General features: G+C 34.1%; 6 protein-coding genes, 1 long non-coding RNA gene and 1 other non-coding gene across 13 annotated transcripts in view; 2 read left to right on the top strand and 6 right to left on the bottom strand.

The window, feature by feature from the left end:
* LOC131620870 (DNA repair protein RAD4) overlaps positions 1–1,581 on the bottom strand; it is a 7,450-nt gene extending 5,869 nt beyond the window's left edge. For 2 of the 3 annotated variants that reach the window (XM_058892048.1, XM_058892049.1), the window contains exons 1-4: positions 1,467–1,581; positions 623–655; positions 437–522; positions 1–281 (exon numbers count right to left, since the gene is read on the bottom strand). The exon at positions 1–281 is cut by the window's left edge and continues 13 nt beyond it. In XM_058892048.1, the coding sequence (XP_058748031.1) occupies positions 1–281; positions 437–522; positions 623–655; positions 1,467–1,515 (449 nt within the window). In that variant the 5' untranslated portion in view covers positions 1,516–1,581. Of the gene's footprint in view, positions 282–436; positions 523–622; positions 656–1,463 lie in introns of all 3 variants that reach the window. The other variant, XM_058892050.1, reaches the window with a different exon arrangement.
* Positions 1,582–2,156: 575 nt separating this feature from the next.
* LOC131619378 (uncharacterized) lies at positions 2,157–3,563 on the bottom strand. Its single transcript, XM_058890481.1, has 2 exons — positions 2,683–3,563; positions 2,157–2,493 (listed from the first exon to the last, which is right to left on the bottom strand). Exons 1-2 carry the CDS (start codon positions 3,561–3,563, stop codon positions 2,157–2,159), a joined length of 1,218 nt encoding a protein of 405 aa, XP_058746464.1.
* A 9,645-nt stretch (positions 3,564–13,208) lies between these two features.
* On the top strand, positions 13,209–14,593 carry LOC131620869 (uncharacterized). Of its 2 annotated transcripts, XR_009289339.1 has the most exons (4): positions 13,209–13,293; positions 13,377–13,458; positions 13,790–13,868; positions 13,954–14,593. It is a non-coding gene; the product is annotated as an uncharacterized LOC131620869 (long non-coding RNA). The 2 variants fall into 2 exon arrangements; XR_009289338.1 differs by having other exon boundaries at positions 13,214–13,458.
* Positions 14,547–20,010, bottom strand: LOC131620868 (CSC1-like protein RXW8). 3 transcript variants are annotated; one of them, XM_058892045.1, is made up of 10 exons: positions 19,575–20,010; positions 18,465–19,469; positions 17,609–17,755; positions 17,045–17,108; positions 16,735–16,944; positions 16,267–16,565; positions 15,823–16,099; positions 15,385–15,660; positions 15,056–15,289; positions 14,547–14,973 (listed from the first exon to the last, which is right to left on the bottom strand). In XM_058892045.1, the coding sequence occupies exons 2-10, from the start codon at positions 18,722–18,724 to the stop codon at positions 14,761–14,763; spliced, it is 1,980 nt and encodes a 659-aa protein (XP_058748028.1). In that variant the 5' UTR covers positions 18,725–19,469; positions 19,575–20,010; the 3' UTR covers positions 14,547–14,760. The 3 variants fall into 3 exon arrangements, with proteins under 3 accessions (XP_058748028.1, XP_058748029.1, XP_058748030.1); XM_058892046.1 differs by having other exon boundaries at positions 18,465–18,733; XM_058892047.1 differs by having other exon boundaries at positions 18,465–18,733; positions 19,893–20,007.
* A 19,140-nt stretch (positions 20,011–39,150) lies between these two features.
* LOC131619377 (protein neprosin-like) lies at positions 39,151–41,088 on the bottom strand. The gene is made up of 7 exons (XM_058890480.1): positions 40,896–41,088; positions 40,713–40,799; positions 40,439–40,630; positions 40,164–40,328; positions 39,996–40,049; positions 39,661–39,807; positions 39,151–39,522 (listed from the first exon to the last, which is right to left on the bottom strand). Exons 1-7 carry the CDS (start codon positions 41,040–41,042, stop codon positions 39,151–39,153), a joined length of 1,164 nt encoding a protein of 387 aa, XP_058746463.1. The 5' UTR covers positions 41,043–41,088.
* A 6,260-nt stretch (positions 41,089–47,348) lies between these two features.
* LOC131619376 (uncharacterized) lies at positions 47,349–47,852 on the top strand. Its single transcript, XM_058890479.1, has one exon. The coding sequence runs from the start codon at positions 47,349–47,351 to the stop codon at positions 47,850–47,852; it is 504 nt and encodes a 167-aa protein (XP_058746462.1).
* Positions 47,853–60,547: 12,695 nt separating this feature from the next.
* LOC131617492 (DNA repair protein RAD4-like) lies at positions 60,548–62,074 on the bottom strand. The gene is made up of 2 exons (XM_058888772.1): positions 61,219–62,074; positions 60,548–60,786 (listed from the first exon to the last, which is right to left on the bottom strand). The coding sequence occupies exons 1-2, from the start codon at positions 61,644–61,646 to the stop codon at positions 60,588–60,590; spliced, it is 627 nt and encodes a 208-aa protein (XP_058744755.1). The 5' UTR covers positions 61,647–62,074; the 3' UTR covers positions 60,548–60,587.
* A 3,460-nt stretch (positions 62,075–65,534) lies between these two features.
* Positions 65,535–65,640, bottom strand: LOC131621178 (small nucleolar RNA R71). Its single transcript, XR_009289505.1, has one exon. It is a non-coding gene; the product is annotated as a small nucleolar RNA R71 (small nucleolar RNA).
* Between the last annotated feature and the right edge of the window lie 6,149 nt (positions 65,641–71,789).

Raw genomic sequence — 71,789 nt, 5'->3', positions numbered from 1 at the left:
GAAGCTCGGCGTATTTGTTTCTTTAGAGATGAATCAGGGGTTACATTCAATTCAATTGTCATGGGAAGATCATCCATGGCAACTGTACCATCTTCCCAATCTGAATCATCCAGTTCTTCCTTTTTATCCGCGTATCCCTCATCTAAACTTACATGACCACATTTCTCTTCTGCAGAATCCTTTCCAATAGAATCTCTACTACAGTGTTCAACTTCTGAAGTTTTTGGTGGGACAATCGGTTCCAAGATTCGAGTTCCATTTTGTTCTGGTTCAAAATCAACCTATAGCAGTCAGAAGAACTTGATTTGGTCATGGTTATACAACTTCTAACACAGTAACACTAACAATGAAGTTAAACTAATTAACAAATTCAAGTCACCGTAAGAGCTGAACCGAACAAATAATGAAAAAGAAACAGGAAGTTACAGGGACCAACCGTAGTCTTTTTCTTGGAAGTGCTACCTTTGTTAGCACGGCGTAGAAGTTTTCCCACAGCATCCCGAGATATTTCCGTCAATGATCCTGAAATTAAGCATTAGCATCAATCACTCACAGATAAAATGATCTTATTCAGTAAATTTCATTGAATCATTAACACTAGGTGATTGAAATTTGTTTCCACCTCCGGCATTGTGTTGGGATTTCGTTTCATCTTCTGCAAATTTAACAATAACAAGCATTAGAAATTACATGCTCAAACAAAACATATACTGAAAACCATACATATGATCCACTGATATAAAACTAAAATTAGACAACCTCCAACATTAAGATTAGTTCATTAGTTTGTTATATTGGGGAAAATCCAAAACATTGACCCTCTCGTAAATTCTTGCTTTCAGTTCTACTAAGAAAACGATAGTAAAAACTAAAACTTTAACCTCAACTCCAAGTACTAAAGTTGCATCATATGCAGTACTCACACTTCATATTGAAGGTGTATTCAGTGTCTGACACCAATGCACGTGGTTACATTCAATTCAATCACTCTTACTTTCTCAAATAATTATCGGTGTCTACATCTCACTATTAGTGTTGTATCCGACAACACCGACACAAGATACATTCACATTCAGGCTTTATTAAATTATTACCGGTGTCAGCATTTCAATATTCGTGTTGTATTCTACCAAGCACGGACACAGAAGCATGACACCGAATACTGACACGTCGACACTGATAATAATTTGAAAAATAATAAATTGAATCGTAATAACTAATAACAAGTATCAGTCTTCGACACTGAAGTACTTTTTTTCAGAGAAGTCGGTGCTAGAAAGGTTGTATTTGATGGACACCGGTATTTTTCTACCCTAGTATACACTATAAGGTTTAATGCAAGCAACTAATAGTAACATTATCGATTCAAAATCAAAAAGGGGGAAAGCAAAAAAAGTAAACACTTCATTGTTGTGGTTTATAAGAAAGAGAATAGATAAAAATGGGAATGGAAAGAAACTAACAACCAGAAGATGGCTTCTTCTCCCGTCGTGAACTGCTTCCTCTGCGTGGCATTCTTCTTTTTTTTCTTCTTCAGGGATGGAAAGTGGGAAGTGAAACACGTCGTCGCCGCCCAAAAATATTAAGGGCAGATAAAAAAATAATTTTATTTCAAAACTTAATTTAAAATTAAAGAAAATAATTTGAGAAACTAATTAAAATGGGTGAATATTATTTTAAATTACATTCAATGTGAGTTGTTAAGAATTTAATTGAAATATACCAACGGTTTAAAGAAATTTTACGTTTTTAGTGAATCACTTCTGTTAATCTGTTAATTTTTTTTGAAAGTGTTTAACTTTTATTTTAATATCATTGAATTGTTGTGATGCATCAACCGTGTAAAAAGTTTTACATTAGTAGTGCAATTAAATTCAGTTGTTAATTTACCAATCATATATTTCAAATAATTGCTAACATATTAATAATTTTTTTATAATTTTTCTCTTTCAACTTTTGTAATTTTTTTTTATTTTTCTCTTTCAACTTTTGTATGCTTAGAGATGAATCTTGAGATTTGTTAATTTATCTAGACAATTTTTTTAAGCTTAAATATATTTTTAGTCTCTCTATTTTTAACTTTTTTTAAATTATTTTATTTTAAATATTATATTAATTATTATTTAATTCAAATTGTTAAACAAGTATTTTTGGTTCTAGGCCCAACACTTGGACTTCTTTTCTAGCCTAATGCATACAGTAGCCATAGTCGTCTTTCCGACAAGACCTTCAGTAGTCTTTGGTTCGACTGAAGTCTCAGATGTGACATCCTCCTTTAGGTCATCAGTAACCTGTTTTCCAACTTGGACATCTTCTTCATCTCCTGGGGTCCCTCTTGCTCCAACTTCGACCATGTCAAGCATGTTGATCTCTACAGGCTCAGTGTAATTTGTGTCAGCAATATTGAGGGGATTAGCGTCTATCTTCATTTGATTTCTTCCTTCGTCTGCAAACTTCAGACGTCCTTCCTTGATTGCATTCTGAATAAGATCCCTGAAAAGAAAACATTGTGAGGTTTTGTGGCCCAAAAAATTGTGGTATTTACATTAGCCTCTCTCCTTCCGTTGTTCTAACGGAGGAATTTTAATGTTAGGAGACAAAACCATTTGGCCATCTTTCACAAGCAAATCAAATATTTCATCACAGTTAGTTATGTCGAATGTGTATGTTTTCTTAGGAAACTTATCATTTTTTTCAATTTCGACGGGATTTTTCACGTTCGATGGTGTGATCATCTTGCAGGTATAGGGGTCTGCTTCCTTTAATTCGGCTAGATCTACTTCGCAATCTTCGAAACCATATTGGTCCTCGGAGATCTCCGGTTCTCCTTCGTTTACTTCGACGTAGGTAACCCTTTCCTTTTTATTGCTTTTATTTGCCCTAGCCTTCTCAGCTTTTAATCTTTCGACTTGGCGAACTCTATCAGCCAATTGGGCCATATCTCGCAGATATTGAGTGTCCAATTTCTTCCTGATAGAGTAATCTAAACCTCTAGCGGCCATTTCGACTAATTCGTGTTCAGGCACCACTGTAAAGCATCTAGCTTTTAACAAACGGAACCTATTCAAATAATCATCTATAAGTTCAGTAAACTTCCTTTTAATACTGTCCAATTCTTTGAGACTTATCTTGGTTTGACCCATATAGAATTGTTCATGGAATAACCTCTCTAACTGAGACCAAGTATCTATAGAATTTGGTGGTAGTGTTGTGAACCATGTGAAAGCGTTCTTGGTTAGAGAACTGGGGAAATACTTCATCCTCAGATCCTCATTGTTCGCCAAATCTCCAGCCTCTATCATATACCTGACTATGTGCTCTGTGGTAGATTCACTAGTATCCCCCGAAAATTTGATAAACTTAGGGATCTTGCGACCCCTGGATAATTCAGTTTGTAAAACATAATCTGATAAACGGGATGTATAATTTGGCCTTCGAAGTCCGGTGTTCAGACCATTTTGGGCCATGATCCTCTCTATCATAGCAGTCAAATTACTCTCCATCTGGTTATTTTGTCTAACCCTGTGAATCACTTCGTCAGCATTTTGGTTTCTATCAACCATCACTATCCTCCTAGGTTGTTCTTATGGATCTCCTGTCGAACTAGTTGTTGTTCTAATCCTGCCCTCAAGGGTTTCTTTTCGGGGGATGGTCTTAGTGGTCAAACTTGATTTATGGTTGGTTCATCCTCCTGAATGACTATTTGGTTTGTTCTTCGATGCACCGAGGTCTCAGGAGTGCCTTAAAAGTTTGATATTCGACCCATCTGTACTGACAATTGTTGACATGTCTCAGAGTTATCTTGATTGGTTCTGTTAAGGTTTGGTATTAAAGGAGAAAAGATAACATTCATTTCTCTGGCCAATAACTCTACAATATCTTGATTACTGGCGTCCATCTATTATCGGAATGCTGCTCGATTATTCGTTGTTAGTGTAGGTATAACATTCTGGCTTTGGACATTTTGTCCCACATTGTTCACACTAGAACCAGAATTTTGGAATGGGGAAAACACTGACATATTGGGCGTTGTATAAACAGGTATACTACTACTTAAACCTGCCATGTAAGAATATGGCATCCCAAAAGGTTGCTCTCTCCATTGTCTCTGGGTTTTGAAACCTTGGTTCGGAGGGGGTGTCCCTTGAGTACCAAATGGTGGTATCTGGCTCACTTGTACATTTGATGGGATGGGTGTCGTGGTTGTAGCGACAATGGGTGTTGAATTATTTCCCCGGATAGTTCCTGTAGATCCAGGTATTGAACCAGTTACGGCCACTGAGTGCGTGGGCGCAGACATGGCATGTGGTTGGGAATTGAGACCTGTGTGCCTATTGTACTAGCAGTGTTATTTCCTGATCCCTATGGAAGATCCTGCTGTCCCCCTTTGTTGGCGTTGTTAGCCATTATTTTAGTATATTTCCTCTTAGGTATTGGTTGGTTATTGTCGAAAATTTTACCACTCCTAAGGTTCATACAACACAGACGACAACGAAATCACTAATTCTACAGACTAATTGAAATGAAGAACACTTGACAATAACACTATGACATAGTCCCACTAGGCGTGCCAATTTGTTTACCAGTGATTTCTGACAAACAACCGCTAGTCCTCCAAAGTGTTTAAACAATCTGGTTACTCGCAGGATCGCCTAGATTGATCCTAGGACATAGTCAAATAGTGTTTCAGTGATTTGATTCATGTTCAATAATCTTTCTAGTTTGTGAATATATACAACTTTCTAATGTAAATTGCAATAAGTAAATGACTTTAAAATGAAATAAAGTAAATGCATAAATAACATGACTTTCGACTTTAAATATAACTTTGGATTGAACAAATAATATGAAATGTAAATATGATGTTCTTCACACATACATTGTTTCAGTAAAGACTCTTTTCTCTCACGCTGGTACTTCGAGTATTTTTGTGAACTTTCTGTATATTGATCCGAACATCCCAATCTAAACAATAGCACTCCTATTTATACTATTTCGACCCTAACGGTCTCTACATAGATTTCTGCCACGTTCGACGTTTCGAACGTTTACTTCTCTTAAGATGTCCCCACGCGTCCGCTAGACAAAGTCGTTCCATTTGAATTTCAAATCTTCCTGCTTCAGCATTTCGACTATGCCAGCGCTTCTGACGAAGGATATTTGTAAAAGATTATAAAAACTATCTTTGATCGAATATGTAACGCCCCGAATTTAATTAATTATTTAATTAAATTGATCAAGGATTTATTCGTTGGAATTAGTCGAAGTCGGAATTTATCGGTATTATTCTAAAGGCGTATTTGGATTATATGTTGATTTGAGCAGTTAAGTTAAGGTCAGATTAGTCGGAGAAATACAATTGCGAGTTGGTATTATTTGTGTTATGGATCGATTGTAGTTGTGGAATATTATTGGAAATAATATTCGTTATGTTATGTGATTATTTATTTATGTGTGTTATTTGGCTTAATTGATTAATTAGAGGAATATTATGAATTGGGCCTAAGTGGAAGAAATATAACACATGGATGGGTTATGGGTTAAGCCCATTAGTAAGAATGAGTAGTAAGAGTTAGGGTTTTAGAGATTTAGTCTCATAACTTATTTTGTGAAAGAAGAGAAAGAAGGGAAGGAAGAGGAAAGCTTGGGCATAAAGGGGAAGAACTCCATTAAAGAAGATGAAGCTTTTGCTAAGGTAAGGGTGAGGTTCTTACTCTCTAAGGGTTGGCATGATGATGTTTATGATGGGTTAGATTGTATGTTATTCTCCATGGATGTGTGAGTTTGAAATTGTTAGGGTTTATGATATACTCCATGAAATTGTGCCATTAATCATGTTGTTGATATTTGTGTATGAACCCATGGTTAGAAACATGTTTAGGACCCTTAAATGTGTGCTAAATTGCTTTCAATTGATGTATGGGTTAGTGGTTGTTGTATGGGGAGATTAGGGAAGGAAAATTGTGATTTTTGGGTTTTTATGCAACATAGGTCGACCTATACAACATGCAGGGTCGACCTGAGCAAACCCGCAGGCAACATCCAATTTTGGACAAATTTTTGTAAAAATCATAACTTGAGTTTCCGGACTCCGATTGATACACCGTTCAAAGCGTTGGAAAGCTAACGCAATGAAATATAAAATGATGCAATAAAATGATTCATATGATTGAATCTCCTATTATGTTTATTAGGATTAAGTGATGAACTATGTTGTGTTAACATGCGAAGTGTGCTCTTTGTTATGAATTGAGGTAACCATGTTGTGGTATAACTTGACGTATGTTTTTCTTATGATGATACAATGCTATTGAGATGATGATATGTACCTTCCTTATGATGAGATAATGATGTATGTGATGATATGCATAACTGATAATGATGTTGTATGCTATATGTGATTATTTGTACATCTTGAGAGGTATGAGCTAATAGTGATGCCATGTGATGAATTAACAATATATATAAAGTTGAATATAACGTGTTACGATGATTACTTGAATTAAGGAATATGATGAAGGTGTTGATGTTGTTGTTAATAAAATGAATTGTCGATGTTTGTTGTTAACAAGATGAATTCGTTGTTATTGTTGTAACATGATGAAATTGTTGTTGTTGTTGTAACATGATGAAATTATTGTTCTTGTTGTTGTAACATGATGAATTTTTGTTGTTGTTGTAACATGATGAATTTGTTGTTGTTGTTGTAACATGATGAATTGTTGTTGTTGTTGTTGTTAATATGATGAATTTGTTGTAGCTATTGCTAGTATGTGTAAATTGTTGTTGTTGTCGTAGACCCTATGGTCAATGTTGATAAGTTGTATCGTGATTGTTGTTGTGAAGTGATGTATTGTTGTATGATGTGTGCAACATAGCGACGTGATTGTGAAGTGATGCATTCTTATGAATGATGATGATTTTGTTGTTGTTGAAGTTCGACATTATATTGATAATGTTCGATGGTGATTTAGATGATGTTGTGACGTATTGTTTATGTGGTATTTGTGGATGTGCATCATTGAGTCGCATCCATTGCATAATGCATGCCTGAAACTTATGGCAAACACGACAGCCTGAAAACTATGGCAAACACGAAGGTGTGATAAAGACAGCCTGGAAACTATGGCAAACACGACGGTATCATAAAGACAGATGAGATGTGGCCTTAATGGAAAATGAGATGTGGCCTAAGTGGCAATTGTTTAAGTTGGGAGTTTTACTCCAAATGGTACCACATGGATTTGCATAAGTTTGAGTCGCATTTGAATTGCATTTGATGTTGCTTTAAATGTGTGTTTGTTATGATGTGATGATTTGATGATGAGATATTTGTCGTGTTGTGTTGGAATCTTACTTGTGAATTGCATATCTTGTCATGGTTGATTGTTGACATTGTTGCCATTTCATAAGTTGATTATGTGATTTGAATTATTGAGATGATGAGATGTTTGTTGTGATGTGATGATATTATAATAGTGAATTTGAATACATTGTCCTAATTGATTAATGATGTTGTTGCCGTTTTGAAAGTCGTATTATATTGATGAGTTATTTTGTGATGAAAGTCGTTGTAAGATGTTATGTGACGCGAAGTGGTGAAATTATGTATGATCTATATCTCCTATATTATTTATCATGCATTCCTTTATATTGTAAGATATCTCACCCCTTTGCTGATATTTCCCCTACTATGGGAAATGGGCAGGTATTCAAGAATAGCTGTGGATGTTCGGAGTGACTTTATGAAGTTTTTATGTTGCTTTATGGCAAGTCGAGTTGGTGTCCATTGCTCTGATACGTAGCACTCAGGGGGTTTAGTCGTTATTATTTAATTGTTGTATTCCATGATGACATTTGTTTTAAGTTGAATTGAAAGATGTTTATAATTTGAAATTGGAAGTTGTTGGATAAAGTTTTGTTTCCGAATGCTATGTATCTTTATTAAATGAAATATAAGTATGTCTGTTTGGTTAACTCGAAATGTGACATCCCATCGTTTGAAGAATATTTTTAAATGCACTCTGATTTTCGCTTATAATTGTAGGGTAGAATTGGGGTGTTACATAATAACACCTCTTCCAAGGAGAAAGACCCTTAAATAGCTCTACGAAAGCCATTTTTTTATTATAATCCAATACTTCAAAGCATTACAATTCTTTAGTCGAAATCTTCAGCTAACACATGTCTAAGAGGGACCAAAACTGTTTAAAAAATAAATAGGAAGACTGATTTCGTGAATAGGACAAAATAAGGGGACTAAACCTGTAATTTTGCCAAAATTTTATTTTTCTTATTTCATTTCAAAATTATTTAGTCATTGGATTAGGGGCAGCATGGAAGGCAGAAAGAATTCTGCAGGAGAGAATCCATTTTGCTTTTTGCGAGAGCATATACCCCTTAACCCTTGTGCCATTAAATGAGAAAAATAACTTACTTATAAGTGTGATATTCAAATTCCTACATATGACATCAAACCCTCATATATAGGCCAATTTGTTCAATATTTATTTTTGAGGGGCGTCATTGATAGTCTTTAGGATCTCAAACTTAAATATAATAGATGAGATCCCCACTCGCAGCTCGTAAATGACGATTAGGCAAGACTAACTCTGAGCATGTGGAAGAAGACCCATAACACAAGATCTCAAATATTTAGAGGTCTTAATTTTGGTTTGGAATTTATAGAAATTTAATAAAATAAACTATATATATATATATATATATATATATATATATATCCTAAAAATAACTAATATTTAGCATGATAGTCTGTCCATGAGTCTTCGTAAGTGTTGGGACAACCCTGTGATTAGGTACAAGTAAAAGATGACACCCTATTATCTTGGGGAAGTCGTCATATCGACCTTTTTGCTCTTGTCACATGTATAAGCCTTTACAAAACAAGAACGTCATAGCCTTGCTGATGTATAGTGTCTTAATATCATCTTCGCCTCCACAACTGGTACTAGAAGCCACCAGTGACGATCTTGTTTGCCTATGGAAATAACAAGGAAAAAGAAAAATAAGGTCTCTATCATTATCATTATAGTCGTCAAAGTCGAAATTACTAGAACTGTAATCATAAATCACAAACTTTACTAACTCTATGAGATTTCGGTTGACCTTCTCGTCTAGTCATATTGAATTCTCTACACAATGTCTCCACATCTCATAATTCCCCTCGCGTGTCCTGGAATTTACTATAAATAATTTTCATCTAACTCCTATGGATTGTTGATCCGCTGTCGCGCACGGATCAAAAACGAGTATTTTTAAAAACTATAGTTAACGGTAACGACAACTCGAGTATCGTATCACAAAGATTCTTGTTTTGTTATTTACTAATAGAAATTGAATTGGGGGTTTATGGATTTAGAATCAATTTATAAAACAGATTAAATTAAGTGATTATTGAATTAATCTAAAGCGAATCAACCTACTGTTCGGGTTCCCCACTTATCATCGGTAATAATAAATCCAATCCCCAAGCGAATTCTATTTCGATTATATCGACAATAAACAAAGCAAAATTGACACTATTTGGTTTATATTCCTATTATCCGAATTAAACAAACGGGATTAAGTTTCATGAATTAAGCAAACATGAATTAAACAGACACGATAACTAATTAAGCAAACGATAACGTGACTATAGTTAGGATCATACAACCAATAGAATTAAATCAATATAATCTATGCAAATCGAATTAAGCAAACAAGAGACATAGATTAATATTGAAAGGGAAAAGATCTGGGATTAAAATTATAAAACCTCAAAGATTCAGTGGAACATGAACAGTAGATCAATCCTTGGAATTAGTTTTCCATCGTAATCGTACAAAGCTCTCCAATTTTTCGTGAATAGTAAAACGTAACATTGAATAGTAGCGGCCAGACCTAACTATATGGAAGAAACAAGGAATTTCGGTTATAACCCAACTGGGTCAAAAACATTAAAAACCCGACCCAAAAACCAGTCCAAAACTAATTATTTCTAAGCCGCAACTTCAAACGAAATTCTGGTAATTATGCACTCAGAATATGCCTTTGATTCTAACATGAAAGTTGTATCTCTTTCTCTTAGCTTTCCGGCGATTATTAGAACGCGTCAATCGGATTCCCGTAGCTCCAGTTATGATAATTTTAATGCAGTATGCTAATATTGAAAATAAAGTGCGAAAATCAAATAACAATAAACTAAATTACAAAAACATTATAAAATAGAAAAATAAACAAACCAAACCATAGAAATGCCGAAGTACAAACATAAAGGAACGTGCATCAAAGTGCACTGATCCATTGCCATATCTAACCATGATATACAAAAGGGGAAAACTATTCTTTCCTAAAGTTTGAGTGACTAGATGAAAAACATGTACTCAAAGAAGAAATTAAAATACATAAGAAAGCACAAAGACAAAGGCAAAAGGAGACAATGAAAGAAAAGAAATCGTGACTCTTGTATTTAAAGGATACGACTTCCCCCTATGCTAGGTTGATTCAACATCAAACATCTAATAAGGTCACAATTATTGATGTAAGGATAAAGCATCAATAATCGTTACCATTTACATGGAAAAAGATTAGCATTGCATATGACTTGGTCCTCCGAAGGCTATTTTGTCATGCTAAATTAATAAATGTGCCTTTTATCTTAAAAATCCAATGGTCACATCTGCTTAAGTTGTGACTTAAATATTGTAAAAACATCATGCTCATAAAAGATGGCACGTCTCTTCGCCTCGGCTAAACACACCTGAATAAATTTTCCCTTCCAGGTATTCGTGCTTTAGAGATTCTCCCTTCTGATCCTTGTGCTTTAAATACTTACCATTCCATGCCATATATTAAAGGGACTATGGATTGGGATGACCAGCATAAATCACACCTCTCTACGAAACCTTCTATTTGAAGGGTTGTGAACTTGTATGTTTTGACTTGATCACATTGCCCATCCCAACATCATGGTTGAGGGAATGTGAATTGGAAAAGCCAATATGAGCCTCAAAGAGGTTATACCATTGAAAATTGTATCCATATACAACATGGAGGGTCCTATAAAGCAAATAGTCAGGGTTATATGTGTTAGAAAGTATAGGATAAGTATTTTCAGTATCGTCTCCTCAGGGATTGATGCGATATTATCGCCGTTCTACAGCTTAGTGTATTTTGAGTTAAGGTTTTGTATGTTTTTAATGTCATAAAAGATAAATAGCATGAAAAGAAATCAAAGACAATAACTTCGGGTTTAAAAACAGTTTAGTAAAACTGTGTCAAGATTAGTTTTTGTTAGCTTGCTTTTGTATATACTCTGATGATCATGTATATGAACATATCAATGATTAATACAATCACGTATCCTCTCGATACTGTTTATCTCTAAAGCAGTGTCGTGATTGTTATTATATTAACCGTCAGATGATCTCTCATGCCGACAGTTGACATAATAACCTTTAAAGTTTGATACAAGTGATTATCAACTCACAAATCTATCTCTAGAGTTTGATTGTTGATAGATGAATACCCTTTTGGTCAAGATTTGAAACATATCTCTCAATAGTGTATCAAAACAACATATAAACATGAATACAAAGATATTCACCATATATTAATCACCAACAAGGTTCATATACAAAAGATCAAGCTAAATACATACTCTACAAGCTAACTACCTCTAATCTTGACACATGAGGAGTTTAGCTATCCATAGCTTCAACAACAAACATCAACACAAGACCTCCTAGCATAGAAATTCAAAGATGATGAAGAAAAATGCTTGAGAAATCTTGAATATGGATGAGTTTTTCTTTCTTCTTCTCTTGCCCTAGAGTGTGTGTGTTGTTAGAATGAAAAGATAACAAGATAAGATCCACAAAATATCTCTAAGTGCCTAAAAGTGGCCACTTGAAAAAGTACCGCCGCTTAGCGCCATGACGGCCGCTAAGCGGTCCTCACAAAATATCTGCTTCCACGCTGGAGGCCGCTAAGCGGGCTGAGGCCGCTAAGCGGGACTTGCTGAGCACAAATTTTCCTCTCGCTTCTGGAAAGCGCGCTTAGTGGCCGCTGAGCGGCCCTTGCTGAACAAAAATCCTTCCTTTGGCCTCCAAACTTGCTCCAAAATGCCTCAATACCTCCTAATACTTCCCAAAATGCATAAAACCTACAAAAAGCAAAAGTAAAGCTTAAAATTAATATATTTACTACCAAACTAAATGTTATTTATTTACACGATATCAAACCGTAATTAAATGGAAAGAGTTGAGAAAAATTATCAAAATACCACAAAAGTTATCAACAATTATTCACATTTTGGATTCTAACAATATGGCGACCTCAAAATCTGACCTAGACCCAATAATCTTTCTCGCTTGGCCATTCATTCTCAATTATGGATTATGGTAGAACATCTCAATACATGTATTATGGAAAGAATTGAAGCTTTGATAAAGGAATACATGTATTATGGAAATAATTGAAGCTTTGACAAAATCCAAAGGACATTTGATTGGGTTTATGGACATTTAGCTAGGATAGACAAAGACTTAGGGTGTGTTTGTTTCATGGATTTAAATTTTATTTCCAGGAATGTGTGGGGTTGGAAATCATATTCCAATGTTTGTTTCAAGTTTTCTCAAATTATACCTGAGTATTTATTATTCTTGGGAATATGATTTACTCATGAATTTGATCTTTTTTATTCCCATGTAAATAGGTGAGAATCTTATATTCCCATGGGAATAAGTGGTAACCACCCATAACCTCCCACTTTAAATTAATTTAACTCTTTTAAATTTTAAAAAAAATAAATAAATTTAATATATTTCAAATATTCCAAAGAACTCCAATTAATTACCAAACACAGACAGGAATAAAATTCTCAATAATATTGTTTCAAGGAAAGGAATAATATTCCTGGGATTATAAATTTAATCCTTTTAACAAACACACCCTTAAAGTTTAAAGGTCTAATCGAAACCGTGTCGAACTGGTAATATATGAATATTTTAGTTTTACCTTTTCTAAAGTATATTAAGTAATAATAAAAAAAAAAACTTCATACTATAACTTACTAAACATTAGTAATTTATTAGTACTTGGGTGTGACTACACTAAACTAGAATAGAAATAATAATACAAGAAATTAGTTAAGACAAGTGAGGAAACCAAATTTACAACATTTTTTTTAGAACACAAAAAATTCTAGGTTTTTTTCCTTTCATTCTTTTTCTTTTACAGTGGTCATGTGTTCTCTTCTCTTCACCTTCATTCATCCGCCTATATCACTTCCAGGTATATTGTTCCTTTTCTTTTGTTAAACCAAAATTTTCTTGTATTTAGTTTCTCATTCAATTTATTTTCTTCTTTTTTCACAGAGCATTTGGAGCTATTGTTGAATTCGACTTAGATCTATACTCTCGTTGAAATCTCAATACACAAACATACTCCGCCACTAAGGTAGTTTTATTACATATGTTAAATCAGATTATTTATCGTTGTAAATGTTAAGGCTCAGTTTTTGATTTGGTTTTACAATTCAAGCACTAGGTTCGTTATGGATTTGATTTATCTTGGTTTTAAGCGCTGAAGACAACATTGGATATTAAATCCAATATTTGCTTTCTTTACCACATATACATTTGAGAAAATTGAAACATTTGAGTTGTATTTTTTGTCTGGTTTTTGGAATTTTCCACATAGTATTAGGTTTCAATGCTCAAATACTTAGTTTTTATGCACCGCTTTACTTGCTTAAAGCTAAAGTATTGCATCTTGAATATGTAAAAAGAGTTCTTCTTAGAACACTAGCTGGATGGATAATAAATGCTAAGGACCGGATGGATGCTTGGAGTTGTTTTTCGTGTCAGGTACATGAAAATATGATAGTAGAATTTCTGCATTGCTGTAGATTCTTTCATTTGATTACCAACGTGTGGTGACAATTCTTGCTAGGACTCCATTCCAAACATAAAATTATGAAGCATTGCTTTCTCATTGTGCGGTGTCACATGTCTTGGTCGTGGTGAAGCAACTTCACTAATGAGGAGAACGAAAATTCAGAGAGACGTTGAGGTAATTTGTAGGCTTTTATGAAGTTGTAGCTTCTAGATTTTTTACTTGCTGATGTGTACTAGATTTATCATTTGATCTATTTGTATTGCATCTTGAGTTGTAACAAAACTTTATAATATAACTAGAAGTATCATCTGGGATAATTCTTCAATGCTTGATTATGTTTACTCAATGTAATGCGCTGGTTGCAAAAAATCTAAAAACTTAGATAGTAACATATTGTTTCATCATCTAGAGCATGATAGAGTAAGTTGGCTTCCCTTTGAAGTTCATCTCCATATAAATTTATTGATGCAGAGGCCATCTCTTTCTAGTCTGTATCTTTTCAATGTTTTCTTTCCATGTTTCTTATATTAAAGTGAACAGAGACCAAATTCTTGGCATGTATTTGAGGCCAACAAAGGTGCCATTCACATTCATAATATATTATATATCTAGCATTAGTGTTAGCGTTAAAATTGGTGCATTAGACAAATAAACAATAAATAAATTATATTACACAAATAACATTTATTGTCTCTTTGATTAATCTTCTTCATTTTCGTAATATCTCACCTCTATGGACACTATAGCAACCAGAGACGAGTTCATAGTTTCTTTATAATCTTTAATATTCGTCTTAACCAACTCTAAAATATGCTAGTGCCAGAATCATCACATTAAACGTTGGTACTAATACATCAAATATCATACAACTGATATCACATCTTTTGAAATCTCAGACGAATGTTTGTCGTCTTGTGGGCTGGTGGATTCAGATGAACTTGGGGCTGCTTGTTCAGATGGACTTGAGGCTGCTTGTGACACTAAAGTGGGTTGGATGTAGGCTGAACGCAATTGTTCATAAATCTCTTCCATCTTTCCACTATCTTGGTCTTTCCTATCCAAGTCAACAAGAATCTAAAACAAACCGAGTTTAGTTTAAAGCGGGGGAATAAAAGACTAGGGAGTGGAGAAGGAGCTGCGAGAAAGAGAGATTTACCTGTGTTGAATAGCTTTTAAATACAGGAAGAAATCGATGCTTACAATACTGATGAAAAAGAAGGGTGATAATTATCAAGGGAATGGTAAATCCAAATGCAACTATGGAGTGTTTTCTTCCGAACACCCCGAGTGCAATAAGCTGAGCAACTAACAAAGAGAAGACCGTTGTGCTGTGTGCAATAGGCCAGTATTGTCCCCCACTGTCATATTTTGTAATATACACATTCAGAATCTGAAAAATGTTAGGAAGTATTTAATCAATGGAAAATTAAGAAAATGCATTTGATAACCAGAAAGGAGAAGCCAAACATGTGTTTTTAGACTAACCTGGTTTCGGTAAACCAGGTAAGCAAGGAAAAAGTAGATCAATAAGAAGGGAAGCATTAGAGGTGCCAGAATAGAACATGTAAACCCAAGAAACCCAAATAGTAATACCCTTGGAACTTCTGTATGGTATGGAAAAGATATGCCAACAAGTGTAACATCCTTAACCCTGAGTAGGAATCTCTGGAATAGATTTTCTAAAAGAGGAAAAATTTGCACAAGTTCAAATCCTAAACTTGCCCAACCAGATGACAAAATATAAGTTGTGAAGAAGGTAGCCTGCATACCATGAAAAAGCATAGTGAATCACGAATCATAGCTTTTCTAAAATTAAAGAGTGTTCATTGCCTGCTGAATGTTGCTCATATCTCTACTACATACAACAAAAATCATTTCAACAAGAAAACATAACAAACATAACGATGTCACCTAGGAGTCTACCTGAGATGGCACTGCCTTCGCAAGCTGTCCAGCCATGTCTTTTATGCTAGAAAAGACTGAAAGGTGACTGATAACAGAACCAGCAAAAACATTAACGAAAAACACATTCCAAACTGTGAAGAACAAAACTTTCATACATGCATTTTTCTTCCTTCCACTTCGAGAAATAGAACCCTCAACCGTTGAAAGTAAAATCATCATTGGAGGAACTGCACGCATAAATATATACAATATCACACTTGGTAGGTATCCTGTGACCAGCTGAATCACATACTTCCTGGAAAAAAAATCAAAAAAATCAATTTATAGTGAACCTTTATATCAATTAAAACTACTTGTAAAGTTCTACATACATTATCCATATTAATGCCTATGCAACATATTAAATTAAAAAACCAAATTCTTTTTCCAATAAAGATCCATGTATGTATATAAATGTCTTACTTTTTAAGTATTCCTGTTAGAAAAGGGAACAATTTGTGAAGTTTGTCTAGCTGAGTCAAACCTTGTACAAATGTTACCGGGAAGAGGAACACTATCATAAAGGCAGTTGAACCTGCAAATGTACCCATTCTGCGGATCCAAATTTGCCTATATTTTATACCAATATTTGACCAATGAACATCACGTGGTTCCGGAGCTAACTCTGTAACCCATAACATTGGATTTGATGTTTGCAGAGTGTGTGAAGCCATAAGAGCAGCATATCGACTTTTAAAGAACACAAAAGCTGCTGGGAGTTCCTGCATCATAGATCCGTATTTAAACCATAAATTAGTGAACATAAAAAAAATTTATTGCATAATGTGAAATTATTTACATACTTCATATTACTTCAACAAAAAAAAAAACAGTAGAATAATGAACAAAAATAGCAAAAAAAAAAAAAGTTTAAAAAAGTAAGAAGCATACCTTTAATTTCTGGACATTTTCAGACTTAAAAATCATTTGGTGAGACAAATATGTTGATGCATGGTAGTATGAGAAAAATTTGTTCACCGTGTCACTGTATGATTCGTCTGCAGACCTCGGAATTGACCGGACAAGAATAGTAAAGTCACTTGGTCTGGGAGGAGATCCATTAATATGAAGTCCCTTCAAGTTAGTAATGCTTTTGTGTTCCTAAACAAAAACACCAATTGATTAGTCATATTTAAGAATTGGAGAAAAAAATAAAACGTATTGTCATTATGCTAAAACACAGGCAGGGAAAGTTCCTTACAAAGTAAAGGAGAGTGCAGGCTGCAACTGTAATGGTGTATAATGCAAAACAATGAGCCCAAAGCCTGACGTAAAAAAAGAAAACAAAAACGACAAATAAGTAATTTAGAGTTTGGACATTTATTCCTTAATAAAATTATGAATTAATACTTTATTACTTCTAATCTTTTAAAAACAGAACAAAAATAAATTAAGTAGAATGGCTCAAGCCTATAGTAACTCTAATTTCACATCTTTTTTACTTTATAATTCACTCTTCAAAATGTTGAAGAGAAAAAATAGCATAAAAAACTCCAAACAAAGGAAACTCTAGTAATTCACTCAGCTACAAGGAAAAGTCAACGAGAAAAAAAAAATAAAGTGGCCATTAGAGGACATATGAAAGCTACATTTTATTTTCTTAGCATTGTTTATTCCTACGTATAAATCCTCGATTAACCTTTATATTATACTCTCTTTGGTCAATATTAAGTACATTGTTTCCAATACATAATTACAATTAATATTGAAAAATAAGAAATAACACTTACAATATTAATATTGAAAAATAAGATATAACACTTACAATATTGAACCTGTTTTGACATTTTCAATAGTAAAAACATCGAGTGACTCCAATGGTATAATCCTATGAACTCTTTTTTTACCATAGTAATTCGCAGGAATCAGTAGAACATTGCAGATGACAGTAGCGATGGAGAAAACTTTAATACTGTAGAAGTCAATAACAATATTTATAGTTAGTATAACATCACGATGAATAATAATACACTACAAAAAACGCGCTTGGATTGTGGGGGTTTTTTTAACCAAATTTCTGAGATTTTTAACTCCGCAAATTGTTTAGCGGGAGTTTCTAAAATGCAATGTTCTACTATTCAAAATTTTTAAAAAATGTTTCAAATTGTATAGTGATTGCTGGTATCTTATTTAAACCTCGGAATGTTTCTACTATTTAAAATTTTGAAAAAAAAAGTACTCATTTTCATTTAAACTATATTCACACACCAACACAAAATATACTAAAAATATAAAGTATGATAATTCAAATCAATAAAACTAAAAAACTATTGAATACTTGCAATTTGAATCATATACCATGAGTCTCTCACTAAAACAACAATCTAAAACACTTTTGATTTCACAAAACTTGGAAGACATCTTCCCTTTTAATCTAGAACAAAAATAATAACTATTAAATAAAGTTAAATCAAGATTAAGTTCAGAATCATCTAAGAAAAATGATACTTATGACTACAAAATGGAGTCAATGCCAATTCTCAAAATATTAAATACATATATAACTATTAAATTAAGTTTATCATAAATCAAATTATTCAAATTTTCTAACAAAACCAATCCCTAAAGTGATATATGATAAATGATAACTCAAGGCACAAAGCTTAAATTAATCAAATTACCTAAACACAAGTATCCTTACAAAAACTAGGGCATCCAAGCTACCGGTATCCAATATCTCTTTATCGGATGTTTCCCATGCTTTTAAAATCCAGCCAGAAGAGGGAATAAATCTTTCCAACAAGCCATGAGATTCTAATCTCCGTCCAAAGTACACGTTAACATTGCTGGGTTGTTTTCTTAATATAGAATAAAGTGAAAACAGCACCGCACAAACAACAATGTTAATTTCAACTGAAGTAAAAAGAGCAACAATGTCCATCCTTGCTCCCTGTAACAAATATCACCGATGAAGAAGACATTAGAAACCCAAATTTGAAATACTTATATAGGAAAGCTGGAAACAGCACATAGCCAAATTTTGATATTTAAGACAAACTTCTCCTCCCTCACTCTTTTCTATTTCTTTTAAGTTTATCTCTTAGTACTTATTAACACAAGGATTAACGAATCATTTTTAACTTTTTTTTCTTAATTTTTCTATTAATTTTGTTCTACTCATTAATATAAAATTTAGGTTTAAATGCACTTTTCGTCCCTCTATATTAATTTTTTTAACCTTTTAATCCCCCTACAAAAAAAACCAACTATTAGGTCCCCCGATATCAAATAATCTGGATTTTTTATGGTCCCTGGCCATCTGTCAGCTATTTTAATGACATGGCTGTCCAAAAATTAACCAGTCACTTCCCACCTCATTAAATTCAATTGAGTATTTATTTTTAATTTGTATTTTAATATTTTATTTTTCAAAAACATTTTAATTAAATATAAAGAATAAATAAATGATTACTTAACACAAAATAAAATAAAAATTGTTAGCAATATTCTCAATTTAAGCTACTGTCATGAAGTAGTTTCTTGAATAAGCACTTATTTATATTCTCAATTTAAGCTACTGTCATGAAGTAGTTTCTTGAATAAGCACTTATTTTAGCTAAAACTCCAACTTGACATAGGGCAAAAAAAGAGCTTTTTTTCTTGAACTCCCAGAACCCCAAATCAATCTACATGAATGAAATATTGAAGGATTAGAATAGGAAACCAAAAAATAGCACCATAAAACAAACTATTCTGAAACAATTCAAAGCCAAATCCGAGTTGAAGCTTACCGCAAAAAGCTGCGTGAAAAAGTGCCTATTGGCATAAGCTTCAGAGACGCGAAACTGAACCGTAAACTTCCTAAAAAGTTCCGAATTTGAGAGAGACTAAGCCATTCGCTGTGTGAGTATGAGAGGAGAGCATCAGCTTCAATAAGCGATTTTAAGGTTGGTATGTGTGGAAATGGTATTTTAATTTGAGAAGTTTTCTGGGATCTTCATCAGTGAGAGCGTGAGACCAAGATTCAGATCTGGTTTAATGTTTCATTTCTTTGCAATAAGAGAGTTATGAAAGGAGAGATTGAGAAGAAAAAATTGTTTTTTATTTACCTTTCAAGGGAGAAGAGGCCAAGAAAGTAAGGGATGGAGAATGATGTTAAAAAGCTTGAACAATGAGGGATGAAGAATGAAGTTGAAAAGCATGAGAATAAATTCTGAATTTGTGGGATGCTGAACCCGAGCAATTCTGGGTTTCTAAATAAATAACAATTTTTTATTTCTTTTTTTAAAATTAAAAATAATTGAAAGTACTTAATTAGTGACTAATATTGATATTTAAGACAAACTTCTCCTCCCTCACTCTTTTCTATTTCTTTTAAGTTTATCTCTTAGTACTTATTAACACAAGGATTAACGCATCATTTTTAACTTTTTTTCTTTCTTAATTTCTCTATTAATTTTGTTTTACTCATTAATATAAAATTTATTACGGCTTCATTCATGAAAAGTGCTAGTCTATTTGCTCCATTGTGGATTCAATTTTTCATTTTTCATTTTAATTAAATTATGATCAAATTTAAAACATATTTTCTTTTTTAGATGTATTAAATGTCCTCCACTAAATAGGTTCTAATAAATTACATAGGTACAACGTGGAGTCCAAATCTTCTTCATTTTTTTAGGAAATAGTAATTGACATTTTTACACTTATTCTAAAAGAGATCATTGTGCATACATTCATGTATCAATCTAACAATGATCATACATATCTTCATGGTCCACACTTAGTCTATAACCACCATATAACAATCTAACAATGATTGTATCCATTAAATAAGCCACTTTAGTTGTTATGAACAGATAGCAGTGCCGATAATAATAATAATAGGATACAATTTACAAATACAAGGGAACAAGTAACTGCATACAAAATAACTAAAACTAATTTAAAGTAGCTATTCAAGCACTCTATGGAAACCAAAATAGAAAGCATAAAATGTTGACAATTTCTTTATATATTTCCCTGATTTCTTAGCAACTCGCGGCAAAATTTCATAAATGTCTCTATATTTCGGAAATGCATTTCTGAATACACATTTTTTCGAAAATGCCATTTTTTAAAGAAAAAAAGGTGCATTCGGATATGCACTTCCGAAGACATTTTTTTTTTCCAGAAATAAAGTGACTTCGGATGTGCACATCTGAAATCACCCCTTAGGATATTTTGGAGATGCACGTCCGAAATATTGTCTGATGCAGAAAACAAAAAACAAACTAACAAAACTTCGACTTATCATAAATAATCGAAATTACAAAGATCGATCAATATGAAATTAAATTACATATTGTCAAACACGGATAGTTGAGGATGAGTCAATATTTTGATAATGTCGACTCCCGATTATTGAAGTTTCGCATTCAACTCGATCGGACCCTTCGAAGAATATCAATCAAAAGTTGTCCACATAACCGCTAAATCTTCGTCGTTCTTGACCTCAAATGGGGTGAACTGGACGTCTCCCTCGTCGTCAAGTGAAGGCGAACGATACTCAAACTTGACAACCTTCCGATTTTTCGGGTATTGCAAGAGAGAGCTAAGCGTCGATATCAATTCTGCGAATGGCGTGTCGCACGAGAACCTAAATTGGAACTACATCGTGTAACCACTGCTGAAGTATACAAAATCAAGGTGGGTGTAGGTTTGTGTCATTGTTGTTTGTGGCTTGATGTTGATGAAAATGTATAGGTGCATTATTTATAGGCTGCTTGGAGTAATAATGATCCAACAAATCTTATCTTGTTATCTGTTGAAGTTTCGGAAATGCATTTCCGAAATAAGACCTGAAGCAATAAATTTTCGAAAATGCACTTCCGAATTTTGTAGAGACAGAATAAGAACAAAAGCATTCTATTTTGTCCAATTTCACAAGTGCACCAAATGACAACAATTAAATGTGAATGACATAAACCTGGACAACATTAAATATAGGTATATTATTTATTATATATATATATATATATATATATATATATATATATATATATATATATATATATATATATATATATATATATATATATATATATATATATATATATATATATATATATATATATATATATATATATATATATATATTGAACCAGTTTGGTATTACGTTGCAGACGATAATACATACAAAAAATGGCACACATCCGGTCATTACAAACAAAAAAGATATTGTCTAATATAAAATGCCCCAAACGATTCGTTGGTGCTTAATCGGTAAATTCTTTGACTTCTCTCTATTTTCCTCCCTCTCTTGCTTCATCATTTCTTCGAACTTCACCATTCTTTCAACAAAAGGATCCGGCCAAGCACAAAGAACTTTTTCTTTTACTTTTTCAAGGATAGTATTTTCGACGTAATGATAAAAAGTGTTCAATCCGACACACAATGTCCGGAATTGTACCATTTTCTCGGTATACAATTCTTCGAAATGGGCATCTAAAATCTCCTTCCACGCGACCGTTATCTTGTCGACCACAACACCGACTTTGATGATGTTTCTATTCTTATCCTTTTTTCTTTCGTGCCAACAGCGAGTTTGAGCTTACTTTTCACATTGCACGTTATGTGATACCGACAAGGTAATACGGTTGATGTCGGAAAGACGGTAGCCATCGCATTCATAAGAGCATTATATCGGTTGGTAACAATGACACTAGGCATATTCTTTTAATCAACCAACAAAATCTTACATATTCCCAAAGCCCATGTAAAGTTATCTTTTTTATCACATTCCAAAAAAGCGAATCCAACAGAATATGTCTTGTCCGTGGAGGTCACACCAACAATTTATAGAAGCGGAAGCCTATACTTGTTGGTCTTGTACATCGAATCAATTATAAGAACGGTTGGAAATGTATTGAACAACTTGATACTTTCGGGATGAGTCCAAAATATATCACGAATCGTAACTTTGTCCTCATAAGTTCTGAAGCTTGAAACGTATTGGTTATCACCCAAAAATTTCAAAAGGTGTTGCATTTCCGACCTCGGGCCCATTTTCTTAACTTTAAGATTGTATCGTTCATTGTATACCTGCTTGATATTTGAAACAATATCTGGTCTTTTTTGCTTCAAATCGGTAAGTATGTTTCTCGCTGCAACTTTGATTATTGATAATTCCGAAATAACATCCTTCTCTTCGCGAGACAAACGCCAAGTAATTGGATGCCCGTGTAGCTTAGTTTACAATACATGATTATGAACTCCACAAATGACGCTAAAACTCCACAAATCATCAATCCTACGAGTTAAGCGCAACTTAAACGGACACACACACTTTATCGATCCCGTGTCACCGTGTTTTATCATCCGGTTTGTTGGTACATACTTCCCACCTCTCTCGCAATTCAACACAACAAAAGCTTTCCTTCTACTACTACAATTGTTAGACCTTAATATCACAATCCCAAATCCAAGTTTACTAGCTTCATTTCAGACCCAATCTAGCAATTGTTCACGACAAGCGAAAGTCATATCATTTGTAAATTATGGTTAAACATCCACCACAATGATAATGGTTTTAACATTGTTAACTGACTCTTTAGGTTTAGCATCTACATTGACCTCTTTCGGGACTACTAACTCATTAGTGAAAATGTTGTCCGGATGCACCGAACCTAACATATGCGAAACACATAAATATTGTTAAAACTATTTTTTAAAATTCTTCAACAAAGCTTATTTCAGAAGTGCACTTCCGAAAACTGTTAGGTGGTGTATTTCGGAAGTGCATTTCCAAAATGGCGCATTTTCTTCAACAATAAATCAACAACAATGTAGTGGAATAAGAGATGAAATGAAGATACTTTACCTTAAATTGTAGTTTTGAATGCTCTCTTTGGTATGATGAACCACTTGAAACTTGATTTGGAGACGAAAAATTGATTGAAAATGATGGAGATTTTGGAGAGCATTTGAGTTTTTGTTTGGAGGAAAATAAATGAAATACTGAAGGAGGGAAAAAGTATATGAAAGGTTTTTTTCGGAGATGCATCTTCGAAAAAACACCTGACATTTTAAATCCAACGTTTAAATTGGAAAATAAGTGTTTTCAGAGATGCATATCCGAAAACACCCCCAAAATGGGTGTTTTCGGAGATACATCTCTGAAATAACTGAAAATATGGAAATTAGTGACTTTGGATATGCATCTTTGAAATTTAGGGGTATTTTGGGGTTTTCAGCAGGGGTCTTCACCACATGGAGGTCTATAAAGAAATTTTCTAAAATGTTATTTTGACATAAAAATAAATCGAACTTGAGACACCCAATTCTCAGGCTTGGCCCAAGGGCAAGGCAATCAAGGCCATTGCCTTGGGCCTCACTTTTTTGGCCCATATACCAGCCTCCAAATAAATTGCTAAACAACTATATCTATCATATAAGAACATTTATGGTTGTTAAAAAACCTATCTTACCCTTTGCTAGCTGCTGCCACAATATTAATTTTGGGGTAAATGTTGTCTAAATATTATATTTTTAAACTAATGATGTCATATACTTCTATTTCAATGGCATGTTTGTTGTTTGATGTCTTTGATCACTAGGTTTTAATTGGTTGATGATGTCACTTGGTACAAATTGAAATCCTTTTCTTCTTTTGTCTTATTCCAATGGGTACTTTATTTCAAATTTTACTGAAATATTACATTATCTTTTCTCTTTTCTCTCTTTCTCTCACACTTTTTTCTCTTTCTCTCTTTCTCACAGCGTCTTATTCATTTTCTCATACTTCACTTTCTTCCTCTTCTTCATTTTCTCATTTCTTCATCAAATTCTTCGATTATAATTTCATAGTAACTGTGGAGAATCTATGTTTTTGTTTTCTATGGTGGTTGGAGATTGTTATACCTCAACTTTTGACCCTAAGATCATCATCAGTTGCATCTTAATCATCAATCAAGAGCATCATTTTGAAGCTCTATTTTTGATACTGTGATCATCTCTGAGGGGAATCATCAAGCACTTCTAGCTTTTAATTTGTTTTATACTAACCAAAATTCAAAAATATGTATTTTGTTTCTTTTGTTTATATTTTACAGGTAAAAGATCGGGCAAAAATCAAAACAGTGCAAGAAAAAGAATTTTTGAAAATTTCACTATGGAAATCGATTTACCCATATAGGAAATCGATTTCCATGGACAAAATTTGAAAAAAAGAGGAAAGCATGACATCATTTTGGCACCAAACATATTTTCTTTGATTATTCTTTGTCATTTACCAATATTCTACCTCATCACAAATTAATTTCTTTCATTAACCTCACTTTAACCATACTTTACCAAATTAAACACAAGTTAATAACCAAATGAACAATTACAAAATTGCCCACACCTCTCTCTCCAATTATATAAATAGAGGCTTTCACCTCTTCATTTTACAAGCTTGAATAGCCAAATAAACTCTTGCAATTTCTCTCCTCATCCCTACCAAATTCACCTAAAGTTCTCTTTTCTTTCATAAAGTTAGTGAGTTACATCTTGAACCTCACTAACTTTGAGCTAAAACATCATCCATCTCTATTTTTCTTCAATTGTTGAGAGATCAAGACTTGTGTTTGTGTGTTCTTGATTTCGTAAATTTCTACATCCTTTTTCATCTTTCACAATGTGATTCTTTTGTGCTTGTGTGTGATGCATCTTTGATGCTATATTGGTGACATTTGGTGAAGATTTGATGGAAAATTCGTGCACATTGATATATGAGATCATAAGGTGTTTGTGTTTTTGCTTAAACAAGGTTTTATGCTTCCTAATGCTGTTTTTTTTGAAAACTTTGCGTAGGAAATCGTTTTCCTACAAAGGGAAATCAATTTCCCCTCTGTTTTTTGCGCCAGATTTGGAAACTGTTAGCAGGAAATCGATTTCCTATAGAGGGAAATCGATTTCCATTGAGGCAAAATGTTTTTTTTTTGCTTTTTTGTGCCTGTTTTGCCTTCCTTCTTCCTCTACTTCATTAATATCATTGGATCTAGGATGTTGATAGGTTTGAAATGACCAAATCCATAATATTAGATGAATGATATTAATGATAGTGTGAGTGATTTTATTTTATGCATTTTATTCTTCTTCTTCTTCTTCTTCTCCTTCTTTTTTTCTTTTGATTGATGAAAGTCTTAATACCTTGAGAATTCTTATGGATTCTTGGTAAAGACGAGATCGCTACCTATTTTCTTTTCCTGCGGTATTGCTTTCGGAGATTGATCTATATATCGCTTCTCTCGCATGCATTAGCACACAAAGTTTTGACCGGCCTCGTTGTAGGGTGATTTCTACATAAATCATTTGGCGATCTGCTTAACATAGCGCAATATTTCGTATCCCGAATAAAAAAGATCAAACATGGAAGAGAATTGTATGCGGTTGATTTAAGACTTATGGAAGTTTATCGTGTAGTCTCTATGATTTTATCAAGCTTCTGATAAATTTCCATTGAATTTAAATCCGAGAACATCCTTCACTCACCATCGATCTTTATTACTAACTTTGATAACATACTTGACAAGTTTCAAGATGGTTATCTTTAATATCTAACAATTGACTTTAATTTCCGCACTCTATTATATTGCTCTTTATATTTCTCGCTTTATTGCTTTATTTTATCATTTTATCATGTTTATGTTTCCGCCATTTTCTCTTTGTCCATTTTGACGTTTATATTCCGTTATTTTCTATTTGTCCATTTGGACGTATTGTTTATGTTTCCACTATTTTCTTTTTGTCCACTTGGACCATACTCTATTTTTGTGCTAAAACACTAATAAACAACTTAAAATCTAAAAAACACATAAGACTCTCTATGGCCTATTGGACTTAGTATCTCTGGACCCTGTTATTCTGTTGTTACTCTGTCGTTATTCTGTCAGTCTGGAATTGAATTGTTGTCTGTTTGTGTGTGCAGGTATTTCCTCGAAAGCCCTTGATGGTTAATTCCAAGGAATCGTGATACGGATTTTACCCGAAAACAGTTGTTACTCTGCCCAATTTTCGTCAGAATATTAACGTGCTTAATGCAAAGTGGTGTTAAAGATAATAAGTTCATCTGGATCCCCAAGTGGTAATTTGTTGGTTTAGTATTGATAGTCCAAAGGATGGGAAATCTAACTTGACTCTTCATGTCAAGTGTTGGCTTCTTTTTCGGTTAGACCGTTTCTTTCTTTAGCTTTTATTTTACGCATTAGGATAACCTCTTCATCTCCTCCCCTTCTTAGATTTTCAAAATCTTCTCCCTTTTTCCAAAATCTTCTTATGTTTGCAATCCTTTTCAAAACCTTTCTTTAAAAATATCTTTTGCCCTTAGTGGCTTTTTCTTCAAAAGTTTAAGCACGATCAATTATTGTAGTGAGTTGCGATACCCCATGTCATGCCCCAAAATTTGCCCATACTATTTCCCTTGTTCAAACTCAGATCAAAGTACAATAACTCAAAGGCATCCCTCCTAAACAAAGGTTCAAGAAACTAGGGTTTGTGGTCTCTTGAAGAAAATTAATGAACCAAAAGCTCCAATGCATCTCATATGGTTTATGATGTTTCAAACTACCTCCATTACAAAATTCAGGGCCCAATTCAAAGAGTTGATCACTCAAATGCTCTGAAAGTCAACAATCGACTAATTTGACCAAAAAGTCAACTGTGGTCAAAGTACAGTCAAAACTCCTGATTTTTTGTCAACATCCTTATTTTGAAGTATCATTCACCATTTGATCAATAATTGATCATGATTCATCAAGGAAAGATCAGAAATCAAAAAATTCAAAAGTTTCTAAATTAGGGTTTTCATAGGAGAAAGTCAATTGAACTTTGACCAGCCATAACTCTCACATGGAACATCAAAATTTTTCCATTCAAAGCTCATTTTGAAGGAAATTTAATTCTCTACAACTTTGTCTCTCACATGCCAAGGTTAGAAATGCTTCATTTGAGAGATATGGATCAAAACATTATAGGTTCTTTTTGAAAGTCAACCAAAAGCAGTTTTTTGTCAAAGCCAATATCATCAAGATAAAATCCTCAAATGGAAAAAATCTCCTAAAGTGGCTTGTAGATGACATCTTGAGGTTTCCAAAAAGTCCTAGAACTCCTCCATATCTTAAAAATTGAGGGAGATACGCCTTGTCAAAGTTGGTCAATTTTAAGAGAAAAAATGTGAAGTAAAAGGCTTCAAAATGGATTTCTTTGCAAATGGGCCCAAGTTTTTATGATTCAATCTTGTTACCCAAGTTATCTAGAAGATCCAAACCAAAAACCACTAATTATTAATAATTATTTGGTTTTTTAGTGAATTTTATTCATTGAAGTTATGATTAAAAATCAAGGATTTGAAGAAAATATAAAAAGATTTGATTCATCTCTGATTTCTAATCATTCCAATCATCAAGATACTCTATAATTGATATTAAATTGGTTCCTATGCATAATTGTTGGAAAAGATTGGAATTGAACCAAATTTGGAAAGATTCAATATACTTTCAAAGTCAAATATCAATCTCTCATAATATAGAGATTTGATGTAGTTTTCTTGACCTAAATCCATCTCTATAAAGACCAAAACGTGTGCAAATGTTCAGGGACAAAATTCATAAGGATTGGCTGCAAAAGGAACCCCATTCAAGCTTAAAAAGTCGTAAAAAGATGAACATGGAAAATAACATTCCAAGCCAATTCAAGGCATTCAAAGCATAAACCGAGCATCCCCAACGTGTTCTGAAGCAATTGCAATCATCACCTTTAATTGAAGCATACCAAATCGCAAGCAGTACGGTCACGGTTTGTCCCAAAACTTTTGGGATCGAATTCATGCTTATGCGCATATTCAGCATGTTTTGATTATATGATTGTGTTCTTAATCTTGTTTCTGTGATTTCTGGATAGTTTAATTGGATTTTAGTTGCAGGAATCAAAATCCACCATTGCTAGGTTTACATAGCTTCAAATTGGGAATTCAAGTTAGAGGAAAAATTAGTCAAAACCAAGGGCACCATGGGCTTCAGGGGACGATTTCCAGTCGATACATGTACTTGATTTGAATTTATAACTTGAATTGTTGAGTTTTGATGTTTGCAGAACCTATGGCAACGCATAGGAACCGTGGGCAAAAGTGTGTTGTTTTCAGAAAACTCAATGAAGGAGAAGAACAGTGCTGGCGCGTTGAGTTTATTTGAATTTTTATTTTATTTTATTTATTCATATATTAATTGCAAGTAATTTTATTGACAACCAAGTAACAATGGCATAGTGGAAGGCGTGTTTTGGCTCTTAGCATGCAAGGGAGCCTGTGTTCGATCCCCAGGCCAGACTACACTACTTTTGCCATTTATTTGATCACAGATCTAGTGCTCCTCACTAATCAGCACGCACTGTATGCCTTTGCTCACCACCATACTACACTACTTTTGCCATTTATTTGATCACAGATCTAGTGCTCCTTACTAATCAGCACGCGCGATATGCCTTTGCTCACCACCATTGGATCTCCAGCGAATCCAGATCTGAAGGTCTAAAAACAAGCCCCTACAGTGGACCTCCAGAAGGCTGCCACATGGGATCAGGCGCCTTGGGCTTCAACTTCCAACATCGGGCCTATTGTATTCATGCACCTCCCTCCAATTGATGCATTCCAGGCCCATTTCTTTCTCTCTTTCCTTTTATTTTAGTTCGTTTTATTTACTTGCTTAAAATATTTTTTAAATTAACCAATAAAAACTCATAAAAATACAAAGAATCAGAGTTAGATTTTAGTTAAATAATTAGGTTATTTTTAATCTCTTTTAATTAATTAAAATAGGTAGATATAATTTCTATTATTTTAAACATAATTAATTTAATAAACTTAGGATTAGGGTTTTAATAAATAGTTAATTTAGGTTTTATTAATTTAGGTTTAATTTAATTTAGGTTTATATAATCAGTAATTAACTTAGAAATTTTTAGGTAGGTGTTGTCCATTAATTAATGTGTCAAGTTTTCTCATAAAACCTTCATTCCCTAAAAATCAGAGTTTACCTTGAATATTTTCAAAACCTTTGCCTTTTTCAGAACCTCTTATATCAATGCCTTTTATTTGTTACAAAAAGTTTTCTACCTTTTCTCTTCTTCATTTTCAGGGTTCACCAAAGATTCCTCCGACTACGAGCCATATCAGATCAAAGCTAAGTCCCTGATTTTATTCTTATTCATTTAAATATTTATTTTTACCTTCTAATTTAAATATTTATTTTTTGCCTTTCTAATTTAAAATTATGGTTTTATCTTCAATATCAATGAATTGGTCATACACTCACCTCTTTGTTGTTTATTTTTCCTTTTCCAATTTTCAGGGTTAACTAACCAGTCAAAGCTCAAATGTTCGGTAACCCTAAAACCTAACTTATTTCAATTTATTTCTCTTAAATTATTATTTGTGTCAGACCTACTGCTCTATTGAAGTTTTATTATTTCCCTGTTTCCCCGTCCCCATGGCTGATTATGTAACTGTTCCCTGGTTGTATTGTGTGGCCTTGAAGGCACTTAACACTGTATATTATTTAACTGCGTGGTTAGTAATCCTAGGGAGTGGTAACCTCGAATTGAGTTAGAATCATTAATTTTACAAGATAATTTATTTTGAATCTGATCACATGATTGTTGCACCCACGCACCTTTTATGGTACCCCTCTTGTTGCCTGTTGCCTGTTGCCTTGTGTTTTTTAATGTAGAAAAGCCAAGTCCCTCGAATACGAGGATACCTCAGCAATTTTGCCCTCGGTTCATTCAAAGATCATAAGTCCCTAATGATGCTGCCTTTGATTCGCTAATATGATTTCGTCCCTCGAAGTTGCCTACGAAGTGCTGAGGTATCCTCTGGTTGCCTAACAAATGGCTATTCTGATCCTTCCCCTAGACTACCTGCCTCTCTATGGCATGGGACAGTCTTGTGAGGAACGATAATTCGATGACCCGTTAACCTCCAAATCAAAGGACTTCCTTACCCTCTTATGGTATGGATAGCCCTAAAAGGCTAAAGAGAACATTTTTCATCTAACCAGGTAATTGCCCCTAATTACCTTGCTCTGGCCTAAATCTTTTTTATTACTTTTTTACTAAACACTCTCAAGGCTACGCTCATTTACGAGCTAAAGTCCTTGTTTCTTCATCTTCTACATTTCTAAACTTTTGGTTTCAAAGAGCAAAGCAATTAAGAGCCCATGGATAACCACGGATGCAAAGGGTGCCTTACACCTTCCCTTTGTATAAATTACCCCCATACTTAGTTTTCTTTAAAAAGGTTTTTTCCTGTTCTTTTAGCCTTTATGTTAATTTGGATAAAATAAAAGTCGATGGCGACTCTTGCTTACCGCGAAATTCCGATAAAGTCAGTTCACTGTACTACACCCCACAATTTTGAAATTGATTGATATAATGAGATCTTTTCCACGTGAGAGAGCTAGTGGCATACTCGTTGATTTTCATCCGAGTTGGAGCCCTTCTTTCATTTGTGATGTAAAGAATCCATTTGTTCTCATGCTTAAGATTAATGGCTGAGTATTTCTCTCCGACAATGATAAAGTGTTTATTCGGTTTTTAAACGTTTTCCCTTTTAAGTGGAACTGCATTAGCTCTGACTTCTCCATAGCATCGAGGAGGTATGTAGGCACAAGACGTAATGTCTTGCCGAACTTATTTTAAAATTCAAACAAACCATTTTTTAGCACACACGACACATATTTTCAAAAAGGTTCTTGTAGAGTACCACATATATGAGGGGTGCTTAAAACCTTCCCCTTGTATAATCAACACCCGTACCTAAGATCTATTTCTTGTTTTAAATTTTGGGTTTTATTTATTCTTTTCCCTTTTCCTTTGGAAATAATAAAGCGCGGTGACGACTTTCACTGAAATATTGAGTCGAGTCAACTTAATGGCTTCGTTCTCAGATTTTCCTCGCTTCAGAGATGAATTGAAAACAATGAAGAAGACGCTGACTCTCCTCAAATTTTAGAGGTTTGTTTTTCACTTTATTGTTTTACAATCATTTCAAATACTTCATATCCTTCTGTTTTCCCCTTTTCGAATTTGTAACCGTTCATTCGCAGCAATCCATTTCAGTTCATTGTGTCAAACCCTTTTACATCTCTTTTTCCTTTTCAGTTCATTGGTAAGTTTCTGTTACTATGATTTTAATGAATGCGTCTAATTGTTGAATATTGTGATGTATTTATTTTATGTTTTTGTAGCAACCTGCCCTAAAAAATTAGCTTTAGAGTCGCCACCTATTCTACCAGGGCGAATAGGAAACCCTACGCAGTCAAGAGATTCGGGGTAAATTATTATATTCGGGTCAAGGGAAGGTGTTAGACACCCTTAACCCTTTCCTAAGGTTTTGAGTTTAAGGCGAATGTGTATGGTTAAAATGTTAAGGTTTAATAGCTAAGGAAATGAATAGGGTGAATGACAAAATTCGAACCTAATTAGAATTTTGGGAAAGGGACTCGCCTTGTTGCCAAGTGCCTACGTACCTCCTTATGGAGGATCAGAGTCTACGTAGTTCGGGCAGGGTTATACGCCTTATATTTAGTATGAGGTTGTTTTGAAGGTATTTTGAATTACCTTATCGTAGTTTTGAAATTTGTAGTTTGCAAGGTATTTTGAATTACCTTATCGTAGTTTTGAAATTTGTAGTTTGCAAGGTATTTTGAATTACCTTATCGCAGTTTTAAAGCGTACAACCCTGATTTTAATATGTTCTATTAATCGCGATGATTAATAGATTTAATCACCATAAATAACAGATTGATAAAAGATTGCTAATTATTCTAATCGATTGATTCGATTATCACTATTACCAAATAGGTGTATTTTAATTAGATTATTAATTAGCGTTACTCCTCGCGATCAATAGATTTGATCAAAATAAATAATGAATTGATAAAAGTATGTTAATCATCGTAACCAATAGAATCGGTTAACACCATTTAGCAAAATAAGCCTTATTTGAGTTTATATTATTTAATTAATTAAATAATTGATTATTAATCATCGCGATCGATTAATTCGATCAAAACGATTAATAAATTAACCCTAATACTAAATTATAAATTAATTTAATTAAATGAAATAAGACATGTTTTCTTAGATTTTTTATATCATGTGAATTAAAATAAAAGTTATAATAAAACCAACAATTAACAGAAAAATTTACTTTGTACCCCTACAATTAGACCCTTACCCCTACACGAAAAAAATTTGGACCGAAATACCCTCTTATAAATAATACATATTTTAATTTTTTTTCATTTTTTCCTCACATTTTCAAAAAAAAATTAAAACACCCAAAAATATATAAACCGGAACACTTTTTCAAAGTTTTCCGGTTCAAAAAAATCACACCGGAACACTTATAAAAAGAGTTCCGATAACTTAAAAGTGGGATTTAAATATGCATACCGGAACACTTACTAAAACTGTTCCGGAGGTTTAATTTTTTAAAAATATTCTAAACTTTACGCAACGGTTTTAAACCGTTGCCAAAAGGTATTGGCCAATAGAATAAAACCGTTGCCTATGCTGATTGCTTAATCTTGCTTCAAACCACACTTTAGGCAACGCTTTTTTAATTTATCATTCGATTTGGGCAACTCTTTAAAACTGTTGCGTAAAATCTAAAATTTTATATAAAAAAAAAGTCACCGGACCACTTTTAATAAGTGTTATGCAACTTTAAACAACTGAAAATTACCGGAACTCTTTTTCTAAGTGTTCCGGTGTAGTTTTTTCTAAACCGGAAGACTTTGAAAAAGTGTTCCGATTTATATATTTTTGGGTGTTTCGAAATTTTTTCTGAAATGTGAGGAAAAAATGAATTTTTTTTAAATATGTACTATTTATACAAGGGTATTTCGGTCCAAATTTTTTTTATGTAGGGGTATAGGTATAATTGTAGGGGTACAAAGTAAAATTTTCCAATTAACATGGGCTAAAAGAAAAAAAAATGGAGATGTGGATGGCAGGTGGGGCGCTGGCCCAAAGTACATGAAGGCCCAAAAACATTATTGAATCTGCCTCCAAGGGGTGTATTTGCACACTGATGGTGCAGAACCAAGATCGGATGGGCTTCGGACTGGGATCCAAATGGGGCCCAAATTGTGACAATAAGCCAAGAAAACCCTGGGGAAACTAAGAAAATCTGTCCGCCCCAACCAAATCACTCAAGGTCTCTCTCACCTATCCACTGCTTCGCAAATTCTCTCTGCTTCTTTCACCTCAAATGCTCTATTCTCTCCTGAACAACAACAATATTTCTAATCTTTTCAACAACAAATACAACCTCTATTCTTCTCAAAATCAAAAATCAAACAATAAAACTTCTAAACATAACCCTATATCATCGATCAAATCATATTTGTCAAGCAACAGAACAAACATAAAACATCAAGAACAAGTAAGAGGCAACAGTTACCGAAATAGAGACTGCGTTCTTATAAGTCACAGGTTTTGTCAAGGTGCTTGGTACTAGTTTGTGAAGCTTCATATTTATGAAGCTTGAAGCGGTTCACTAGTGGGTGTATGCGGTTGAGAACAAGGCAGCGGCAGCGGTGATCGGAAACGATATCGCAAGAGGGTGGATGTTGAGCTTCGACGGTGTTGTTGTTGCGCTTGGAAGCTGAACGGTTGCGGTCGAGAAGGTCCAGTTCCTTCGTTCTGTATGCGTCCTTGAGTGCTGTTACAAATACAAGAGAAGCAGAACAAGAAATAAGCAGAATCATGTTTGTTTCTCTGTTTTGACCTTTTCATTTTTTTTTACAGTGGAAACATGATTTTAAATACAAAAACTTCTTCTTTACAAGAGAAACATGATTTAATTGTTTGTATTTCGCATGCAGTGGTACAATCGGAGAGTGGAACACGTTGGAGATGGATTTTCAAAAGAATATAATGGGAAGGAGGGAGTGTGATTGGAAAATATGAATTTTTCTTAAGAGGGGATTCTTTGTGTTAAATTGTTAGTGGGATAATGTATAGTGTGTAGAAACTTAGAAACTGTTAGTATATTATGTTCGTGAGGTTTTGAGGAAAATATGATGGTTTTGGATGGAAATTGTGAACTTTGTTCGTGTGTGGCTTGTTACTGTATCATATGTACAAAAACTTGGAAATTATGCAGTGTCAGGGTTTGTGAAAGTGGGATACGGATTCTCTAACGTTTGCGCAATGTTAGAGTAACTTTCAATCAATGTGGACTATTTGTTTAATGTAAAGCTTCATGTTGTGCCATGTGTCTTTTTTTTTTAAACATGAAAAAAATGACATTCAAAAAGAGAAAAGCATTTCCATCTTCATTCTCGCCTACGCCGCCATCATCCAAGCCAAAAGGAGCACTACCTACAGGCTACAACACCACTACCTCTTGTGCAATGTGCATGGTTATTCGTTCATCACCATTTCTCTCCTTTTCTGCATATATAGTATGATGGAACTATAATTCTTCCCCTTATTTCCAATTATTTTTCATCATTTTTTTAGGGAATAGAAAGTTATTCCCATTTGAGTTTACAGTTAGCGGTGCTCAAATACTAAGCGGTGCTCAAATTTACGGGCTAATCAAAACCAATTCAAAGTTCAAATGATCATGATATTTTTAGAATTTAAATAGTTTAAAGGAATGGTGCTCGATTGTTTATCCAGATGATGATTTACTTTTTCTATTTGATAATTCCAAATGAAATTATTTTTTGTATTCACCAAATTCACTGTGGCCTTGATGGCCATAATCATGGGCGATAAAAGGAGACAACTATTATCTTTAGACTGATTGTGGTGCTCAGAGTCAATACAAGATAGTCAGAACGAGGATGGTGACAAAACATAGACATGGGAAATGCAGTGCTGTGCAATGGTGTGTTACTTTAAGTTTCAGTTTGTTAAAAATTAATTAAAGACATGTGGCATAATGTGAAGCTTCAGATTAATCTAATGGTCCAAAGAATTTGAAAGTCACTCTGTAGTTGGCGCTACAATGTCAGTGAATCCAGATCCGTGAAAGTGGCCTCTTTTTATAGTGTTCAACATTAGGGTTTTCTCACCAATGGGCCTATTGCCTAATCAACCTAATAACCTAAAATAAGCTAAACCAAAATTGATAATAATCTTATTATAATATTAATCATGAATAAAAATAAAATACTAATTATCCTAATTCTAACAATAATAATAACCTTAATCTAAATAATAATAATCATATAATATTATTTCAAATGTTTAAAAATAATACTAAATCCTAATATTAATAAATAATAATGATTTTAATAAAATTATAACAATAAAATAAATATTGATTAATTATTGTAAAAGAGATCAAACCTTCTAAGGATAAATTGGGTCAACTGATTTGGCCCAAATATCTGTTGATTACACCCCTGTTTTAACTCAAAGCGGTTTATAAGAGAATGAGTTTAACAATAGAGATGTTAAACCCCATGACCCTTATTTTAATATCCCTGATGAATTTATAGACGTAGATTTGATCGGGAAAATTTTGGGGTATGACAGCTGCCCCTGTTCAATCTTCTTAAACTTGAAGAGTCAGATAGACACGTCTGCCTATCATGATCTAAAGGTAGAAGAGGATTGAATACTGAATACCCTAAAATTTGCACTTGTTGGGAAGAAGTTTCGTAGGAGATGGGCTTAAAGATGCCATCCAAGGTAAAATACCTTATCCTAATGTGAAGCAAGTGCTTTTCAGAAGGAATCCTGTGCTTTGAATATAGCATGGCCTGAAAAGGCAACCTTATTCTTATGCAATGTCATGATGTATGATGCAGTGAGCTCCTCAAAATAAATGAGAGCAATGTATGTATATGCACTATGTATGAATGAGGTATGTAATTGAATGATGCATGACTATTAGCTATGTTAGTTGAAGTATGTAAGTAGATTTGGAAAAGAAAAATAGAACCCTTGTTTGTTACCGGTGGAGTTTTGAAAGAGATCACTGCCGAGGGACTAACATGATGAATAAACCCGATTGGGCAACCCTTTGAAAAACCCTGTTGTAAACCCTTTGCAGATCCTTATCGTAAAACCCTTTTGTAAAACTATGTTGTATATCCTTATCGTAAAACCCTTTGTAAAACCTTTTGTAAAACCCGTTGTAGATCCTTATCGTAAAACCCTTTTGTAAAACCCTTTGTAAAACCCTTTGTAGTTTTGAAAGAGATCACTACCGAGGGACTAACGTGATGAATAAACCCAATTGAGGAACCCTTTGAAAAACCCTTTATAGATCCTTGTCGTAAGACCCTTTTGTAAAATAATTCACTTGCCACACTAGGTTACCTACACCAAAGTTCATGGAAAGGACGAGAGATGTATGGACTCCACTATGTGGTTGAAGCGCATTAGTGACTTCGTATAACAATCTGTGATCAGGGAAAATAAATCCCTATTTGCTGTCGGAGATGATATTAATTAGCGAGAAGATTGGAAGGAGATCACTGCCGAGGGACTAACGTGATGAACAAACGTAGCTATCAATAGCGAAGGCTCACAGTTTGTTGTGTAGAAGATGATCAACTTGCTATAGTGCTAGCAAGCTTTCCCAGTCTATAAATAACTCACTTACTATAGTTCTAGTAAATCTTCGCAGTTTGTGTAACCCAGTTACTATAGTTTTAGTAAGTCTTCGTAGTTATCTTGGATGAGAGAGGAATCACTTGTTATGGTTCTAAAAAGTTTATCTGCATAAATGCGTCACTTGCTATGGTTCTAGCAAGCTTACCTGCACCAAAGGGATCACTCGTCATAGCTCTGACAAGCTTACCTGCACCAATAGGGATCACTTTCCATGGTTCTGACAAGCTTACCTGCACCAATAGGAATTATTTGCTATAGTTCTAGCAAACTCACCTGCACCAATAGGGATCACTTGTCATAGTTCTAACAAGCTTACTTGCACCAATAGGGATCACTTGCCATATTTCTGACAAGCTTACCTGCACCAATAGGGATCATTTTCCATGGTTCTAGCAAACTTATCTGTATAAAAAGGATCACTTGTCATGGTTCTGACAAGCTTTCCTACACCAAAGGAATTACCTGCCATGGTTCTGACAAGCGTACCTGTATAAAAGATTTACTTGCTATAGTGCTAGCAAGATCACCTGTGTAAAAGATTGTTTTGTAAATGCATATGAACTGTGTGTATGCATGTGATCCTGTTGTTTATACAATGCGACGTATGAACCGTCTGTATGTAAATGTCATATGTATAGATAAGTGCCTATATGTGTAGGCTAGTTAGCATGTATATGCTAATGCGAATGCTTGTATGATGATCCCCTGATTTTATCTCCTTATAATCCATTGAATTTGTTTAAACCATGCAACGACTATGCTTATGCTGACTAGTAATGCTTATGCGTAGAATGCTTTCGAGCGGAACTTCAAGTTATAGTCTCCTTCTGGACCATTAGGTCCTGAACCAATCCTTTGGTACCCTTTGTCCTTTTGAATTGTCTAGGCATTTCGATGTGTGACTTATGTATGATGCTCTAATGATAGGTCGTTGATAACCAATCTTGGATGTTTTAACCAATAGGAAAATTTATATATATATATATATATATATATATATATATATATATATATAGGAGAGATATTCTTACTTTAAGTTACTCCACATCTTGACCATTAATTCTGCTCAATCTAATTGCTAAAAATAATAAGCAATTAAATGTGGAGAGAGAAAATAATACTCATTAATTTAAACCATTAGATTGAGAAGAATTAATGGTCAAAAGTAAGTTTGATAACTTACTCTTGGAGTAAGAATATCCCTCTTTATATATATATATATATATATATATATATATATATATATATATATATATATATATATATATATATATATATATATAAGGGATATTCTTACTTTAAGTTACTCCATATCTTGACCATTAATTTTGCTCAATCTAATTGCTAAATATAATATGCAATTAAATATGGAGAGAGAAAATAATACTCATTAATTTAAACCGTTAGATTGAGAAGAATTAATGGTCAAAAGTAAGTTTGATAAATTACTCTTGGAGTAAGAATATCCCTCTTTATATATATATATATATATATATATATATATATATATATATATATATATATATATATATATATATATATATATATATATATATATATATATATATATATATATATATATATATATATATTCAATTTGTAGATAAATAACATAACTAATAAAAAAATCTAAAAATAAATATATAAATTGATGGAATTAAAATTTTATTTATATTTAAGTTCGGTAATAAGTATTACCAACATGAATTAATCACCACAATTACCCCCTATCCCTCCATATTGGAGAGAAAATCCAACCTCTCGATCTTGTTTTCCATAGTATTCAGCAGAAAAGCAATCAGGTTTATCGAAATATGACTCTGTTAAATACCATTCGGGTCCATAACTTGTTGTGGAGTCATTCTGATGTGAAACATTTATAAAATATGCTGCATGATAATAATTATTATCAGGGAATAATCCAGAACCCATTGGAGGACTAGGAGCACCCGGAGAAGTTGATGTTCTACCACCCCATCCTACTTGACCAGCAGAATACAAGTTTGAGAACAAAGACGGGGGAAAATATCCAAGATTTTCATATTCATTACTTATCCACCAATTTTTTGTTTTAGGATCCTGGAAACCAAAAAAACTACAAAAATGAATATACCATAACATGCCTTTAAACATTGCATATAAAACAACTAATTATAAATTCTTAAAAATACTTGTTTGAAAAATATTAAGTGTAAAATTTAGAGGTATAGAAATAACCTGACTAATAGACATTGTTATTGCTATAATAGGTCCACCATGGATTGATGTATTCGAAAATTGACCACCAAGGTAATTTGTTTGGCTAGTTTGAACAAATCCTGGACATAGTAAATTGAAGCATCCTGTATTCTTGAAGTTGTCTGTCTGTATTTTTCAACATCACCTTATATTGTTTAGAAATAAAACTTTTATTCTTGTAATTAACTTAAAATAAAAATAAATATTAAAAGAAAACATGAAAATAATTGAATATGTTCAAAATTATATGCATAGAAATTTATTAACTCTAATAAATTGTTCAAGAGAAATAAAAAGGTAATGAAAATACTTACCGTCCATACGACATAAAAATGAGTTTCATCGTCGTTGTATAATTGTGGAGCCACCTGACATCAATGCATTACATCAATTTAACAAATCATACAAAATAAGACTTATAATATATATGTTCTCAGGTCATCCCATACTAAATAAAACTTAACAAATCAAATAAAACTTACATGCCATCCCATACCGATATAATTTATGCTCTCAGGTCCATCTCGAACAAACATCACAGAGGAACTTGATTGATCTTTGTTTACCTTAAAATTATAAACACTATTTGTTCCAGCAACTCCATAATAACTCTTTTCATCATCTTCTAATGTGATGACTTCTGCATACTAGAAAATAAATATATATGTTTAACTACTCTGTTACTCTATAGTTGAAACTATTATAAAGTAATTATACATATATAAAAATAAACTTATAAGTACTAATGAAAACTTACATGATTACCATGAAGATTTCCAACCAAACCATTATTAAAATATGATTTTCCTCGAATTAAATCATCCTTTGTTGTTCTCTTAATAGGAACCGTTCCAGTTGGACATTGAGCTTTTTGAAGACCGGATAGAGCCTTAGTTGATGAACTCTTCACACTATTTTTTCTTTTTTTTGTTCGAAAGCTAGGTTTTTCCTATAGTTAATAAAATAAATAAAAATCAAAGAAAATTTAAATTTCTTCAAAGTTTTGTCATTATAATTAATTGAATATATACCTGTAACTTATGATTCATAAGCAAAGGATGATTAAAAGCTGGTTGATTATTAATACCGATGCAATCAATTATGTATCCAAATTTTGTCTATATAAACCATAGTCAAACAAATAAAATTAGCTATGCAGGGATGAAATTTAACCATAAGAAAAGATAACATAATTACACATGAGAGTGAAATACATAAATACTCTTGACAGGAGCCTTATTAAGCAATTTTAGCTCTCTCTCTATTTCTAAATCTTCTTTCAATGTGTTTTGCTTATTATCAAATTGATGGCTAGTAACAAAGGATACCGAACACATGAAAATGAATAGTACATTCATCATCTTTATCTTTACCGAATATAAATGATTTGATGAATCATTGTTTAGTCTTCTTTTCGTTTTATACTCCTTAGGTAATTAAATATGGAAAAAATAAATGAAAAGAATATAGACGTAGACCATAGACGTAGTCACGTAGACCATAGACGTAGAATAGAAAAGAATATTAATGTTATGCTGGCAATATATCTCCCAATTATATCAAAATTTGATTTTTCATATATTTTGTCTATATGTAGATCGGATGGATAAGATTTTCAATTAAAAAAGTCACTTTTTTTAGATAATAAGAAAAATAGTAATAATATTTAAAATCAATTTGAATAACTTGTCTAAGTTCATTGAAATAGTTTTAAATCCATGAATGTTTAAAGTCAAGAGTTTGAATAAAATGTTTAAGTTCATGAATATTAATGAATTATAAATTTTGATTGGTATATTTTCAATTATGTTGATTATTATGCTTAAATATTTTTACTGTCTATTTTTTTATAGCTATGATAGAATGTCATCTCAACTTGTCAACAAAAACTAATATGAAGAAGGGAACTCCCCCACAATATCAAACATGCGACTCCGGCGACGCAACGACTTCGGAGATGTAGTTCTTGGTGACTACTCCGGCATAGCGTGCTCTCTGTAGATCTTCTCTCTGGTTTCCAGGTTCTGAGGGTCCTCCCATTTCTCTTTCTTTATCTTTGGTTTAAACTCCTGGTTCTAGGACCAGGGACCTTGGTGGAGAAGGGGTTTTGGGGCCTTTAGCTCTGACGGAACTCGTTTTCTGTGGGGAGATCTTTGTCACTCGTTACCGCTGCGTCTGGGTTTTTGTTTTTGTTTTGTTTCGTCTGTTTTCCTTGCTTCTGTAGCTCCCTGGGTTTCGTTCTTGTCTGGTGTAGGCAGGGTTTCTGTCTTTGTTTCGGTGTGCGGCTGGGTTCTTGTCTTTCTCTTCGCTGATTCTGAATGAGGAGTGTTTATGGTGGTAGGGAGGAGGTTTGGACGGAGGCCAAGAGAAGGGTGTTCAGGAACTGGGTGCCTATGTGGGATACTTTCCCGTTCAGAAGGTCTCTATCAGGGACTCACCGTGAGGGGCTTTCCTCTTTCTATATCTCTGAATTCCCTGACTTAACCAAGGCCAAGGATCTCTTCGATTTGTTTGGTTGTATAGGTAAGGTAGCGGAAGTGTCGATTGCTCCTAGGAGAAATAAGGTGGGCAAGAGGTTTGGTTTTGCAAGGTTCCTGGAGGTAGAAGATGCGAGGATTTTGGCTATCCGTCTTGATAACGTTATCATCGGGGGTAAGAAGATTCATGCCAATGAACCCAGATTCTCTCGTCAGGTTCCGGTTGTCCGTAAGGCGGAGGGAGTGAGGAGGGGTTTGGGGCCGATTCCAAGGGTTGGCTTGGAGTCGAATAGAGTTGTTTCTTTCAGGACTAATAGGAACGCTGAGGGTCATTGGAATAGGTCGTTTGCGGAGGTTGTTAACAACAAGTTCAAGGGGTCTTCGTTGGAAGAGAGGTGTTTGGTGGAGTTTTCTTCCTCAGCAGATATGGTTGAGAGGTTGAGCAAAGCCTATGTGGGCAGGGTGTCTTTAGCTGGTTCAACACATGGTTTACAAACCAAGTTTGAGATGGAAGGGTATTACAATGTCAAGGTAACTCCTTTAGGTGATCTGTTATGTCTTTTGGAAGAATCTGTGAGTGGCATCATCGATAATTTTATCTGCGAGGGCGAATCTTGGTGGACAAACTGTTTCGAAAGTGTATCTAAATGGAAGGCATGCGACGTTGAGTCAGAGAGACCCGTGTGGATACGTATTTTCGGGGTGCCGGTTCACGCTTGGAAGGCTGATTTTTTCGTTCAGCTAGCGAACAATATTGGGAAATTCCTGTGTATGGACGAATCCACGGCAGCAGGTTCGTGTTTTGCGGTAGCCAGATTGAGGATTTCGGTGCCTATAGATTTTAAATTGATTGAGGCCCTGAAGGTGTCGATCGATGATAAGGAGTTTGTCTTGGCGCTTAGAGAAGAGACTGTTTTCCAACCGGTCAATTGTAGCAAATGTTGTAACTCTGCTTCCTCTTGTGCGGATTCGGCTTCGTCAGCTACGGATGCAGGTTCTATTGATTTATTAGCCGAGTCGGAAGACGAAATTGAAGACTTTCCTAGTCCTAAGGAGACTGCAGTTCTGATTGGTGGTGGGTGCGACACTGTTTTGGCTGGCCCTATTTCGGGGAAGGGTGTGTTACCGGAGCCTAGGTCTGTTCTCGAAGGGAAGTTTTTTGAGAGGGCGTCGGCTGCTGATACCCAGGTTTCTCCTGGCAGTTCGGAAAGGTCGGTTTCTCTAGCTGGTGCTGTGCCAAAGAATTCTGTTTTTTCTCAGGAGGAGTCTTTCTCGGTGTCAAAGATTGTCCCGGATGCTGGGCTTTTGGCAAACACTGGTTCTGTTGTGCAGGATTCTATTGCATCCCCTTCTGTTAACAAGGGAGGTTCCGCGTTGTTGCCGGCAGAAGCGAAGCGCATGGTTCAGGATGGTGTTGTTTGTTCAGACAGTAGGACATTACCGCGAGAGGGAGGATTAGTGGGAACTTTTGATAATGCAGTGTCGGTTGTTAAGGAACGCAAGAGACGGCGCTTGAAGCATTTAAATCTCAAAGGTCTGCCGGTTCTCGGAGGTTCTCTCCATAACAGGTACGTTCGGAAGGCGAATTTTTCCAAAGGAAGAAACTCGGTGGTAGGTGGGCAGCGGGGAGGAAAACAGTTTGCCTCTTTATCAGCGGCTGTAGCGGGTGTTTCATCCTCCAGGAGTGGTTTTGTCATCCCTCCCTCTTTACGGTCTGTCCAAGAGATGGATTTTGTTCACAGGGGCACTTTTTCCCTCGAAGCCGTAAGCGAAAACAGTGATATTAAAAGGAACAATTTGAGGCAATGGAGTCATTTGGACAAGGAAGCCGGTTCTAAGATTTGGAAGGCTATGGGTGATTTGGGGGTGGTGCATAAGGGGAAGGAGGAGGAAATGATAGAGAGGTTAGATTTTTTGGAAGATGTTGCTGTGTTGAGAAAGGGTGGTAGGAAGGAGAAAAAAATCTGTTTACAATGATAATTGGAACCTTAAACGTTAGAGGGGGGTGGCAACGCTTTGAAGAGGAAAAGAACTAGTTCTTTGATTCTCAAAAGCAAAGCGGACATTTTTTTGATACAAGAGACTAAAATTACAAATTTAAAAGATTTTGTGGCGAAGGGGTTTTGGAGATGTAAAGACATTGGTTATTCTTTCTCAAATTCCATAGGTAGATCGGGAGGTATTTTGACATTGTGGAAGGAGCAAGGTTTGGAAGTGATTTCTAGCTTCAAAGGGGAGGGGTATTTGGGTGTAAATTTCCGGAACAATAATAACCTTTTTTATGTTGTCAATGTCTACTCTCCATGTGATTTAGCAAAAAAGAGAATTCTTTGGCGGAAACTCTTGGAGTTGAAAGAGTCTTTCAATGACGGTGAGTGGGTTATAGGCGGAGATTTCAATGCTATTAAGGAGAGTGGCGAGAGGAGAGGTAGAGGGGTGGCGGCTAACTCTTTGGAGCTAAAAGAATTTGCGGATTTCATTGAGGAGTCTAGGTTGGTGGATGTGCCTTGTAAAGGTAAAAAGTTTACTTGGTATAGTGGCGACGGTAAGTCCATGAGTAGAATTGATAGATTCCTTGTTTCGGACAATTTGATTAATGATTGGGGGGTGGTGGGGCAATCGGTGGGGGAGAGAGACGTTTCCGATCATTGCCCTATTTGGTTGGAAGCGGATTTTAACGATTGGGGTCCTAAACCGTTCAAGTTCAACAACGAATGGTTTTCTTGCAATTCTTTTTATGAGTTTGTGGAAAAAGAATGGAAGAATTTCAAGGTGGAAGGTAGAGGGGATTTTGTTTTGAAACAAAAACTCAACCTTCTCAAGTGGAGGCTTAAATGGTGGAATAAAGAGGTTTTTGGTAGAATGGATTTGGATATTCAAGAGGAAGTTAGAAATATTAATCATGGAGATGTCTTGTTGGAAGCGGAGGGGGATGACATCCAACCGGAGATTTTATTTAATAGGAGAGAAGCTACTAGTCGGTTTTGGACAAAATTGCGAATAAAAGAGAATATGTTAGTTCAAAAAGCTAGTTTGAAGTGGCTTAACGAGGGAGATTCTAATAGTGGTTTTTTTCACAAAGTCATGAAGGAGAAGAGAAGATATAATCATATTGGTCCTATTAATTCTTCGGAAGGGATACTTGAGTCGGTTAAGGATATAAAAGATCATGTTTTCCACCATTTTGCAAATAAATTCGAAGAGGAGGAAGAAGTGACCCCATTGTTAGAAGGGATCCATTTTGATAGTATTAGTGAAGAGGAGAAAGGGTGGCTTGAAAGACCTTTCCAAGAAGATGAGATTAATGATGCGTTGAAAGGATGTGGCGGATCTAAAAGTCCGGGGCCGGATGGATTTTCTTTTCTTTTTATCAAAAGGTGTTGGCCATTTTTAAAAGAAGATTTCATGAGGTATTTTGATCATTTCTTTATTGGTGGAGAGTTATCAAAGGCGGTTACCTCCTCGTTTTTGGCCTTAGTTCCTAAATGTTCAAATCCTTTAGGATTGGATGATTATAGGCCGATTTGCTTAGTGGGGTGCATGTACAAAGTAATGGCGAAAATCTTGGCGGGAAGATTGAAACTAGTGTTGAATACTATTATTTCCAATAGTCAAAGCGCTTTCGTCCCGGGTAGGCAATTGCTCGATGGAGTGTTGGTGGCTAATGAAGTGGTAGACTATGCTAGGAAGGAAGGTAATTCTTGTCTTCTTTTCAAAGTTGATTTTGAAAAGGCTTATGATAATGTTTCATGGGAGTTCTTGCGTTTTTTGTTGATTAAAATGGGGTTTGGCCATAAATGGAGGAAATGGATGGAATTATTGGTTTTCAAGAGCGACATGTCGGTGGTGGTTAACGGGAGTCCCACAAAGGAGTTTGTCGTGAAGAGAGGACTTAGACAAGGGGATCCGCTCTCACCTTTTCTTTTTGTGATTGTGGCCGAGGCTCTTTCGAGGTTGGTGCGGAAATCCATTGAAATTGGAGAATATGAAAATGTTTCAATTAAGCGGAGGTGTTGTGTAGATATTCTTCAATTTGCGGACGATACTTTGTTGGTTGGAGAAGGTTCGTGGAAGCATGTTAAGGCTTTGAAGATTGTGTTGAGGGCTTTTGAGTTAGTATCGGGTCTCGGTATCAACTTTCACAAAAGCAAATTGATAGGGATTAACACTTTGCCTAATTTTTTGGAGGCCGCTTCTTTGTATCTCTCTTGCAAGATTGAAGATAGTAATTTTGTTTTTCTTGGAATTCCCATTGGTCACAATCCTCGGAAGGAATCCACTTGGTCCCCCCTCTTGGACAAGATGAGAAAGCGATTGAACGGTTGGAAGAATCGTTATCTTAGCCTTGGAGGTAGGATAACTCTTTTGAAATCTATTTTAAGTTCTTTAACTATTTTCACTATGTCTTTTTACAAAATGCCGGGTAAAGTAGTTAAAGAATTTACCAAGTTGCAAAGTAATTTTTTATGGGGAAGTACGGCGGAGAAGAGATGCATCCATTGGGTAAGTTGGAAAGATGTGACATTACCTTATCTTAATGGCGGTTTAGCCATTAAAGATATCAAAGACTTTAACTTAGCTCTTCTAAATAAATGGAGATGGAGAATTGTTAAGGGTGGGGGCTCTTTATGGAAAGATGTTTTGAAGGCTCGGTATGGTGATGTTAGCATGCATGTTTTATGCGGCGGAGTCATTTTCAAATCTCTATCTTCTTCCACTTGGTGGCGGGATTTACAAAAGGTTAGTAATTGCACTTCTTTTGCTTATGACCCTTTTGTTTCCAATTGTAGTTTTAAAGTGGGAAATGGTTTTTCTACTCCCTTTTGGGAGGTTAGTTGGTTAGATAATTCTCCGGTGAAGGAGGCTTTTCCGGAACTTTTTCATCTTTCTTCTTTGAAAAAAGTTTCTATAGCGGCCATGGGAGGATGGTGTAACGGGGTGTGGAAGTGGGGAGATTTAGGAATCTCGGAGTCGGAAGTGGACTAAGCGGGTTTGTTTGAAAAAGTGGCGGATTTGAGGTCTCGTTTAGAGAATTTCGGGGGATTGAATGATGATAATGACTCCGTTTGTTGGTTACTTGATCCGGAAAAGTGTTATTCGGTTTCGTCGTGCTACCATCGGTTTGCTTCTTTAAGGACGCCTCACGGTCCTTTTAAGAAGCATGAAGACGCTTTGGTGAAGATTTGGACTATGGAGGTCCCTTTTAAGATTAAAGCCTTTGCTTGGAGACTTTTTGTGAATAGGCTTCCTACTAAAGATCTTTTAGAGTTTAGAGGTATTCATTTTTCTACACCTAACTTGAATTGTGTTTTTTGTGATTCGCATTTGGAGAATATGGACCATATGTTTTTCAAATGCGAAGTGATTAAGGTTGTTTGGAAGGAAATTGGTTTGTGGGTGGACTACCCGTGTTGGTGGATGGAAGAATGCAAGCCGTTCTTTATGGAATGGTATCTCAACGGGCGGGTAAAAGGTATCAAGGATGGAAAATTGGGGGTGTTTTGGTTAGCCACTTGTTGGGTTATATGGTTGACAAGAAATGGCCATTGTTTTAGGAACGGCGGTTGGAATATTAACAACATTGTTTGGAATATCAAGATCTTAAGTTGGAGATGGTCTTCTTTCGGCGATATTGCTCACTCCAATTATAACTTTTACGATTTTTGTAAAGATCCTTTGTCTTTTATGTCGTAATTTAATTGGTTTGTAATATCGTTTTTTTGTCGGACTTGTTCCGTTCTTGTGTATCAAGGTTCGAGAACCCTTAGTTCTCGTATAAATGAAATTCTTGCTTACACAAAAAAAAAAAAAAAAAAAAAAAAGAATGTCATCTCATACCAATGTTGGCACTCAATATGAGTAAAGTGATAACTTAGAGTTTGTTTGGCAAGAACAAAAGAATATTTGAATGTTTTATATCAAAAACTTAGTTATTTGAAAAAAAAAAATCAAATTTAGAAAGCACTCTTTTTCTTTTCTTTTTTGGTATTCCACGTCATTATCTTCATTAAAGAAGATTTTAGTTTTGTTTTTTATTTTTTCGCTTTGACACACCAACCTTATTCTATTATTCTATTAGATGTTAAATTTGAATTTATTTTAATTAATTTTTTTTCTTCATAAAACTCCATTTTATTAAATTAAAAATCCATTTTATTAAATAATTAATAAATGGTCGTATCTTATTTATTTTTGAAAACAAGCACATTGATATGCTTGTTTGGAGTAGAAGTTGATTTTATTTAAGGAGTAATTCTATTTCTTTAATTAAATTATTATTCCTTTTATTTTCATTTCTTTTTAAGTTTTATCTTTTTCACTTTTATACATATACTAAAAATTAGTAATAAATTTTATTATTTTTCCAATAATAATTATCTTTTTATTTAAAATATTTTCGTAACTATTTATTAATCAATTGTGAAAGAGAATTTACAAGTTTTAACTATTACCAAAAGACAAAAATTTAAATACAATTGAGTCCAATATATCTTTTTTTGTCTTAAAATAAATCATGATCTTGTTACACTTTACGGTTGGAATCAAACTTATATACAAAAATCATAACTGTGTCTTCCTATCACACACCTTTCTGTTCAACAGCTCATATCACAGTCACACCCACGAAAGGTACAGGATTTTTACAGTTATAAAATATGCATAAATAATTAAATATTCATTGTATATGAATATATTAAATAATGTTTTTTCTATATTTATCGAGAAATAAAAAATGGTGGATATAGCCTCCCAACTCAAGCCTATTATTAAATAGATTAATTAGGTTTACATGGATTTTTTAATTTTTTATTTAGGTACTGTTTTAACTTTTTGGTATTCCTATTTTAAAATTCAGTTTTTTTATCCTTCAATTTTATTTCTTTTGAGATTTCTTGACTTTTACAAGGATAATTGGGATATAAAAATTATTTTTAATTAAATGGATCACTAAGTTAGTTTATTATTTAACAATTTTTATAAAATGAATTAATAAATAATTTTAATTAAGTTTTATAATAATTAATTAATTAAAATATAATTAAATGGCAATGATGACTAAGCTAGTTTATTACAGTAGAAACTCTTTATATTAATACTCGGTAAATTAATAAACTCTCTAAAATGTTAGAAATTCGGTATGATAATCCTAGATAAATTCGAAGAATCGTGTACGTACACTTTTCGAACAAAGTATTTCGGCCCTATTCTTGCACGGGTTCACGAAATCTTTGTGGGGATAATTCTCGAAGAGCAATCTGTTTCTGACAATAGAGAACAAATCAGGAATGTAAAGAGGAAGTATTATTTTTGTGTACCAAAATTGAGGCCAAATGACTCCTTATATAGGAGATCAATAACAGAAAGCGAAAAGACACACCTGTTCATAAAAAACGGTCATGTCTGTTAGGAAAGGGTACAACCGTTGGGAAAAAATTTCCAACGGGGCGCTGCCCCTTGGACCCCGACGGGGAGCTGCCCCGCACCCCGCCAGGGGATACGCCCTTTGGAATCCCGTTTCAATTATTCGTATTCAATTACACGTTTGGCTCGACGAGTGTGCACTCCGCACTACCCTAACTCGTTTCAAACTTAACGCATAATTGCACCGGCCTATAGTAAATCACATTACTACCAAAATACATTTATGATACTAAAATCACCAACATAAAATAATAAATTTGTCCGGTCGCGACTTAGGCCAATGTAACAAATTAAAAAACTCGATAAAATAATAAGATAATAATTTTTCGAGAGATCCCTTTATAATTTTTGGTCCCAAGAAAATCATAAATTAATAATTCATAGAAATTGGAAAAAAATTACACGCTATTGAAATATGATTCAATAATTGTTTGTTTTCCTTTAAGAATACATTGAACACATTTGTTCATTTTATTTACATTTATCGAATTTCAAAAGTCATTATTGATTTCCAATGTATATGAACACAATAGTTACTAATTTATGTTGAGTCTCAAGGTTCGCTGCAACGTAATTCTAAGAGACATAGACAAATTTGCGTTTTTGTTTGGTATGTTAAATATAATTACTTAAAAACTCTTTAAATTAATAATTATTAATTTATCAATAAATTAATAACTCTCTAAATTAATAAATATCTCCGATCCTCATATTATTAATTTAAAGAGTTTATACTGTATTTAACTTTTTTTTATAAAATAAATTAATAATAATTTTAATTAAATTTTATAAAAATTAACTAACTAAAATATCGAAAGCCCAATTTTGACTTTTGAGTCTAAATTTAGTTTTAGCAATATGCCTAATTTTCAATCCACTTAAGCAATATTTAGTACATCAATATGTTTTATAAACTCTTATATTTAGTACATGTTTAATTTGTTTAATTATTATGTGGTGATAGTTAATTTAGTTTATTGTGATTTATTTAATTAAAATGGGAAATAGAGGAATTACAAGAGTTGTTAGTACAATATATTAGGATCATAGAGAAGTCTTAACGCATTGGTTTTGATGATATGATCATGCATCATTCGAGTTGGGTCAAGAGGCATGTTCGTTAGTTCAGAGAGGGGACTAGTGGCTTGTCCCAAACTTAGAGAGGTGGCTTGGAGTTCAGAGACTGGGCTCATGGGTTTAGAGAAGGGACCCGGTTCTTGAGAGAACAAAATGTTGAGTTGATACCACATGCATATGCATCGAGTTGCATAGTTAAGTTACATTACATGAATGTATTGTATGCATAATATATGTTTATGTGTGATTGTTGAATTCAGTATGAGAATGTATCGTACAATGTTGTATGCAATTATTTGTAGAATATGTATGTGTTAATACTCTATCTTGAAGTATGTGCCACTTACTTTATTAATGTGATTTCTCACCCCTTTGTTATCGTTGTGGTCTGGGCTACTCTTTGAAGTATAGATAAGTAGGTAATTGAGTAGTTGCTTAGAATGGAATATGGCGCAATACTGTTCTTCTTTTATTTTTTGTTTGGTATTTTTAAAAATTACGTTGCTCCAATCTGAGCGGGGCGAACACATACTTTCCTTTATTTGGTAAAGTTATTTTATTATGTGATTTAAGTATGCTTTATCTTATAATAATAAGCGCAAGATTTTTAGAGTGTTACAATGGTGGACCTTCAAGAGTCTGGCTGTTTAAATGTTTGAATTTCTATGTCTGTTATTCTGGTTTACACATTATGGATGGTTCGATGTTGAAAATGTGACTCAGTGTTTGTACAAGGTTGGAATGACACAATTGAGAAGTAACCTTTATAGTGTGAAAGTTGTGAATTGTGATATGGGAAGGTGATGATAGACCTCTGAGAGTTAGGTTGTTTAAAATTTGAAATTTTTATGTTTGTTATTCCATTTTACACGTTGTGGATGGTCTAATGTTGAAAATTTGAGTCGGTGTTCGTCCAGGTTGGAAAGAGTCAATTGAGAAGGAAGCTTTCTAGTGTGACACTTCTGAATTGTGATTTGGAAAGGTGATTGTGGACCTCCAAGAGTCTGATTGTTTAAACTTTTGAATTTTTATGTTTATTAGTTTGTTTTACATATTGTGGACGACCCGATGTTGAAAATTTGAGTCGGTGTTTGTCCAAGGTTGAAAATAGATTATTGAGAAGGACCTTTTCTACTGTGATGGTAAAAATTCGGGAGTTTGATTTTTAAAATCTTTGAATTTATTTTTGTGAGTCCACTTTGCAAGTTGTGGACGGTCTATTGTTGAAAATGTGATCCAGTGTTTGTCTAGGTTTGGAAGGAGACTGTTGAGAATGGCATTTTCTAGTGTGACAATTGTAAAGTGCGATGTGGGAAGGTGATGGTGAACCTTTGAGAATATGATTATTTAAAGTTTTGAATTTTTATGTTTCTTAGTACATTTTACTTGTTGTGTACAGTCTGATGTTAAAAATTTGAGTTGGTGTTCGTCCAAGGTTGGAAAGTGTCTGTTGATAAGGGCTCTTTTTAATATGACACTTGTGAATTATGATTTAGAAATATGATGGTGGAATTTTAGAATTCTGATTGTTTAAAATTTTGAATTTCTATGTTTCTTACTCCGTTTTACACTTTCTGGACGACCCAATGTTGAAAATGTGTCGATGTTGGTCTAGGGTTGAAAAAAGACAATTTAGAAAGACCATTTCTAGTATGACAGTTGTGAATTATGATCTGGTAAGGAAATGATGGACCTTAAAGTGTCTGATTGGTTAAAGTTTTGAATTGGCATTTTTGTTAGTCTGTTTTACACGTTATGGATAACCCATCATTGAAAATTCATGTCAGTGTTTGTCTAGTCTAGGAAAGAGTCAGTTGAGAATGACCATTTCCTTAAATCTCTTATGAACTGTGATTTCGCAAGGTGATTGTGGACCTCTAATAGTTAAATTTTTAAATTTCTATGTTTGCTAGTTTCTTTTACACGTTGTGGAAGATTTGATGTTGAAAATTCGAGTCGGTGTTTGTCTTGGGTTAGAAAGAGTCAGTTGAAAATAACTCTTTCTAGTGCGGCTCTTATGAATTGAGATATGGGAAGGTGATGGTGGACCTCCAACTGTCTGACTGTTTAAACTTTTGAATTTCTATATTTGCTATTCCATTTTACACGTATTAGATGACCCGATGTTGAAAATTCAAGTTGATGTTCGTCCATTATAATTACTACTATCTACTATTTGTTGATGCTTCTAATTCATTTCTACTATTTTAAGAGAAAATAAACCATTACAAAAACAAGCAAAGAAATCATCATATATAATAGTGCTGCTGCCAATTTTTTCATCAAGGTCAACAAAAGCCAAATGACTTTTGCTTTTACTTTAAGAGGAGATAAGAATAATGGTTTCTGCATAATGAAGGCAAATATAAAACTGATTAGACTTTAACTATGTAACACCAATAGGATAATTCCAAATAGAAATTATATTAAAAAGTTTATAAGTCAGTAATTAGATATACTTAGTTTTCTGTTTTAAAAATGGTATTGCTTTTTGCAAAGGATAGTATCAATATTAAACAACCAGTGAGCCCTATCAATATCGCCACACTTGGCATACAAATCAGTCACAACGTTCCAAACAAAAGTAATTTTCTCAAACTCACCAACCACAACTCTCCCATGAACCCGTCTTCTTGCATTCTCACAAAAAAATTCAATGCTTTACTCGAAAGCGGATAACTTGCAAAGACTGAGTACGCCGAAACCCGATACAACATTTGATCAAAGACTGCATTCAAATCCTGATAGAGAGTTAATATAGTATTTAGTATTTTATATTAGTTGTTGTTTTTGTAATAACTCTAGAATGTTCTTAGGATCTTTAAATGTGTTGAATTGAGATTTAATTAGTATGGGCCTTTAGAGTATTATCCATTATTACTATTATAAATATATATATATATATATATATATATATATATATATATATATATATATATATATATATATATATATATATATATATATAGTGTCTTTGACACTTGAAAATGAATCAATGAAATCAAAGTTATCTTTTAATTCTATTTTCTTAGTTTGTTTACTTGTTTCTCCTTAGTTTTGTAAGCCTTGTTAGGGTTAGCATTTTGCATCCTAACAATTGGTGCTTTCATCATGTACTCAAATCCTCCTATGGATTATCATTTTCATACACATTCATAACATTCATGGAGTATTCCTCCTACCTATCCCACAAACCTCTCCTTTACATTCTCTACCACACCTTCATTTCCATCTTTTCCATGGGAACTTTTTACATCATGCTACTCTTGTGTTGGATCATCATCACCAAATTTGTATCCAAATCATGGATATTCACCACATCCACCTAACCCTAACCCATATTCAACCTACTCATCATCTCCTTATTCATATGACTACAATACTTATCATCAACAACTCTAACCAACAAACACATCTTGTCATCAATATCAAACTCGTTCTAAAAATAGAAGAGATTTTGGTAAGAATCTCCAAGTCACTCCTCCCTCTTTTAAGAAAAACTCAAAAAAAAGTTCACAAAAACCACAAAGTCAACATTTCATTTCGTCAGTGAGACTAGGCGTAGGGAAAAACCTAACATCAACACACCTCACCAGACCCCAAAACGACCGCAAAAATGGCCGTTTCAAGCCTCCACCACATCTTCACCTTCGAGTTCCGTTCCGATCACGATTTCTCCTCTCTCCCATCACCAAATCCGCACCCTATTCTTGCCCCATATCAAAACCCACCAAAAATCTTTTGCCACACTGGTCTCAAAGACCTCTGATATCATCGATGGCCACAACATCAATGGCAACGTCGTCGTTGATGGACAACCAGATAATGGATCTGAGTCTCTCTCATGGATCTCCCGCTCCTTCCACCAACGATTTCAGCGTTCCTAGATACGGTCTTCAACCGATTTGTTCAGTCCCTGATTCTTCCCCCAATTTCGGTTCTTCGTTTGCGAAAAATTGGAACTCCGATTTCACCCTTGACCAACTGAGAAATCTCGACCAGGAAATTGAAGCTCTCGTCGTTAAGACTCCTCAATCATCGACAAAACCGATTTGCGCATTGATCCCTTCGACTTTGTCGAATCTCGACCATCATCATCCATTTGTTCGAAGGAATGCTTCTTCTACATCTCCTGTTGTTTCTGCTCTCATTGAATCCGATGCTACTTGTGTTGGAACTACAGTTTTTGGCAAATTGGCTTATGGAATTAGTGGCGAAAATCCGCATTTCGGAACACCCACAAATCCTGTTGTTCCTAATCGTGTACCGGTTGACTCCTCTAGTGGTGTTGTAGTAGGTTTTGCTGCTAATTTTGTTGATTTCTCTATGGGCGTTGATACTTCTAGAGGCGTGAGAGTACCTGCTGGATTTTGTGGGACACTGGGATTTCGATCTTCACTTGGTGTTGTTCCTCATTTGGGAATCATACCCGAATGCATGTGTGTGAATGGTAAGCCTCTTTCTTATGAAGAACTGTTTATCTTGCAAAACTGTCCAAATCCTTCAAAGAAGCTTAAGCCAGGAAAGTATTGGTATGATAAAGTATCTAGATTTTTGGGGAAGGAAGGACATAAGCATTCCAGTATACTTAGTGCTCATCTGGATACCGCAAGTCTCATTTAGCCTGATGTTAGCAATGGAAACATACAGGTTTTTATGAATGGTCGAGAAATAACAAAAATGGAGATGGTAGGTCATACTGCAATTGTTTATTCAATTGATTCACATGCATAAAGACTTATTGTCAGTGGCAGTGAAGACTGTTTTGCTTATAGGTTCATTTCTGAGCTAGGCAGCTTCCCTGTTCCTGGTGTAAAGGATGATGCTCAAAAGCTTATAGCCATTACTAGTCATATGAATGACATCTCAGGTGATGAGAAAATAGATGATATAAATCCAAAACTTTTGCAACAATTTGCGTTTGAGACTAAGGCTGTACTAAACCCTATGGCTGCCATGTTTGGTGGAATTGTTGGACAAGAGGTTGTCAAAGCATGCTCTGGGAAGTTTCATCCACTTTGTCAATTTTTTGATTCTATGGAATCACTTCCTTTTGAACCACGGGACTCTGATGATTTCAGACCAGTTAATAGTCATTATGATGCACAAATTTCAGTTTTTGGACGGAAGTTACAAAAAAAAATTAGAGGATTCTCAAGTGTTTGTTGTTGGCTCTGGTGATTTGGGGTGTGAGTGTTTGAAAAGTCTTGCTCTTGTGGATGAACTTAGGGCTTATGATTGTGATAATATTAATCATTATATGGAAAAGTATGAGGAGGAGTTTAAGGGGTTCTTGAATGATTTGAAACTTGTTGTGTGGACTGTGTTGGGGAATGTATCATAGTCGACTAGTCGTGATCAACTTGACATCACAACTATCATGTTTTTTACCACAATTAGCACCAGTGTTCACCACAATTTGTTTGCTGCCGATTGGATTATACCGCAGATTTTTCATGGAATTGTGATCCCTAATGTGAGGCTGAAGGAAGATGATGAGGAGCTGTTTGAGATAAATCTTATTGAGTATATTATGAGGGATATGGAAGGCAGTCACGTTGATCCACGCAGGAGGATTGCTGGTCTGCTACTTAAGGGAATTGCCACACATTATGGAGATGCTGTAAGAAACATCATTTCTGGGCAAATACAGAGTTTGTTAAGTTCCTTGGCTGCGAACCCGGCAAGGAATTGGAAGGACAAGGCTTGTGCAATATACTTGGTAGTCTCTATTTCAACCAAGAAGGATGAAACCAGATATATTTCTCCAGATCTTATAAATGTTCAAATTTTTTTTTGAATTTATGATTGTCCCTGAGCTGCAAAGTCAGGATGTGAATGGTAATCCAATGCCTAAGGAACTCAACGTATACGAGACCGTACATGAGGATGATATAAATAAACTTTTTGATGTACATGTGCATATTGACACTTATGTTCCTCCTCAATTCGGTATCCGCGAAAATGGCGAACATTTGGATGTTGGGGGCTATGGGAGGAACACTGCAGCTGCTAAATATTCAAATTGGGTGCTTCTTCCTGAAGACAAATATAACAAGACTAGTTTTGAATTGGAGATAATGGTGGAAGAGGCTAAGGATTCCGAGGATGAGGCTGAAGATTCCAAGTTGGGGCAATTAGGGGGAAGGAATATAAGCAAAAGTAGGTGTGATGGAATCAAGTTTGTTTGTGTTGAAGGTTCTGGAAAAGAATCAGTGGTTATTTAGTTTCACTATGGAGAAGAAGGTGTGAATGTGCATCAAACTAGCTTTATCATCAAATTAGAAGCACTCTCAATTAATAAAGAATTGGTTCACAACAACTATTTCTATCAGCTAGATACATCCAATCCTTATATTAACAAGTTCCTTGATGCTCTTAAAAGCAAAATAGAAAACTTCATTCCGCCACCCCCACCAAAACCTCCGGATTCTAAACCGCACATCGATACACTTAATTCACTAAAGTTCAAAGCAGAAGTGATTGGTAGAGTTACTGATAAAAGCGAAAATCATATTGCAATCTCTATTATTATCCAAATCTAGAACCTTGAGGACAAGGTTCAATGTGAACCGGGCGACAATGATAGAGAGTTAATATAGTATTTAATAGTTTATATTAGTTGTTGTTTTTGTAATAACTCTAGAATGTTCTTAGGATCTTTAAATGTGTTGAATTGGGATTTAATTAGTATGGGTCTTTAGAGTATTATCCATTAGTATTATATATATATATATATATATATATATATATATATATATATATATATATATATATATTGTCTTTGACACTTGAAAATGAATCAATGAAATCAAAGTTATCTTTTAATTCTATTTTCTTAGTTTGTTTGTTTACTTGTTTCTCCTTAGTTTTGTAAGCCTATTAAGGGTTAGCATTTTGCATCCTAACAAATCCTCAACCAAACCCACCTAGGCATAAGCAGAAAGCAATGTATTTCAAGAATAAATATCCCTCTTAGGCATTTTATCAAACAGTTGCTGAGCATATGAGAGTTTTCCACATTTGACATATATATGAAGAAATTGGTTATGGATGAAGGAATCTGTAGGTTGAAAAAGTTGAAGTTCCATGTGAGACCGTAATCTCTTGGCTTGATTCATTGAATTAATGTAATACTTGACAAATTGACATAAATAAGATTATTTCTTTAATAAAAAGAGAAAAATAAAACGTAAAATCAAATTATTTCCTCCACACATTACATACAAATTATCTAAATAAATGTATGGCTTTCCAGATTCTATTTAGCTATATTATGTTTTTGTTTTCCATATGGCTAAACTTTGTTTTCTTCATTCTCCCTAAACATTCAATTATGAGATAACCACACTTTGATTTCCATTTTTTAATACATAAATATCGGCATCTTTCACTATGCCGTTTCAAGAGATAAACTCTAATTGTCATACAAGCTCTGCTCCGTCTATAAAACTCTCAATAATGGACCACTCAATCTGCATATTAACGGATATATATCAAATTAGCTTGTACATTATGATAGAACAAAAATGAACCAATATCTTAAAAGAAACTAAAGAGATGCAACAGAAAGGATGTGACATTGTTCAGTTTGCAACTTGTTCGCAATGTGTTGGACAAAAGTTCACAACCAATATCTTTCTTCATTTTTTCTGGGTTTTCTTAGAGGAGGTTAAAACCCCCACAATCTCAATCATTTTTAATTTTTGCCAAACTATCTTCCACATGGCGTGACACGTAAGCTTTTATTAGTGGAAACTAATGGGAGAGACTAAATTTAGGGATGGAAAAATTTAGGGGGTCATTTGTAGGGATGGACTAAATTTGAAAGAAAAATTTAGAGGAACTAAAATTGAATTCTTCTATATTTATAGGGACTAAAAACTTATTTAACCCTAAAGTTTAACATCGATAACTGTTATGACATACATAAATAATAAAATATTACATAGATAATTGTTAATGTAAACCGACAACACTATTTGTAACACCTTAAAAAACCCCGTGCTTATTATTATAAAATAAAGCATGCCAAGAATACATATATACACTTAAGATGTTACTCGAGATCAAACTTATTTGCTCTATAACACATAATTTCATAAACAAGACATTCAACACATGTCATTTTATTATTATCATTAATGTATTTTGTACTTTTTTAAATTTTAATCTACTTTTTTTTATTATGATTAATGTATTTGGTACTTGTTTATTTATTTATATTATTTTTCCAAACTAAAAAAATAGTTAAAAGTAAAAGGTAAAAAAAATTATATAAAAAATTTGAAGAACAAAAAATAGGGGAGGTGTTGTCGCCAGTGGGAGGGTGGCGACAACACCTGTTTTATGAACGTCTTCGCCAATGGGCCTGGCGACTCCTTTGCAATTTAAGTGTTGTCGCCACCCCCTGTCGACAACGTGTTTTTTTAGCAAAAAAGTGGTCATTTGTGTAATTAGTTTGAAATATTGATTATTTCTGATTATTCAAAAAAAAAAATCTTTTTTCTATTCTCGATCTCTCTTTTCAAGAAAATACAACATAGGAAAAAGAACACTAATTGAGACTTGGTTTTAGAACTTATTTTGTTATATGTTAATTGTTATAGGATTAACAAAATGTAAAGTTTTAAAGGTAATGATTAAAATATTCTTTGGTAAATTATTACATAAAAATTAGAGGACTGATAAAAGTGAATTAGTGATTCTATTTCATTAAAGTACAAATCTATACATTAATTCTTAATAAAATATATGTGAATAACTAGCATGAAAAAAACCTAAGAATGGAGAAAAAAAAACATGGACTTTCATTTTTTAGATTGTAAACATGTCTACATTCTTTTGTAGCAAAAACTAGTGTTTGTCATAGTTTTGATCAGATATATCACATTATATCTTACATCTAATCCTAAGTCTCTAATTGAACAATGATTATGAGTTTTAGAGACAACAAAACTAGGGGAAAAGACTCCAAAAATCATGAACATGAAGGTATTTCATTTAAATTTATAATTCTTCTACTTGAACAGAAAATCCACATTGGCATCGCTTTGTCAGTAAAAAAGCAGATTTGAACTACAATAGGTACCTCTGAAATTTTCCTATATTCTCAAAAAACAAGCAAATATAATTTTGTTCAAATCTGCACTTCTGCATTGTCCAGTTAGTTCATATGCATGTATTTTTAACACATTGCAGCAAGTGATGCCAACAAGCCTAAGCTCAGGCTATATCAACTTCATTCGCTTAACTCAAAACCCATGAATCTTTTCACTAAATCTTTTCCTTTCATACTTCAATAGTATTTTTATGTTTTTATACAAAAATATTGCGTGTAGCTTTGCACAGCCACAGAACAAAGATTGGGAGTTTGAAGTGTTGTTTTAAAAATTGGAAATGTGATATAAGGTTTGAGCTTAAAGAATCTAGTTTCAATCATTGCCTTGGCTGTGGAATTGTTATGGCCTTTTCAACTGCAACCTCATTGTCTACAGAACAAGGTAACTCGGAACAAATATAGTATTCATCAGAACAGTTGTGCACTGGTCCCTTGAGAACATGTAGGTGGTGCAACAAAATCTACCTTTCGAGACCCAAATCTAAAGAATGTCTAACTAACATATATTGTCTCGGTGTGCAAATCACATGGGACGCCTTGTCTATTTAAGAAGTTTCCAAAGGTAAACAGTTGAACACTGTCTCTCAAACCTATACCTTCACTCTACATTAAGAGTACTCATAGAATGTAAACACAATACCTTAGGAACTATCCCATTCACTGCATGAAGAAGATTTAATGGTTCTAGTTGCCACTTTCCCATAATGTCACTATTATATATAATATCTATCATCATGTTGGCTAAAGTTACTTTTGAAAATACCTGCTGGTTGGTTGGAAGAGGCTCAGTGAATGCCCTGGTTTCTAATTCAATATCCCTCAAGAGAGCTCCTTGTAGGAAGAAAAGAATCATTCATGTTGGCTTCGGTTGAAGTGAATTGGCTTGTTCTCGAATGAACCACACCTCCAGTTGCTCCAGACTCTAAGTTTCTCAGTGGTGCCAACACTGAATCCCACCATATTGAATTAACTCGTTGTGATGAAATTTTATGCCACCTCATACAGTACCTAATGTGTCAATATGAACTAGCACCTTCAGGCAACGAAATGTAACTTTACAGCCTTATGGACGCTAAAAATTAGCATGCATGGAGAGTCGAGTAGGGCTAAAACAATACAGAACATCAATTAGAAAATATATATCGTTAAAAAGGAAAAGTGTGGTACATATAGAAATCCGTAATACTTGTTCATGTCAAACATTCCCATGTGCTGCCTTTCTGTTAGTGGTCAATAATGTTTTCAATGGGATTTTGTGACAGAATTGCATGTTATTCTAAAAATATGAGAAATTTCCATACATGTACAAATAAAGTGGCAACTTAAGCAGTAAACAAGCAAGTGTTTACACAAAGCTATCAAGAAATTGACTAGTGTTAACGAAGTTACAAACCATCATTGCATTCATGCTGAACATATACAAAGTAGAAAATATCAAACCTGCGGGTCACGTCTTTGGCCCCCTGCCCAGCAAAAGCAACAACATCTCTCATTGATCCAACTGCTGTAGAAATTAGTTGGGGAGAGGTTGAAGATTCTTCATCTATAACTCTTTTTATTCTTTTTGATGGACAAGAAAAATTTGATGAATCAATATTTTCACCAGACTCTTCTTTACTCTTAGAATATTCAACTGCTGTAGTAGAAAGAGCCATTTCCATCTGCATCTCAAATTCAAGATCCCCTTTCCTCTTTGGTTTATGAGATTTGTCAGTTATATGTGATTCAGGGTCATTGACTTGCGCCTTAGAAGTTGGGAGGTTTGCCACCGTATGATTCAAATCTTCAGCAACAGATGGATCTTTAGACTGATCCATATCGCTCGGTGCAATTCGTTTCTTACTTTTCCGTGAATGACCAAGAGACATAGTTTCTCTCTCTTACAAGACAGTGATTTTTTAGGTGACTTGAAATCCAACTTTTGCTTAGATACCATTGGTGTTGAAGTATTAAATATTCCCTTACTGGTTTAAGAGGTGAAACATCCAAAATGGAGACAAACCTGAAATATGCCTTCAATAAGAAAACTCCATATATTTGCATATTTTCTACCAAACCTTATAGTAGGAATATTTTGTTTTATCTCTTCAATAAAACTAGGCTTCTGACTTGGCTATGTACCTCTTGAATTAGAACTTTATTATTCTACAAAATTTTCACCATGAAGATCAAAATATAATTGTTTTATTATTATTATCTTTCCGTTTTAGATTCCTTTCATCACATACAACATCACTGTTTGAACATTATACTCACATCCCAAATAATAAAATGTGAAATCCTGCAAGTGGTTAAAACTTACAAGATCTGAGAGGAAACGAGAGTGAAGAATTCATGTAAAGCCCGTTTTGGAAGGGCTGCTTCATTCATTTGAAATTCAAAAATATAAATTATATAATAACATGGAATTTCCAATGAAACTGAAAAGTTGATATTAGCATTGCTATTGAATTATTGAATATACAAGATAATACTTTAGTTGGTTTCATAAAATTCATATATTATGGTTTCATTATACAAATAGAAGATAACAAATAACTGCATAATTGTCGTATCCCAAATTTGATTTATTTCTATTGCAGCTTGTCAGAGTTACTAATATTCAACCGCATCCTTTCTAGTTGCAGATCTCTTAGCGCGAATGCGCATGAAACAACAGATTGTGAAAAGCACAATCACGATAATCGTGATTGTGACAAAAATGATGATCAACTCATAATGATTTTTTTTGTCTGTTCTCTTGAAAACTTCCTCATGTGTCTTGGGCGCAACGGCTGGAGGTGAAGAAGAAGACATTGCTTCGAATGTGTAAAAGAATCTGCTTTCTCTCTAGGGCTGGGTGTGTTGTATGAAATGAGGGTGAAGGAGCTTAAATTGAATGACTTGAGTAATAAGAAATGAGGGTGAAGGAGGAGCTTAAATAGAATGACTTGAGTAATAAGAAATGAGGGTGAAGGAGGAGCTTAAATAGAATGACTTGAGTAATAAGAAATGAGGGTGAAGGAGGAGCTTAAATAGAATGACTTGAGTAATAAGGTTTTCGAATCTGCTTTCTTAATAGTCATCTTCTTCAGAAATGGAAAGAGGGAAGTGAAACACGTCGTCGCCGCCCAAAATTATTAATAAGGGCAGATAAAATAATTTTATTTCAAAACTTAATTTAAAATTAAAGAAAATAATTTGAGAAACTAATTAAAATGGGTGGATATTATTTTAAATTACATTCGCTGTGGGTTGTTAAGAATTTAATTAAAATATATAGATGGTTTAAAGAATGATTTATAATCCATGCTCCAACGATTTATATCATTTTCGTTAATTCACACATACGACAACATACACTTTCATGTTATGGGACTGACTCGACTATATACATGGTGCCAATAGGGCATAAGTCCTCTTCAAAATTCCAGATAATAGGAAATAACAAGGCATAAACCTTCAACAAGAGGGCATAAGCCCTCAACATTTTACCAATCCATGCCAACAATAAGGCATAAGCCTTCAACCATGAATGCGTTCGACTACAACAATGCTACAACGAGTTTATACAATTTCAGAGCGCAGACCCTCGATGTTATTTTCTGCCATTTTAGGCCAACAACAACAATAACTTCATTGCAGTATATTATGCAATTTACAGAATCATCGTCTCTATAACGTCATCGTTAGTTATAACACAATCATCATATTTCATAGAACACTGATGATAACACCGAATCACACTGTGTTTTTGACTCGAATATCACATGTTTTATGTAGTTTTTTATTATTGTTTTCTCGTATTATGCCTGTATTTCCTTTGTTTTCATGTTCTATGTCCTTTTGGTGCCCTTCATGAAGAAACGAGCAAAAATGCCAGATAAATCGGATTTTCCAGACAAAATTGCACACATGGCGTCCAGCTCCGCGTCAGCTGAAGGAGACGCGATGACGTGGCCCACTTCACTCAGTGCCCAACTGCCACGGCCGCCACGATTTGCCTATCTACACACTCCGCGCCCGCGGAGGGGGTTCTGCGCCCGTGTCCTTCATGTTTTGGTTCCAGCTCAAAAGGAGTTAAGGGGGCAGCCTGGTCTTTACGCAACTTCCAGAACTTCTATAAATAGGAAGTTCACTTTATTTTCGTTTTTCATCCAAGCTTAGTTACTACTTAAGCCATATACCATTAGTATCTGTAAAGTGACAGTGCCTTCACATCGAAGAGCTGTTGCGATGTAGATTGAGTTTGTAACCGGGGTTTGAGCACTTTGGTTGAAGTTCATCATACCGCATTTTCATTTCCGCATTTACTTTCCTTGTACCAGAACCAAAGACTCCCGTTGGAGCAGGTTTCTTATTTAATCACTTTTATTTTATTTACTTTCTTGCTCTTATCATAGCATACACATTTTATAGGCTCGCACATCCGCTTTACTTTATTTACTTTCTTGCTCTTATCATAGCCTACACGTTTTATAGGCTCGCATTTATTTCCATGTCTGACTAATTTTATAAAGGTTAGAATGTAAGGATCGTTGTCACAATCGTGTTCCAAATGTTATACTTAAGATTAAACTTGATTAGTTTTTAACCAAACAAAAGGGGCGAAAGCGTTTGTTTGGTTAATTAGGAATCTTTGACATATTTTTAGAAACGTTTTGAAACTATTTTCGGACACGTTTATGAGTTTGAAATCCGATTCTTGGCCAAAAGCCAAGAATCTCTTTAAGTTAAATTTTTCAAGTTAAAACCACGTTTATACTAAGTCAAGTAATTAATTTCTTAAAAATAGGTTTATTACTTTAACGCAATGTGCACTGTTCATATGTGACAAATGAATGGGTAGGCTTAAATATTAAACTCGGTTCTTAGTATGCGAAAGCGACAAGTTCCCGTTAAATTATTTCTTTCTATAAGTAGAAAATATTGCCCCATAAGTAATTCCATCTATGTGTAACTGGAAAGTTGTCTAATATACGTGAATTACATTCGAACCTGTTGCTTTTATCTTCACTTTTAATATCTATTTATTTTTCTGCACTGCACTCATATCACATATTCTCATATGCCTTAGATAAGCACCTTAACAATAGAGTTGATAGATTGACGACTTGGTCTCTGTGGTTCGATAATCTTATATATTACTTTGATAGGCTATGCACTTGCAGTTTAATTTTAGACTCTATAAGCAGACCCATCAATTTTTTAGCGCCGTTGCCGGGGACCAAACTTTGCCAAATTTCATACCCTATTGTTATCCCGTTTAGACTAAGGCTATATTTAGCCGGTAAATGCGTAGAAATCGTAGCACAGGTAACCTAACAGATCCTTTAGTAGAACCTGAACGTTACGCTCGAGCACGCCTTTTTATACGCAAGTTAAAGAAAGCTATCGCCAAGGACCGTAACCAAAGACCACTTAAGGAATTTGCCCAACCATCTAACGAGAAGCCTAGTTCTAGTATAGTAAACCCATCTATAACAACTAATAATTTTGAACTAAAGCCCTCACTATTACAATTAGTACAACAAAACTAATTCGCCGGTCTCGATACCGAGAACACGAATCAACACCTAAATTTTTTTATTCAGTTAGGCGACACCTTGAAGGAAAATGGTGCCACACCCGAAGCTATTCGGTTGAGACTATTCCCTTTTTCCCTTAGAGGTAAGACACACGACTGGTTAGATTCCTTCCCTCCCAACTCAATAACAACTTGGGAAGACCTTAGGAGAGTATTCCTTGCTAGGTATTTTCCCTCAAATAAGACAGTTGTCCTTAGAAACCTGATCACTAGGTTCTCTCAAAACCAAGGTGAATCACTTTTCAAAGCCTGGGAGAGATATAAAAACTTTTAAAAGCTTGTCCGCAACATGGCCTAGAGCAATGGTTAATCATACACACCTTCTATAATGGACTCCATTATAACACCAAAATGTCCATCGACGTTGCCGCTGGTGGTGCGTTGATGAAAAAACCTTACCCTGAAGCCTACGCCCTAATAGAATACATGGCCCAAAACCATTATCAATGGGGAGCAGAACGAGCAACAATGAAGAAAAAGTATGCCCAAGGAGGAGTGCATGAAATAAGTTACTTATAAATGATGAATGCCAAAATGGACGCCTTGACCCTAAGAGTAGAAAATATGTCTCAAAACCCTACCACAGTGGTTGCACTCCATTTAGAATGCGAACTCTGTGGAATCCAAGGACATCAAACCTCTAATTGCTACCTACTAAATGAGTTTAGCTCATACCAAGTTAATTACACCCAAGGAAACCCTTTTTCCAACCCTTACAATCCTTGATGGAGGAATCACCCTAATTTTTCCTATAAAAATAATAACTCAATCCAAAATCCTGGATCCTCTAGACCGCAAGGGTTCCAAACCCAAAAACAAAACCAACCTATGTAGGTTGTACCACCGAAACCCAATCTTAGAGAGACGATAGAAAACTTCATTCTGGCCCAAACTTAACAAAATAAAGAGTTCCACAACCAAAACATTCATACGAATGACCTAATAGAAAAACTAGGAACCAAGTTTGACCAGATCATAACCCACAATAAGATGCTCGAAACTCAGATCTCGCAAATAGCTCAAACACCAGCCGCACAAACTACACCTGGAGGACAGTTCCTTGGACAAACTCAACCCAACATTGAGCACACCCAAAAAACTTGAGGAAAATGTCGTGCCCACAGACCAAGTAGAGAAACTAGAGGAATCTATAAAACAACCAAACCAAGGGGTAGATACAAAAGACAATAATTACACACCACCACCGTATAAGACATCAATTCCATATCTGCAGAGACTTAAGAAAACCAAGATGGAAAGTCAATACCAAAAATTTATCAAGGTGATAGAAAAAATTCACGTAGAAATCCCTTTTACAGAAGCAATCACCCAAAGAATGCCATTTCATCTCCGAGAATAAACTTGCCAAGAAAGATAAAGACCTCGAAGGTTTTTCCATTCCGTGCATCCTAGGAAATCATATGATCGATAAAGCTTTCTTAGACTTAGAAGCAAGCATAAGTTTAATGCCTTTGGCAGTTTGCAAGAGGTTGAACTTACGAGAACTTCAACCTACTAAAATGTCCTTACAATCAGCTAATAGATCTGTCAAATACCCTATAGGCATATTAGAAGATAAAACAGTTAAAATAGGTCAGTTATATATTCCGACTGATTTAGTAGTAATGGATATTAAGGAAGATGAAGAAATTCCAATTCTCTTAGGAAGACCATTCTTGTCAACAGCCGAAGCCATAATAGACACTAAGAAAAGAAAACTAACATTCGAAGTAGGAGATGAGAGGATAGAATTCATCCTCTCAAAGTTTCTCATGGCACCGGTGATAGGAGATGCATGCTATACAATCAACATCGTTGATGAATGCATAAATGAACTTGAGCGAGATGAATCCTTAATTAAACTACCTTCAACCCCCATCTTAGAGGATGATGGATTCAAGATTATGGAACCCTACATTGATGGCAACCTCTTTTAATGTTTAGCTCTTACACCAGACTCTATGCCGTGTTCTAAAAATCCATTTTTAGAACTTAAAGAATTACCCAAGAATCTAAGATATGAGTTTTTGGATGAAGAGATGAATCGCCCTATTATAATTAATGCCATTCTGAACCAAAAAGAAACAAATCAGCTCTTGGATATCTTGCAAAAATATCCCTCAGCATTAGCTATAAAATCTCTGACTTAAAAGGAATAAGTCCATCCGTATGCATGCATAAGATTATGTTAGAAGAAAATTCGAAACCCTCAAGAGAACATCAGAGAAGAATAAACCCTATAATGAGTGATGTGGTTAAAAAGGAAGTTCTCAAGTTACTTGAAGCTGGTATAATATATCAGATCTCGGATAGTGAATGGGTAAGTCCTATACATGTGGTGCCTAAGAAAGGAGGCATCATGGTTGTAGAAAATGAGAAGGGTGAGCGAGTAGAAAAACAAACGGAAGGAGGATGAAGTATGTGCATCGACTATATAAAGTTGAATAAGGCCACTAGGAAAGATCATTTCCCTCTCCCATGCATAGATCAGATGCTTGAACGTCTAGATAGACATTCATATTTTTGTTATCTAGATGGATATTCGGGATTTTTCCAAATCCCTATTCATCCAGAGGACCAAGAAAAGACAACATTTACTTGTCCTTATGGAACATTTGCCTATAGGTGAATGCCCTTTGGACTCTGTAATGCACTTGCCACTTTCCAGCGTTGTATGATATCAATTTTTGCATATTATCTCGACGGTATTATGGAAGTGTTTATGGACGATTTCTCGGTATGCGGATTCGATTTTAAAAATTGTCTCTCTAACCTTGAGAAAATCTTAGAAAGGTGTGTGGAAGTAAACCTTGTGCTGAATTGGGAGAAATGTCATTTTATGGTCAATGAAGAAATAGTTTTAGGGCACATTGTCTCTGAGAGATGCATAGAAGTTGACAAAGCCAAAATAGAAGTTATAGAGAACCTCAGTCCACCTAAAAACTATACAAGCTACCTTAAAATTTTTGGTGGTTCACCATCAGAGACTAATGTAGGTTCTTGGGAGACGATATCACCAAACTACTATATATTTTAGTGCACGGTCTCTCTCTCTCTCTCTCTCTCTCTCTCTCTCTCTATATATATATATATATATATATATATATATATATATATATAGGGAGCGTATCTGATGAGAACTGATATCTTATATAAGTATACCACTCCACTAATATTAGAGATTATTGATGTAGTGTTATAATTTCAATCTCTAAGATAGTGAATAATTTCTAATATTAATGGAGTGTTATAATTATTTAAAAATAATCATGTACATTATATTTGATTTTAATTATTATAATCTCAAACGTTAATTAAATCTAATAATTGATATTAATAGTTCTTATTTCTCATATAAGTATCAATTCTCACTGGATATATATAATGTACGGCGAAACAATATATATAATGAGGGCATATCTTAGGAGAATGGGTAAATTATATGAGAATGTGATAATGAATCTGAATCATTAGATTTTAAAATAAATGATTGAGATTATGTGTCATTGTTTTTTCTCTCTCCTCCATAATTTATTTTAATTATGGAGGAGAGAGAAAAAAAGATTGACACACAATCTTTACCATTTATTTTAAAATTCAATGGTTCAAATTCATTCTCATATTCTCATATAAAAATGTCATTCTCATATCATCGAACTAGTATCATGTACAATGCAACGTTTTGAAAATGGCAAAATATTATTGTTGGAATTCATATCCATGATCAACTTTTTTTTAATTTAGCTTTATAGATTCAATCGAAGGGAAAGTGGCGTGCAATTTAGATTTTTATCGTGGTCTTTAACCCGTGAAAAAAATATCGCATCTTCTATGACACTCTATATTACCTCAGACACCCAACCGAAATGAAAGTCTTTTTCAACCCAAGTGAAATATAATTTTCGTAGTAGTGAGACTGTTTTTATGTTTTAAAGATTTTTAACTAATTTTCCATTTCAAATAAACTTTAGGAAGAATTATGAGCAAAATGTTTCCATAGTTGTCGGGCTCAGACAAACACAAGAAATCTAAATTCCCAAGCTGATAATTAGGTTAAAAAATAAATAAAAAAATATCCAATCCAAACAAGTTAAAATAAAAATGTTCTAAATTTCAATTAAAACAAAAAACTAGGTTAAAATAAAGGAACACAAGAACTAAAAAAGGTCTGTACTACCTGGCTGTTAAGGGTTGTGGCGAGAATAACAATTGAGAAGCGAGAGAAAAGGAAGTTGTTTCATGAGTTGTTAGAGAAATTGGAATGTTTGTTCTGAGTGACTCGTCAGCTGTGAGAGATAAAAGATCAAAGCGTTGTGCTTGAGAAATCGTTGGGACTCGCAAGAAAACAATGAGACAAAGTCATAAATTCATGATAAATCAATGGTCATGGTATTGTTCAAGAAAGATTTCAAGATACCAGGGTAATTTGATTTGATGCAGCATTTATAACATCAACAATTATAGTCATATTTAGTTACCTCGAGTTGTGTGAGTACAAAAACCAGGCTGAGGTCTGTTATACACGGTTGGACTTAGAAGAGTAAAGCACCTGCTCCATACTGTAAATCAGAGGGGTGTCAATCCAATACAGAGTTAATTTTGCCTCTTCAAAAAACATCAGTTGGATACCTAAAATATCAACAAGGAAAGGCAATGAAATAAATAAGTAATAATTATAAGCCCGTCTTATCCATAATGCAGGGAAACTAGTTCTAATTTAGATTGCAAAAAAAAATATGTCCTGGAAGAACCAAATTGGATTCAAACTCAAATTAACAATATTAAAACAACATAAACAAAATCACTTCAAAACAACAAAGTCTAAAACCAATAATGATTAAACAAACATCCTATTGAGTTCCCAAATAACTAAACCCCAATTCAACCAAATGCAGAACCCCAAACCAATACAAATCACATATTCAACCACCATTCCCACTCAACAACTTTAACTAACAACCAAACAGAAAACCATACTCAAATCTATCAAAATACACAATGATGATTTCAACAAGTCCAAAGAAGAAAAATCAATTGTGATATGTGTTGCACCCTAATTTTTGACCTCTGAGATCCCATCATTTTCTAAGTGTTATGATCATTATTGTTATACCCCAAAATTCGCTCTCGTTCTTTTTTCAAAAAAAGAAGTCAACAGACTTCTGTCTAAAAATTTGGATTTTTATACAATCTTGGATTTTTATTTCATAAATATCCTGATTTTATGAATACTCAATTTTTAGAATTTTTTTTATACAGTATTTTGGTTCGCTGTTAAATTTATCCTTTCATAAACGCCAAATACTGTTTATCACTTCATACACTGTTTATTTGAGATTTATTTTCAGATAAATAATGCTGACGCAGTTCGTGCAGAATTAAAATTTGCAGGCGCGGAGTCCGGGTTTCAGATTATACTGGTAACAATTAAATTATTCTTGGTTTTATTTCCCACTAATTTTTATTTTTATACTATATTATTATTTTTTTTTAAAATCTCTTTCTTTCTTTTCAAATCTTTTTTTTCAAAATCAAATCCTAGCTTTATTCTATACCCTTTTTCTTTTCAAAACCTACCATACTTTTTTTTTCAAATCCTACTACTATTCAAACGGTACACTCCACTCCCAACGTCTCTATCTCTCTCTTTTCACTCTATAAATACTCCTCATTTTTTCCATAAATTCTCACATCAAATTTCACTCATCTCCCAAATTTCTCAAACTTCTATCTCATAATTATTTTCTCTTCTTCCTCGGCAAAAATGGCAAAGTGGATGGATACACTTTTTCTTATAGTCATCACTATTTTTACGGTGATCATGTCCTTCTTCTGTCTGCATAGTCTTGAAAAATGCGGACCTGCGATGGTTACACTTCCGATCATCTATTTTCTGTTGTTCATAGCATGGATTATTAATCGTCATTTTTAAAGTTTGTTGTATTTGTCGATTTCAAATAGTGTACCGTTTATTTTATTTGTCGTACTGTTCATTATATTATGTAATATTTGTACTGTTAGTATTAAATGTTGTACTATCTGTCGTACGGTAGTTTAATTATCAAGATAATATTATGTGTGTTAAATATTTATTTTTCTGTGCATTAAATATTTTTTTTCAAGGTTATTATCGGTATTTTCGTTCGCGTACAGTATATTTTATTTATTTATTATGTTTGTGTTTTTCTAACAGCTCAGGTAAATAAATTTTTCACCATTAACACAACAAAAACAAAAAAAGAAAAAATTAACTTTAACTGTTGAATTTTCACTTTAACTGTTACGTTAATACCCGGACAGCTAGTTACCAGTCAAACCCGCTATCAGCGCAATTCTCCGTGTTTGTACCATCAGTCAAATCAATTTTTCGCACTTCAAATTTCCAAGATTTTGTTCTAGAAGTCTTCTGATAATCACGTGGTCAACAGAGACTCAACACTGCACA

The sequence above is a fragment of the Vicia villosa genome, linkage group LG7 (assembly GCF_029867415.1).
Source record: "Vicia villosa cultivar HV-30 ecotype Madison, WI linkage group LG7, Vvil1.0, whole genome shotgun sequence".
Taxonomy (NCBI): Eukaryota; Viridiplantae; Streptophyta; class Magnoliopsida; order Fabales; family Fabaceae; genus Vicia; species Vicia villosa.
Note: the sequence above shows the minus strand (reverse complement) of the source record. Positions and strands in the feature narration are given on the sequence as shown.

Excerpts from the sequence above, each read along its gene's own strand:
- LOC131619378 (XM_058890481.1), bottom strand. The coding sequence starts at position 3,563 with ATGGTTGATAGAAACCAAAATGCTGACGAAGTGATTCACAGGGTTAGA. Across the intron at positions 2,494-2,682 it reads GAAATTGAAAAAAATGATAA|GGATCTTATTCAGAATGCAA; the intron begins GTTTCCTAAGAA and ends TTTTCTTTTCAG.
- LOC131620868 (XM_058892045.1), bottom strand. The coding sequence starts at position 18,724 with ATGGACATTGTTGCTCTTTTTACTTCAGTTGAAATTAACATTGTTGTT. Across the intron at positions 17,756-18,464 it reads GTAAGGATACTTGTGTTTAG|TATTAAAGTTTTCTCCATCG; the intron begins GTAATTTGATTA and ends TGACTTCTACAG. Across the intron at positions 15,661-15,822 it reads CGAAGGCAGTGCCATCTCAG|GCTACCTTCTTCACAACTTA; the intron begins GTAGACTCCTAG and ends CATGGTATGCAG.
- LOC131619377 (XM_058890480.1), bottom strand. The coding sequence starts at position 41,042 with ATGATGAATGTACTATTCATTTTCATGTGTTCGGTATCCTTTGTTACT. Across the intron at positions 40,800-40,895 it reads CTCCTGTCAAGAGTATTTAT|ACAAAATTTGGATACATAAT; the intron begins GTATTTCACTCT and ends TGGTTTATATAG. Across the intron at positions 40,050-40,163 it reads ATATCGGTATGGGATGGCAT|GTGGCTCCACAATTATACAA; the intron begins GTAAGTTTTATT and ends CATTGATGTCAG.
- LOC131619376 (XM_058890479.1), top strand. The coding sequence starts at position 47,349 with ATGGAGGTCCCTTTTAAGATTAAAGCCTTTGCTTGGAGACTTTTTGTG.
- LOC131617492 (XM_058888772.1), bottom strand. The coding sequence starts at position 61,646 with ATGTCTCTTGGTCATTCACGGAAAAGTAAGAAACGAATTGCACCGAGC. Across the intron at positions 60,787-61,218 it reads GCCAAAGACGTGACCCGCAG|GTACTGTATGAGGTGGCATA; the intron begins GTTTGATATTTT and ends TTGACACATTAG.